The sequence below is a fragment of the Myotis yumanensis genome, unplaced genomic scaffold (assembly GCF_028538775.1).
Source record: "Myotis yumanensis isolate MYYU_CA2020_CCGP unplaced genomic scaffold, mMyoYum1.0.hap1 SCAF_5, whole genome shotgun sequence".
Lineage (NCBI taxonomy): Eukaryota > Metazoa > Chordata > Mammalia > Chiroptera > Vespertilionidae > Myotis > Myotis yumanensis.
The window spans coordinates 71,519,808-71,591,896 of NW_027223756.1; the positions used below are offsets into that span (position 1 = coordinate 71,519,808).

General features: G+C 37.9%; 1 protein-coding gene and 1 pseudogene across 1 annotated transcript; both read right to left on the reverse strand.

Annotated features, from left to right (window-relative positions):
* Positions 1 to 5,837: 5,837 nt before the first annotated feature.
* HPGD (15-hydroxyprostaglandin dehydrogenase) lies at positions 5,838 to 37,888 on the reverse strand. Its single transcript, XM_070415484.1, has 7 exons — positions 37,774 to 37,888; positions 37,321 to 37,444; positions 33,832 to 33,938; positions 25,915 to 26,011; positions 12,881 to 12,957; positions 9,761 to 9,924; positions 5,838 to 8,759 (listed from the first exon to the last, which is right to left on the reverse strand). Exons 1-7 carry the CDS (start codon positions 37,864 to 37,866, stop codon positions 8,621 to 8,623), a joined length of 801 nt encoding a protein of 266 aa, XP_070271585.1. The 5' UTR covers positions 37,867 to 37,888; the 3' UTR covers positions 5,838 to 8,620.
* On the reverse strand, positions 15,472 to 17,091 carry LOC139011779 (keratin, type I cytoskeletal 18 pseudogene; annotated as a pseudogene).
* Positions 37,889 to 72,089: the final 34,201 nt, after the last annotated feature.

A 72,089-nucleotide genomic window follows, 5' to 3' on the forward strand; every position in this document is an offset into this window, starting at 1 on the left:
ATAATATTGTTATTGATTTCAAAGAGGAAGGGAGAGAGAAATATAAACATCAATGATGAGAGAGAATCATTAATCGGCTGCCTTCTGCATGCCCCACACTGGGGATCAAGCCTTCAACCCTGGCTTGTACCCTGACTGGGAATCGAATTGTGACCTCCTGGTTCATAGGTCAATACTCAACCTCTAAGCCACACCAGTCAGACAGGGAACTTATATATTTTAAGGCAGCTTAGGATGCTTTAGCCTTTTAATAGACATTTCATTCATTCATTCACTCATTCATTTTACTTCATGCACACCATGTTCTATGAATTGAAACAGATAAAGTTTTTATTTCTATAGAGCTTATATTGTGGTAGAGTAGAAAAACCATATGAAGTTAAAAAAAATAGCAGAGATAAATTCACAGAGAATCAGTCTTATAAAGATAAAAATAAAAACAAGGGCAATATGTTAGTCTAGGGTAGAATTGATAAATAGGTTAATTTAGAGTAGTGGTAATAGGAAGTTATATTAGAGCCAATAACATGTGGGAAAACTGCCTTCTAGTTAGAAGACTGAGCACAAGGGCCTGGAGGGGAGAGAGAGTTTGACACATTCCAGGGTCAGCAAAGCCCCTGAGCCTAGAGAGAAGTCAGACAGAAGGGGAGTGAAAACAGGTGGGATTTTATTCTAACTGCAATGGGAAACCATGGGGGTTGTAGAGAGAGGTAAAGATGATTGCATTTACAATTTCATTACTCATGCACCCATTTGTTTTCTATTGGGTCTCTCATTATATATACTGATTTTTTCTTCTTTCTATTCTTTAGATTTATCAACTATTATTATTTGAGTTTCTTTCTTTCTTTAATTTATTTTTATTGTTGACACTATTACAGATGTCTCCCATTCCCTCCTTTTTTGCCCCCCTCCACCCAGCCCCAGTCTCCCCCTACTCTGGCCCTCACCACACAGACTGTGTGTCCCTGGGCGATGCATATACGTTCTTTGGCTAATCCCTTCACCTTCTTTCATCCAGTCCGCCTCACCCACCTCTCCTCTGACATCTTTTAGTCTGTTCCATGTATCCATCCTCTGGTTCTGTTTTGCTCATCAGTTTATTTTGTTCATTGGATTCACATATAAGTGAGGTCATATGGTATTTGTTTATATGTTATTTATTTTATATATTACATTAAACACTATTGATTTCTTAATATCTAATAGTACTTAGTGGTTCTTACCATATCTCAGAAAATATAAATAATTCAGAACACTTTCCTATTTTCTTCCTCTTGACTTTTGTGTTTTCATATATTTCTAATCCTAGAAGTGATGATTTTCATTGCTTAATACAAGAAATCTTTTTATTTCCTCACACCTTTTCCTTTCTCATTACCCCTTATACCTCCCTGCCTCTCTCTTCCTCCATCCGGGGATCCTTTTTGGTCTCCGAAAAACTCCTTGCTTACATTTCTTTGAATGTAGATCTGTTGTAACAAATTCTCTGTTTGTTTGTTTTTAAACATCTTCTTTATTGTACCTTTGAAGTATGGTACCTATTTGCTTTGTTTAACAATGGACCGGTTATTTTGATTTTCTGAATTGTATAAATCATCCCATTCGATTGAATGCCTTATTGATTGAATGACTATCCCATTGATTGTGATCTTACTGGTTATCGAAGCACATTCTTCTGTACCTGGGAACCAGGACAGCACAATTATCCCAAGACCTGAGGGTTCCAGATAATGTTTCCCTGTCAACTCAGTGGTCCCAAGACCCAAAACTATAAATATTCTTTGTAGATAACTAATCAGCTCAATCTTGCTTCTGTAACTGCTTTGTGCAAACCAGGGTCCTCATTCCAAACCCTGGGATGTAATCAATACCTTTGTGATTTTTGCCTATATAAGTCTGGTTTTGCCACCATCTTATTACTATGAGATTTGGGAATGTCCCCTCATAGTCCCGGATTGCAATAAATGTGACTCTTTAATTCGACTTCTTGAGGCGTCCTTCTGTGATTCGCGGGGTACATTACAACCACTTTAATTTTGAAAGTGTTTCTTCTGCATGTATAGAACTCTAGGTTTATTGTTTGTTTGTTTTGGAACTTTGAAATATTATTTCATTGTCTTCTGACTTATGTAGTTTCTGTTATGAGGACACTTGCCAATTTTACTTTTGTTACTTTAAAGATAATTTGTCCTTTTTTCCCCCTCTGGCTTTCCCCCCCTTTGTTGTTTGTTTGTTTTGGTCTGGTCATTGGCTTCCCACAGTTTTTACTATCATTTGGCAAGCTGTGCTTTTCTTCTTGTCATTTGCATTGTTTCTTAAATCAGTAGCTTGAATTACATTTGGAAAATTCTTGAACATTACTTTCAAATTTTGCTTCTGCCTTGATTTTTCTTTTCTTCTTTTCTAAAACTCTACTTGTACCTATGCTAGACTGTTTTGAGTTTCATATTTCTCTCATGCTGTTTTTCTGTATGGTCCATCTCCCTTTTCTTTTTTTGTTTCAGTTTAGATATTTTTAATTTACTGCTAGGGATTGTGTAAAAAGTTAGAGAAGCTTTGGATGATAATTTTTCTCCAGAGAAGGTTTCATTGGCTTATGGCAGACAAGTAAAATAGTGGTACATCAGTTAAATCTAATAAGGAATTAAGTTCATTTGAGCCTGGGTTTCAGTCTCTGTAAAGCCTGGTCTCTATTTCTGGTTTGCCCTTACTTGTAAAGTACAGCTTTTTGGGGGCCACAAATGAAAGCCTGGGAGATTTTCTATTGCCTCACAATCATAAAGGACACGTCATTATTTTTTCTCCCTCACATGTAATCTGATGAGAGCTATGCTTAGTTTTTCCAGTCTCTTAGCAGCCACCTTATACTTAGCTTGTCTGCCTCTCAAACCTAGCTGCTTATGGAGTGTTGAATGGCCTGTAGTGAACCTGGTCCAGATCTTTCTTTTCTGTAGTTCTTTTCTCTAGATAATCTTTTTCTCTCAAATTCTGATGTTTTAGTAGTCCTAAACTCCAATCCCCACCCCCAGCCATATAACACTTTAATACTGTTTTATTCTACTGCTCTGCAATTTAGTAGTCATGCTATGCTAGTTTCTCATCATCTCCATGAATTTAAAAATTGGCCTCAGTGGAAAAGTACCAAAAACACTACAATCATTTTGGTGAGTTTCTCTTTTCACCAATGTCTCGGTCTCTCAAATTCTGATTGCCTGGGTGGCTTTCCTATGCCATCAATGAGATTTTTTGCATTGACCAAGCTTTTTTAGGTTTGTTTTTATCTCTTCCTTCCTTTCCTCCCTCCCTTCCTCCTTCCCTTCCTTCCTTCCTCCCTCCCTTCTTTCCTTCCTCCCTCCCTCCCTTCCTTCCTTCCTTCCTTCCTTCCTTCCTTCCTTCCTTCCTTCCTTCCTTCCTTCCTTCCCTCCCAAGAAAGCCAGAAGCCACTTAATAATTTTTATGTTATTAAACATGCTCTATTTTAAATGTCTTTTTTTCTGTTTTAGGCTTTTTCACCTTTTTTCCTGTAATATCTTTGTTTTCAGAGCCTTCCTGCATCAGCTAGCAATTGCTGCATTATAAAGAACCCATACAATAGTGGGTTAAGACAACTATTTATCTCACAGCTCTGTGGGCTGGCAATTTGGGCTGGGCTCAGCTGAGCCATTAGTTCTGTTGTTGTGAGTCAGCCTTGGCTAATCTCCTATGGGGCTCACTCAGTCCCTGCTGCTGGCTGCTGGGTTGGCTAGGAACTGGCAAATAAAAAGTGTTTTGGTTCTTCTCTATGTGGTCTCTCACCCATCAGCAGGCTCTCCTCATGCATGTTCATGAGGTGGCAGGATTTCAAGCACAAAAGCAGACACATGCATACAAAAGCTTCTTCAGAAACCACCCACTATTGATTCTCCTGCATTGTTTTGACAAAAGAGGTTACAAGGCCAGCCCATATTCAAGATAGGGAGAAATAAACTCCACCTCTTGTTTGGAAAAGCTAAAAAGAACGGTTGTCATATTTTTAATCTATAACACTTGCTAAAGTCGTCATGAATTCTAATATTAAATCTCTTGTACTTTTGTACAGGGTGTCCCCAAAACATATATACACACTTTAACAGCTGAAGGCTCAATTGATGTTTCTTTCTTTTCAGCCAGACTAACCTTTAAACAAAGGAGATTCATCCTAAAATGCTACTGGAAGTTTGAAAATGCAGTTGAAGTACAAACACTGCCTTTATAATTATTCAAAGTATGTATACATTTTGGGGGAAACACCCCCAAAATGTATACACACTTTGAAAGCTGATAACTCAATTTTCACTCCGTTTCAGGTTTAACTGATTAAATAATGGCTGAAGCCAGAATAAGCTTTGAACACAGAAAATTTATCCACTAGACTATTTTATGGGGATACATAAACGATAAAGCTTATGGTACAAAACCAGCTATAATTGACGAATTGAGGGCCCACAAATATCAAACAAAATCATTGTTGATGTTTGCAATTCCATTGCTTCACAGTACCAGCAGGGCCTGGACCAGAACAGTCATTGATTTGAAAACAGGAATTGACAAAAAAAAAAAAAAAAATATATATATATATATATATTCATTTCTGTAGATTATTTTAAATTTGAAAATGAACTATATGCTGATAAACACTGACTTTATAATCATTCAAAATGTGTATACATTTTTTTGGACACTCTATATATTAATAGTCTCATCCACTGAGAATAATGATAGCTTTTTTCCTTTCCAATTTTTACATTGCCATTTCCTTTCATTGCCTGATTGCACTTAATAGACCATCCTATACAATTTCAAGTGAAAGCAGTCTATGTCGTCATGAGAACCGTATAGGAAGACCTCAATGTTTACAACAGAGCTCTGTGGCTGTAACCACCCCTCCTCTTGATTTTCTTTTCCTTTCTACAGTTTCCTTCTGCAACTTTGTCTGGGGGCAGTGTGTGCAAGTAGCTCACCATGTCTGCATGTTCTGGATTGCAATCCTTTGTGTTTCTCGAATAAATAATTTTCAGCGATGGAATACCTAATTATTTCTGTTTTCCAGTTGACAGTGGGTTGTATCATCATTCCATATTTGGCTCTTTAGTTCTCTTCTAATATTTTTTTAAAAAAATGTTTTAAAATTGATTTTAGAGAGAGAGGAAGGGAGAGGGCTAGAGAGATAGAAAAATCAATGAGAGAGAAACACAGATTGGCTGCCTCCTGCACATCCCCTACCGGGGATTGAGCCTGCAACCTGGCATGTGCCCTGAGGGGGAATCAAACCAGGAACCCCTTGTTTCATGGGTCAATGCTCGATCACTGAGCCACACTGGACAGGCTCTAATACTTTTGTAACCAATACGTTCTTTCAGACTTCAGTGCCATTTTCCAGATCAGTCCTTAATCAATATGTCTCTGCACTAATATTTACATAAGACACCCTATACTAAAACTTGTGTATATATAAATTTTGCCCAAAAATTGTTCAGTAATTATTTGTTGAATGAGTGGATATAAGTGTGTCAGTCTTATTTGAAAACTGGGAATAGGGAATAGTTTAATGGTTCAAAGTTAAACTTACAAAACCCTATTAAAATTTACTGTAACTATATGCTGATGGTGTAATTTTAGTAAGAAGAACTAGAAGTGGTGCTAATAAGTTTGAATGGAACTATAGGATTAAAATGGTAACAGTCAGAAATTCAGAAATGAAGGCTATCTAGAGGCAGTGATTGCAGTCAATGTTAAAACAAGTAGCTTTTGAACCCTTTTCACTTGGGCCCACAATAAGAAATATATTTTACATTGAGAATGAGCACTAACATATATGCATGAGATGCTTGCTGCATTTTTTATTCATTTTCTTCTGTCATATCCCATCCAATGTGATACATACAATTTGAAAAACATTGATCTAGGCATATTATAGGAACCACGGTAGTCTGTGAAAATTTATCTAAAGGATTAAGGCATAACTAATCCTTTATTCACTCTGTCTTCCTCTACAGAGGCTATCTCTGGTTTTTGTTCAGGTAACGGCAGCCTAATTTTCCTCTTGAAAATTATCCCTCTCCTTTTCTTAGTCCATAGGATGCAAGTCAATTTCCTGCCCATGTTCCGTGTTCCCCAGCACCCTCCAGTTCTACCAGCTCTGGGGAAGGCATGTCATTTGGTATCTCTCTGACTACACGAATGTCTCAGTAATCTGCACATAAACTAAGAAAGGCCAATGAGCTCTGTTGCCAAAAACAGGCTCTTGTTTTGCCAGTTTGGAGGTTGGAGAGAATCCGGCTGTAGCTCCTGGAAGCATCATATGAAGAAAGCTGCCTAGGAGGGAAGCCAACAAGAGGACAGAGATGGAGGACCGATGACATCACTTGTGACCTTAGATCCAATCACCTTTTCCAGGGCACCAGTAAATGTGCCTTTTGAAATTCTAATGTAAGAAAAAAGCTACCCATCAAATGATATTTAGTATGGGAATGACTTTAGATTTTATTAAAAATGTACATTTTCAGACCTGTTCTGTGTCCTAAATTTATGAATAAATAAAGCATAGATGGAAATCATTGACATCATCACTTGTATCTTAAATGGTATTATAAGTATCTAAGACTATTGTTATATTGAAAAAAAAATAGGTTTGTTGGACATTTCAATGTCAATAGCGAATCTCAATCTTTTTTCAGTTCCCACACATTTTTAGTTTTGCTGCTCTGCGAGCCCTACTTCATTTATAGGGAAAAGACATTTGAAAAACACATATTATTCACATTAGGATTTTCACTGAAAAATACAATTAAAGGAACTAACCCTCCCCCCAATTTAATATTTACTTTTTTCTCGACCAGCATATAGAGATATCATATAACATTATTGATTTATTTAAAGCTATTTCTAGAAGATAAATTTTAATGTAAAAGAACTTTTTAAAATATAAATCACATTTTTTTAGTTCTACTCAGTTGTAAATGTCTGCATAGTTTATTAATTGAAAAAAATTAAAAATCAAAGTACAAAGTATACTGAAGGCTGCCAATACAAAGAATTATCCATGAATGAAAAGCTTAAGCTACAGCTTTAAACATTACAGTGGAAAAATACATACAAAAGTGACACACCACATATAGTACCCACGTTATTCACTGATTGGTCACTGCCATAATGTACAAATAAGGTTGTGCTAATTATACAATTTATCTCTATTAGACAGTCACTGATGTTCATTTCTCGGTGGTTTTTGAAATACATTATGTGAAGATCTAGACAACAGTTACTCATATTCAAATTCCCTTTTAAAAGTGAAGGCAACTTGTTCTCTATGGCAGAATTAAAACAGAGCAAGATATGGCAACACTCCAGGATCTCCAGGAAATATTTATTAATCTCAGGTGGATAAATTCTGTTCCAAGCTGGGAGCTCTGGAGTTAGCAGACACAGTGAATCACTCATACAACATTTACATTTTGTATTTTGTATAAGTTATAAGAGGAAAGGATTGAGTTAGAAATCTTGTGCTTTCACTATTATTAGCTTTAATTATTGCTTGTGAAAAGGGTTACCCAAAGCAGGTGCACTTAATGATCCAATCTTAAAAAACCTGACAGGGAAAACAGAAATACACCACAGCTATTTTTACCTCTTGTGATTATGGCTCTGAGCATACAAAAACATTTACAGTGGAAGCTGCAACAAATTGGCTTCTTCTGCATCGCTATACATAGAACACTAAGTAACTTCTGGAGATGAGAGGGCAAAAAAAAGTTTCATTAAAAGGAAGGCACTTCTGAAATTAGTAAAAATAAATGAGAAGTAATCTGAAAAAAAATTACATCTGTATTTGTTTTTTTAATAAGTGTATCTTAAATATAACATTTTAGGAGCACTATCTTTTCTGCTGTAGCTATTACAAATTTCATTCCTGAGATTTTTGGACTCAATTAAAATTTTTAAAGTAAGCAAAGAGGGAAAAACCGCTTTTCCCAGATGGGAAGCTGAACTGTGAATCAACAACTCAGCCAGTTACATTCTGTCATTTTTCATGCATCAGCTTTTCATTTAGGATTGTATGCACACTGTAACTTACTTCTTAACTGCTGCCAAATATGCCACAACTTTAAAAGCTGACATGTTCAGCTGAAAGCTGGTATATAAATAAAAGTTATTGTTACTAAAAATTTGCCATTGTCAGTAGCCTCCCTCTTTTAAAATGCTAATATTGAAACAAAAAGAGGCATGTTTTTTACATATGGTTTGATTTAAATAACAATTCAAGTATCCCCTTTAAAATGATGTTCTGAAAAACAATATTTATGAACCACAAATTTAAACACATTTTTTGAAAAGCAGAATATTCCTTGAATATCCTTTGTTTTAATCATTACCTAGACCATAACGATCAAAATCTAGCTTTGGTTCACATCATATTTTTGACAGTCCCCAATTTTTTTTTATATATTTAACTAATCATTTAGAAAAAAATTAACATGAAATGCATGAAGCGAAGTGTCATACAATAACATTTCACTTTGAAAGTTATATTCAAATGAAGATATGGTCTGAATATAAGTCACTTGTGCTTATTTTCAGTTATGGCGGATATAGAAGATGTTCACTGAGTTTTTACAGGAAGTGGAGTTGCATCATAGTCTTGAAAATGAACTCCCTTAGAATATGTGATCTTCATAATTGCGCCATTTAAAGCATCATCTTCAATGAGTGTTATTAATCCATCGGCGATTGTTGATGGGCTAAAAGGAAAGGAAACACTGGTGTTTTAAACTAAAGATGAAGGCATAATTTTCACTTCAGTTTTTAGTTACTTTTGAAGAATTTACTACTTTTAACAGCTTCCTGATAAACATTTTTTATTTTTTATTCAATTAGATATTAACTAAGTTATATGATAAATTAACTAGTAGATTTCCAATCCTAATCTGCTATCATGTTGACAGGAAGGATTTATGAATTTATATTTATTATTTACACTGACAAAATTATTATTTTCTCATCTTTATTCTACCAGCACATGTTAGACTTATCAGACAGAAATGTTATTGGAGTAAAAATAGAAAGAATTATAGCTGACATTAATTGCATGTCTGTTATTGAATCTGTTGCTGTTTTAAGTACTTTACATGGATCAACTTATTTGTGGACTTTCAAAAGTCCCCTAAGTTTGTTTTAATATTATCCCCATTTTACATGTGAGAAAACTGAGTTTGATGGAGAAGTTCATGGTCAGAAGTGGAGTCAGGATCTGATCCCAGATGGTCTGATTCCATCAGCATGATAGCAATGACTTTGTACTGTGAAATCTGACTGCTCTAATTCAGACATCGTTCACCAAACACGTGTTGATCCATTGTTTAGTATAAAAATGATTGCAGTTAGGGGGCCATATGAAATTTCACAAAGGGTATAAGTAAATATGGCTTGGAATTTAGGCCAATAAGGAATCACTGCTTCCAAAGATAACTAAACATCACCTTTTTACACTATATCTGATGGTGGCTGAAGGTATTAATAATGCATTGTCTATATCTTAACGCAAAATTCATAATGTAGAAACACAGTCTATTCAGAAACCCAGAAAAGATATTTTCTTTCACAGAGTATGCCAAAGCCAAACTTTGAAGTTTGCATTCGTTTCTCAACTTTAAAACTTTATTCCCCCTCCCCCTTTTTATTGCTTATATGTAGATAGTACTTTGCTCCATCAAATAAAAAAGATAGGTATAGCTTTACTCACTCCAAAATCCCATAGTATTTCATCATATCTTTGATGTGGTATGCATATTCCATAAATTGTCCCATGTTTTCTTCTTTTTCAATGGTTTCAAGGATGGGCGTATTGACAAAGCCTGGGCAAATGGCGTTGATTCTCACACCACTGTTCATAAGATTAGCAGCCATCTGCCAATTGGAAGAGGAAAGTTTCAGGTTTCAGTAGTCTTGCAAATGCACAGCATAGGACAGACTGATAATTAAAGCTATTCAAAGGCTCTGATGTGAAAAATACTAGTCAGATATCCTTGTGGCTTTATAACAACGCCAATATTAAAGTTGGTTCATAGCAGAAGGTAAAAGAATATGTATCTAAAGTGTTGAATTAATTCCGGAAAGCCTCACCTATTTAAATTTTTTAAATGAATATTACTGGAAAACTCTTGAAAATACTTAATTATCTAAACTGCTCTTATCTAGTGAAGACTGCCAGAATCTGAAGGTAAGAAGCTGAGGCTTAAACTTAATATCCCAAGTTTTCTTTCAAAGATTAGGGCTGAATAACAGAATAGTTGCTTAAATAATACTGTTAGTGGAAAGTGTTAAGACTTTGATTGATTCTAAAGATACTCTTCATTATCTAGAAGACAAATTTAAGTATTTTCAGACTATCTTTGGCTTAATTTTCACCCCACTGATGTATTGGAACTAGCTGTAAAACAAAATGTAGTTATTTGGGGATTCCATTTGCTTACTTGGCAAAATTAATCTGTAACCCCCCAATTCCCTGGGGCTTTCAGGGTAATGTGGACAAGCCACAGAGCAGGGAGAAACTTGAATTGCCCAATGCCAATGTTCCAACTGAGGTTCAAGAGAATAATACTCTGTTTTCTTGTTTTAGTTCTTCTAACTGTAAACAGGTCTCCTTTTCACAGTGCATTTAGTCCATGTTTTTCTTATCGTTGTGCGTTTTGTTTGTGATTTTGCTATTTAACATGCCCCTTTGCCCAAGCATAGTGCTGAATTGATGTCAGTGTTCCCAAGCAGGCCTTACCGAGAAAATACGTGTGTTAAATAAGCTTCACTCAAGCGTGAGGTATAAGTCCTGTTGGCCATGAGTTCAACATCAATACAATACATAGTAAATAAGGTATCTTTAAACAGAAATTCACATAAAACTTTCCACAGAAATTAACATATGTATTAATTGACCAAAATGTTGTGACCAGAGGCTCCAAGGAAATGCTAATTCAGTGATTAAAAGTGATTTTATAGACCATAACTATCAGAAATAAGAGTTGACTGTATAAGTTCCCAGTCTTGCAATTGTAAATATGAGATTTCTGGTCTTTGAGGTCTATTTTGATTTTTAATACCTTTATGTGTTCATTCAAAAGTTGAGTTAAAGATTAAGCCTTTGGAAATTAAATTTCCAGTGAATTTAAATTAAGATTGTGGGAGTTTCTTATCTTTTCTGATGAACATTTACTGGTCACACATCTGTTTTCTTTATCCTAGTATTTTTTCTGTTGTTAATATTTTTCTCTTCATCTGTCTGGACTCTATTTCTCATCTAGACTAACCACTGCAGAGGCCTCCCAATTTCCTCATCTCTTCTACATGTGTCCTCTCAACATATTTTCTAACTAGCAGTCAGAATGGTCTTGTTGAAATGGAAATCTGATCTTTTCACTCCTGTGTGTAAAAAATACATTGATGGCTTCACTTTCAATAAAATCTAAGCTCATTACTACCCATAAGACCCTCTCGGTCTGGCTCTTGCTTACATCTTTAGTCATTTCTCATCCTACTTTCCCTTGCTCATCTAGCTTCATCCAAGCTACCTTTTTCCCAGTTATTATGAAAGGAAAGCATTCCCATTTTACATTGTCTTTTTTTAAAAAATTTATTTCAGAGAGGAAGGGAGAGGGAGAGATAGAAACATCAATGATGAGAGAGAATCATTGATTGGCTACCTCCTGCATGCCCCAAACTAGAGATTGAGCCGGCAACCCAGGCATATGCCCTGACTGGGAATCAAACCGTGACCTCCTGGTTCATAGGTCAATGCTCAACCACTGAGCCATGTCAGCTGGGCCCCTTTTACATTATCAATGCATGTGGTCAATTAGGTCTAAAAAATTTTTTTAAAGCTGTGTACACTTTACACGCTAGGGCTCCATGGAGACATCATCCTTCACTACTCTACCCAGTGAATTCCTGCCCCACCCCTTCTGTCCACCCTTATGCTCTCACTCAGTGACAGGTAATGGCTGAAGCATACTGCAAATTCTCTTTAAGGAAAGTTGAAGTTAATACTTTTTAGATTTGGAGTCAATTTTAAAATTAAAAACTATCTTCCCATTATGTAGTCTTAGAATATTTTTCAATAACACATCTACGTTCAGAATCTACTTCATTTTAAAATGATCTATTCTTACCCTAACTCAGTGGTTCTCAACCTTCTGGCCCTTTAAATACAGTTCCTCATGTTGTGACCCAACCATAAAATTATTTTCGTTGCTACTTCATAACTGCAATGTTGCTACTGTTATGAATCGTAATGTAAATATCTGACATGCAAGATGGTCTTTTGAAATTATGGTTTGACCCTGTGAAAGGGTCGTTTGACCACCAAAGGGGTCACGACCCACAGGTTGAGAACCGCTGCAAATGGTTTGGTTCAGTGGATGGAGCGCCGCCCTGCAGACTGAAAAGTTCCAGGTTCGATTCTGGCCAGGGGCACATGCCCAGGTTGTGGCTGGATCCCCAGTAGGGGGGTGCAGGAGGTGGCCAATCAATGATTCTCTCTCATCATTGATGTTTCTCTCTCTCTCTCCCTCTCCCTTCCTCTCTAAAATCAATAAATATATTTTTAAAAAATGATCTATTCTTCATTTGGTCCTTTATGTGATCTAAAACTATTTTTTTTTTTTTTAAGAATTTGGGATTTTATTGCCTTTTAACATCATTTCATTTTACAATCCAATCTGAATATCAGGACTAAAACTATTTTTTTATAATAAAGACTGAACTATAATATTCTTACTTTACTCAGATGCACTGAATTCTAACTTATTCCCCTCGACTGTATAGAACATATGTACAGAGAGAAAGAGAGATATTGTGGTTGTTACATCCTCACCGCTGCTGAGCGTGTGAATCCAACTATGCCATGCTTTGAAGCGCAATAAACAGGCTGTTGTGCAACTGGCATGAGTCCTAAAACGAACAACAAATTTAAACAATTTTATTAAACAATAAGCAGATGAAACCCAATAATAGCTATGCAAAGGAATAATTTGTGCCTGTTCATTTTAAAATTAGTCTAGAAAATACACTGAAATAATCACCAGACAGCTTTGTAGAACTCACTAGTCTTATCATGGTCACTCCTTCCATGATCTCTATCTACTGCACTGCCCAGAACGCACTTCAGTAAGTTATAGCTGAAGGATGCAATCAAAAGCGATATATAACTTTTCCTGTTTCCCTGACTTTCTGTCAAGAGAAGTCAATATTATCTAAAACTTATAATCATCTTTAAATCCAGTAAATTACAATCTCATTTTCAGTCTTTAAGTCTGGATTTTTAAAAGTACAGAGTCCACATTTTTAAAGGTTTCCAAATGGCTGAAGAGGCTTAAATTGCTGAAATGGAATTTGGAGAATCTATGGTTTTAATTCATTTCCTTTCATAATCATGTACAGAATTCAAACAATATTAGAATTTGTTTCACTTTCCACATGCAGGCAATAGGAACTAATCAAAAACATAATTAAATTCATGGTCTGGAGAAAAAGCAGTACTCTAGTATGTATAGCATCTTTTCTCCCCTACCTCCTAGTCCAATTCTCCCCTCCCCTCCAATAAAACAGCAAGAAAAACTCATTTTACTATAGTAACTATTACTATCAAGCCTATCTCTCAGAATTGTCAATTCTCCATCTAATCAACAGTAAGGCTTTTAACTACAGCTGTCTGTATATTTCAATTTTTATCTAATTTCTTGAAGTAACTCATTTTCACATTTTTCAAATTCATGATTTCTGAGTCAAGAAACAGTGATCCCTGATTACTCTAATGATATTACTACCAAAAGTCATTGCTAATAACGCTCAATTATTCTGCGGAGGCGTGCTCCTCTCCACCCAGCTAACTAGTCCCAGAGCACCACCAATCAGTTGAGCATGTTGTGCCAAAGTTCAGCAGTAAATGCAGACCTTAACCACTCCTGGGGTGCCTGCCAAGAGCAATTTAAATCCCGAGAATGATAATTCACACACTGTGCATCCGCCCGGCGATCTCAAAGTACTGGAACAGGTAGTTCCCTTCTTGTTTTGTTTTGCTTGTAGGTTACGTAAATGTGTAAGTTGCTTTACGTTCGGCAAGATCAGTCGACAAGAAGTCACGATGCCTGCCCAGTGTATACAGGTGTATTAGGAGTTGAGACGGAGGCAATAAATAGTTGCACCAGGCATTGCCGCTCCTTGTTCTTTGAAGTGGGTTGCTGTTTTACCCTCTCCTTAAGTGTTTCTCGGACAGAGGCAGTGTGGTTGTGGGATGGTGTTCACGGACTGCAGGAAATGCAGAGTGAACCTGCATCAGCGATAAGCTGGTCGACACGGCCACAAAAAGCACAGGGATGCTGTGCATAAATGTTGTCAAAGTTGAATTTGGAATGAATTTCTGTTACGTAAGTGGAGCTACTGAACTTCTGAACCCAAGCTAGTTCAAAGAGTCGCAAACGTACAATATATCAAATACTGTTATGTTGTTTCTGTTTAAGAAGCAAGCCAGCACAAGGCATATTCTTTCCTTTAAAGGTAGAACGGAGCGTGCAACCAGAAAGAGAAGGAATTTGCATGTTTAAAATGCCACCTGGTTTTATGAATCTTGTTGTAACATTTCGATGACATTTTCACTGCTGTCCTGCAAAAACATTTACTCTTGCATTGTTTCCCTTTTTGATATTAGACAGATCAAAAGCTGCATAATTAATTTCAGATGTGCAGAAATTGTGCATCCTTTTCTCTTTATATTTTTTGCAGCTTTATTAAGGTATAATTGACATACAATATAGGTTTTGACGTATGTGGACACCCATGAAACCACAACCACAATCAAGATAATAGACATACATATCCATTTTCTAAGTTTCCTGATGTCCCTTTGTCATCTCTTCCTCCCGCCTTTCCCCTCCCCCTAGGCCACCACCGATCTGCTGCTTTGTGCCACAATAGATTCGTTTGCTTTTTCTGGAAGTTTACGTAAATGTAATCATATAGTGAAACTCTTTTTTGTCTGACTTCTTCCACTCAGGATAATAATTTTGAAATTCATCCATGTGGCAGTGTGTATCAATAGCTCATTTTTCTTTTCTGAATAGTCTTTCACTGTAAAGTTAAACTTATCAATTGTATATACATTCACCTGCTGATGGATATGTGGGATCTTTCCAGTTTGGGGATATTATAAATAATAAAAATAATTCTACTTTTCAATTATTTTATTTAGGCAAGTTGCAATTAATTTAGTTAAATAGAGAGCTTTTCTTTATCTCCACAATACAAGTAGATGTTAACTGTTGCTTCTTTTTTTAAAAAATATATTTTATTGATTTTTTACAGAGAGGAAGGGAGAGAGATAGAGAGTTAGAAACATTGATGAGAGAGAAACATCGATCAGCTGCCTCCTGCACACCCCCTACTGGGGATGTGCCCGCAACCCAGGTACATGCCCTTGACCAGAATCGAACCTGGAACCTTTCAGTCCGCAGGCCGACGCTCTATCCACTGAGCCAAACCGGTTTCGGCAACTGTTGCTTCTTATATGTCCAATAGGTAGGATGAGTTAGTGATCTGCAATGTTTTTCCCCTACCTTCCAAATGACTTTCTTTCCCAACCCCCCAATAATATAAACTTTTTCTTGGCCTCCTGCTCCCCCAAGGGGTGCCCCACATCTGCTGCCTTAACACCTCAGAACTTTGGTGTCCTTGACCTCAGACACCACTTTGCCACCCACAATTCTGTGGGTGCTGGTCTTTTGGATGGCCCTGTATAGAGTTGCTGTTGTCCAGGGCATCACCAAGATCAAAGTCCTCCTCTTATTTCAGCAGGTGCTGGTTGGTGGTGCTCTCGGCCTCCAGCTTGACCTTGTTTAGCAGGGCCTCATACTCCTGGGCCTGGTGCTGCCCCTCCACCCGTGGCTGGGCCAGGTCTGACTTCAGCTGCAGCAGGATCCCAGTGAGCTGTCCATCTGCATGGCATAGCCCATCTCCACCTCCCCCAGGCTGTTCTCCAAGCTGGTTTTCAGATTTCTTATCAAGTCCAAGTTGACCTCCAAGGACTGGACCATATGTCTCAGCTCCTTGACTATCATCTCAGCAGCTCCTATGTCAGTGGTCTGTGAGGTGACCACTGTGGTGCTTGCCTCAATCAGCTGGGACCAGCACTTGTCTGGATCCTCTTGGTTCTTCTGAGCCAGCTCTTCATACTGGGCCCAGATATCTGCCATGATCTTGCTGAGGTCCTGAGATTTGGGGGCATCCAACTCCATGGTCAACCCAGGTTGTCAATCTGGTTTTGTAGACCATTTACTTCCTCCTTGTGGTTCTTCTTCATGAAGAGTAGCTGCTCCTTGAGAGCCTCGATCTCTGTCTCCAGCTGCAGCCGAGTGATATTGACGCCGTCAACCACACTGCCTTTGAAGCCCATTGATGTCACTCTCCACAGACCAGTGCGTGGCCAACTCCATCTCATACTTGAGCCTGAAGTCATCAGCAGCAAGATGGGCATTGTCAATATGTAGAGTAATGTGGGCCTTGTCCACTGATCTTGCAAAGATCTGAGCCTTTGGGTCCTCGATGGTCTTGAAATAATGCCCCCAGGCTCTGACTTGGGGTCCCTTCTTTTCCAGGTGTTCCCAGATTTTGCTCTCTAGTCTCTGATATTCAGCCTTCAGACTCCTCACCCTCTCCAGGTAGGAGGCCAGGCGTTCATTCAGGCATTTTGCATAGACTCCTTCTCACTCTGGATGACCCCTATACCTTCCAGATCCCTGACATCCCTGAAGCCAAGCTCCCAGGCCCCCACCCGCGCCACATGCTGGTAGAGTGGGACACAGAAATCTGGGAGCCTGAGCCCCCAGCACCTGCATAGACACTCGACAAGCTGCTGGCTGGCTGGGCCCGATGGCTTGGCACTAACTGCACAGAGCTCAGGGTCCAGTAGTTTGTGGAGAAGCTGGAGCAGGTGCTGCAGCTCATGTTGTTCAGGGAGGAAGGTGAGAGGTCCAAGCAGCTCAACTGACTTTCAATTGAGAGATTTACTATCTACCTCAGTCTGCTGCTTTAAAAAGGTATATTAAACAGAGGAAGAAAAACTCTTTCTCAAGCCTTTATTCAAGCCAGATCAACTGTATCAAAAATTTTAGTTAGGTGAAAAATTTTCAGAAATAAAACATTTTTCTATTGGTTCTTAAAACATTTTTTTTCTTTATAAGTATAGCATTATTGTTATTGTGGTTTAGTTTCAGTATTGGTTCACCATACTTCTATTACTTACCTTAAACCCACACACCAAAATATAACGTTTCTATGCGCTTCAAACAAAATGTGTTCTGATGCTGTAATAAGGGTCAACATGGAGAATTGTGCTAAGTGTGCCAAGTGTGCATGGTATGGATTCTGGGGACACTATTCATGTGGTAGTTTGCATAAATAGCACCCCCTAATGTGTGTGGTTTACAATCTTCACAACTATACACAGCAGTCCTCTATGGTAGGGGAAAGTGACTAAGCAAAAGAGACTGAGAAAATGTGAAGGGATTAAGAAAAAAAACACAAAACACCTCACAGACCCAGACAATAGTATGGTGATTACCAGAGGGAAAAGAGGGATGGGGGGAGGTAGAAGAGAATAAAGGAGGATAAGCAGTAACAGAAGGAGACTTGACTTCGGGTGGTGAACACACAATTCAATATACATATGATGTATTATAGAACTGTACATTTTGAAACCTATATAATTTTATTAACCAATGTCACCCCAATAAACTTTACCAGAATGTTGCTTCTTATAATATTTAGTCATTTAAAAATGTTCTCTTAATCGAGTTTATCAAGAGGGATTATAGCACAGTGTTTTGGACTTCGGGTGTCAGACTGGCTGAATTCAAATCCTGATTCTACCACAATGAGCTATGTTAGCTTTCGAGGGGTAACTGCTGTGTACCACTGTGTTTTTCTTCTGTGAACTAGAGTAGGAATAGTAATTACTGTTGAGTCTTGCTTGAGATAATTTACATAAAATGCTGAAATGAGGGCCTGGAAAATAATAAGCATTACTATTTGCTATTCTTTTTTATAAAAATATAAATTAAAGTTCAACATTTTCCCTTAAAATGAAACATCTTAAAGTACTGTTTTATTGACTTATTTACCTATTTATCCACCTTGTACCTTCTTATGAAAATGTATCTTTTGCACTAAAATGCCACTAAAATCTGGTAGAGAATCCTAACTTGGAATAGTTTCTGGATCTTGACAAGCTGTGGACTGTTGCTTATCCTAGTTCAAGAGGATTTATAGAAGTGCATTTATCTAAGATCTATGTATAGTACTTCTCAAGTACAAAATATAATGAAGTAAGATTTAAATATACTCTATTGAAATGTGTAAAACCAATGGGAGGACCCCCAGGTGCAGGGGTAGGGTAGCATTTGATTGGTTGAACAGCCAGATCAACCCTATCCAACTTTAGAGAAGGTTTGCCAGTAGAATGACACAGGACCAATTAGTTACTGGAATTAATTTGGGTTTTTAAAATCTTGCAAATTAATTCCCATATGCACAGGGAACTTATTTGTCTTACTATTAAAGTACTTAAGAGTAACAACAAAGCAAAGGATTGTGACAATGAGAAAGTAGTCTCTAAAGAAATGTCATTTTGTTTAATGTTATGAGAAATCTTTTATTTGTGCTTAAAAATGAATAACTTATATTTAAAAAGTACACATTTTTCAATACTTATTCTAGGCCCACCATTGTGCAAGTTTACTTATAGACCTGTATAAAGGCTTTCAAACTATAACATGTCTAATTAGTAACAGGTGTTTGTCTATCATAACTATAGATTTAGAAAAAAAAAATCCATTGAGTGAGGATTCGACCCATAAAACAGAGACATATTTTCTATAACCGCTCAGGTTAATAACACCAAATAGCCACAGACTGATGAGATAATTATAAAAAAAATTAAATGCCTGGAAATTACATATGAAATTATAGAAGAAATAAGGAAGTCATTTAGAAAAATAAAACATAATTTACATTTCCATATTTGTTTTTCCATCTTTAATATTCTTTCTACCCATACTTAAAAGAGATAACTTTAATCCCTACATCTCATACAAGATAAAAGCTCAAAAAATTATCTTAAAAACTGAAATCTGCTCAGATAAGGCAAGTGTACTATATCATCATTTTCTTTTAAATAAATAGAAGCGCTGTAAAATAGACTATGTAGAAGTGCTAAAGAAATTCAACTTAGAAAAATAAGTTGAGAATCTAAGGATACCGATCTTTCCCTGACAACTCAAACTCAGCAGCAGTGCCAGAAAGCAGAAATCTGAATTCCTCACATTTCTTTACCATCCAAAAAACCCTCCCACAAACACAAAACTGTCTACCCATCTTTCTGTTTTTCACTATCACTTCTCTAATATGAGGGGAAAAAGGGGAACTACTGAAAATCTATTCATCAATGTTCGTGCAGAAAGCTGACCAAAGTAACTGGTGGACTTCCCCATTATGTGATTTTCCCACATGACAGGACATGTTATCTGATGCTGCCTTCACCCTCAATCACATGTTTACCATAACAAGTAAGGTCTGAAGTGTGACTTGACATAAAAAGTGACATCAACTTTCATGAAACTACATCTTCTATAATTAAAATCTTTCCAGAAAGATAACTTTAAGAATTAACATTGTTAATTCTCAGAAAATTCCTCCTAATGTTCCACCAAAATCCACCTACTTAAAAATTCAGTCATTGCCTATGCTGAGATGAGCTCCTAGCCACTCAAAAAGATCCCTCTGCAAACTGGAGGCTGGCTCTGCAAAGTGTGGTCCAAGGACCAGAATCAGAATTTCAGGAGTAGAATTTTAGGACCCACTCCCAGACCTACCGAGTCAGAATCCGCATACAAAGTCCTTAGGTAACATTTATGCAGGTTAAATCCTAGAAGATATTACCTAGTAGTCTTTTCATTCCCCAGGCTAGGAAACTACATCATTTATCCATTCCTCAAAAGGTCAATTTATAACTATTTAATCGTTCTTATTTATTCCTTCTGGCCTGTCTTCTTAATAATTTTATGCCATAAGACTACAAAGTGAACACCACGGAGAACTGTGCCAGGACTAAGCAAGAAAGGTAGCTCACATATTTGTAATAGTTGGCATCTGACCAATTAAGATCCAGAAATATAGGCTTATTCATCCATGTTATACCCTAAAATATAGCAAATAAAGTCACTTTTATTACGACTGCTAATTCTCACCACATTTTCCAAGTTATGAAGCTTGTTTGATAGTAGTTGTTCAACTATACAGGTACTGAAGATTTTTAAATTGACCTCTATTAAAGGGACTTGAAAAGTTAAATGGGATATCACAGAGCCAATAGTTTATCATAAAGCCTGGAACTTGGCAGTTGTTAACTCTGTTAGGCCCCATGCCTTGTATCAAGCATATTTGCAGAGGTGGAACCACATGATTTTTTAAATTTTAGCCTAGATTTGAAGGAGGTGATCAATGTTTTTTTGCCTGAAAATTCTGGTCTGTTGTGACATTTCAGGCCATGGGAGTCCCAGCACCTTGCAACTCAATGTCCTGTTTCTCTTTAAATGGACCGTGCTATGCTATTTCATTCTGCCATATTGATACAAGATACTGATTATACAGCTTTTGGTGTGGAAAAAGTAAGTAAGGAGGGGACTTACTTTTATGCCCCCTCCTCCTTTTTTTTTTTTCCTGTAAATGCTCAACATATGTTTGATTAACCTGAATTTGTTACATAAAGTAGTAATTTTAGCACTTCCACCTTAACACAAACTGCAAGCTAATGATATGATCTATAATAATGAAAGCATAACATGTTAATTAGACTGGATGTCCTTCTGGATGTCCTTTCGGTTGACCTTCTGGACGAAGCCAGGGCTTTGAGGGAAGCCTTGTCCTGGATGCCAGAGGGAAGACAGTGCCCACAGCCGAAGGAAGGAAGGCCCACTCTTGCACGAATTTCGTGCATCGAGCCTCTAGTTTTAGATAACACTTATAGTGCAAGTGAGTATGTCCCTGCATTGATATTTAAGACATGCTAAAAAAAATATAATTTTCAAGTGTTTTCTTGAGATTCTAATGTTTTCAGCTCAGAGTAAATAGGATTTCATGGGATCTCCCACAAAATGCCACTAAGTGACTTAAAGGCACAGAGGATGCCCCCCCAAATAACAAGACCTCAGTAGCTGAGTATGTAGGCAGATGGAAGCAGGATTATAAACAGATTCCTTTTCCTGCAACACCTACTTTGTCCTTCATACCGATTTTAGCAACTAAGTATTTAAGAAGCATATTTGACTCTTATGGAATGTTTTATGGGAACACAGACATTTAATTATCTGCATTAAACTGGCTTCACTCTTTCCTGTTGTTCCTTCCAACTTTTTCTCTTTTGATAGCTAAGGATGAACGTGGCAGAATGAGTGCAGGTTTATATATTATGTTTACAAATAAAAACTCGTATGGAAACGTCTATGTGGTTAACAATGATCAGAACAACTTCTGGGCCTCCAGACTGGAGCACACCCTCCCCTCAACATGCTGAGGAATCACTCTCCACTTTAACGACTCCTATGTTTGTTAAACTTATTAATTGCATTTGATAGGTTTGCTCTGCGTCAGTGGTCATTACTCATTAACTTCTCTGCCCAAACCAGTGTGTCAAGGTTTTTACTATGACAGTGAAGGACTCCACTGAGTCTATGCAAGAGATCATAACGATAGGCTGGTTGAGTTGAATGTAACCCACTGCTATGCCTTTAATAGAGTGAGTGGGGGGTGGAGGGGTGGGGGTGGGGGTGGGGAGGAAGGGCATAAGGATGAGGACAGGACAAGTCTATGAGGAAGGAACGTTTGGAAAACCAAAGGAAGCAACCACTGGAAATACTTTTTCTACAATTTTGTCAATTATACCTCAATAAAGCTGGGTGAAAAACAATTTGACTCTAGAACTTCTCAAAGACTTTTTTTGGTTGGCTGACCTCTACCAACATGCTATGACTGCAAGGGTATAAAATTGTTGATGACATTTCTGAGGAAAGTGTGCAGCCAGAGAGGCCCACACTTATCTTCTGCTATTATAACATTCTGCATTTTTGTCAAACTAATCTCATTATGGAAAGAATAGAAGCTCTTGGTGAGTGGACAGAACACAAGATAATACGTTTTAATATTCTCTCTGAGATGAGGGCACCTTAGTGACAAAGCCCTGGGTGGGCAGAGAGGTAGCAGAGGCTGTCCAGGTTGGCCACCGACAACAGGAAACTGTAAATGCACCGGGTATGGAGGCCAAGCATCAAGAAGGGAGGGTGCCTCCGTTCATACTGATGAAGCTACTGAATCAAGTAGAAGAGACAAAGATACACTGTTTATAATGATTTCAAATATTGGCTCTCAGATAGGTAAGAAGAGAATTAACACCCAGGGGTGGGTAGTATGATAAACCAAGCTCTTAGCCAAGGGGACCTCTAATTGTAATCCCCAAATTGCTCTTCTCCATGGCATGTTTTGACTTGAGAATTTGGTAAGCTCCTCAAATGACTTTAGGGCTTTACTCTGTGTGTTAAATGGGGCACAAATTTAAGATTCCACTGAAGGTTTAGTAACATAATTGTAAAAGGAAAGCAGTGGCTCACATACACTAACAGTATTTGACAATCCCCGTTCACCACATTCTGGCCAGTCAGGAGTATTTGATCCGATAGCTAACATATTAAATTTTATTTTCATTTGCAGCATCATGATTACTCATGACACTGACCATTTATTCCTGTTTATTAGCTGTTTTGTCCTATCTGTTCTGTGAATTGTAGGTTTATGTTTTTGCCCTTTAATTTAAAATATAGAGGTTTATTGTCAGTTATATTAACTCATTATATATTAATAATTTTTCACTTTTATTTTTAATCTGAAATATTTGCTCCACAAGAAAGATCCATAGACCCAAGGAATTTTTATTGTTAATAAATATATCTCACTGATATATCAATAATACGTTAAAAATATATTAAAGCAGTGCCCAAGAGACCTGAAGATACTAGCAAATTATACTGGCTTAATCACATTGTAAGAATTATTTTTTTAATTTCTTTTTTTTTCATGGGCTAAGATGGACATGGTAAGAGAGATTAACAGACGCACCATAGATAGAAGAGTTAGATAATTCAGATAAGACATGAGGTCTTTTATCAGGCTGCTTACACATGAATTCCAGCTCTGCTGCTTCCTAGAGGTTAAACACTATTGCAAGAAACTTAAAGTCTCCTGCCAAGGTTCCCTCATCCACAAAATGGCGATTATGAAATCTACTTCACGGGATTGTTGTGAATATTAAATGAGATCATTGCATACACAATATTTGAACTAGTATCATGGAAGCAGGGAGTACTCAATGAATGTTCTTATTGGATAAAAGGCAGTATTACATTGCATTTCTCTATCTATGGTCTTTAGGGAAGGAAACCTCCTCTATGGTACAGAATGTCATCCAGAGAGTCCTAAATTGATCCAACCCGAGGCCTTCCAGCCTTCCTAAGAAGACATCAGTGCCTCCAGTGACACAGGGCAAGGGGCTTCCTGGATAGTGCTCCAGGTTTAAGCTTTGCTAGCCCTCCCAGCTGCAGAGAGAGAGAGTCCATGCAATTGTCTCTTGACCACCACCCAAGTTTATTCACATTTATATTTTAAATAAAAATTAAATAGTTCTTGTTAATTTTCCTATCATTCATGTATTTCTTTCTTATGGCTTTATTTTTAAATCATGTAGATTTAGTCTTGACAATTTACCTTTAAGGTTTCAGCCTCCCAAAAACTGAAATTTGGTCCTTCCTTCTTGAGGCCAAATATTTTACATATTGCTCGTGCTCTGACCTCTTAATCTAGCCTTAGAATTGAAATTTGTAGATGTTATATTAGGAATAACAGCCAGATTATCCTGAAAAAATTATAGAATTAGGTCTATAATAACTTTAAGGATGCCATTTTGTCCTTAAGAGACCTTCTAAAGGAGATTCCTAAGTCTCCACTGGTGGCAGGTTTTGGTGGTTTAAGGACTGTCTATTCCCAGAGGAATGAGGAAAATGCTGACAATCAGACACAGGTGTGGTCTTTGGTACCTCCGAACCTGGCTACCCAGATATTATTGGAGCTAGGAGGTGGGGACAAGGTCCGAGGGCACCTACTGTGAAATGACCACACGAACGGAAACCAACCAGATAATTTAAGAAAGTCTCACTATTTGCGGACATGAATAGTTTAGACTTGCTGTCACTATTGGTCATACTTCTAAAACTTCATAATAACTCTTGAACTAGTTAAGAACCATTCATTTCTTTTCTAGAACTTTAAAAGTAAGGGATCTGGCTAAGTAGCTCCAAAAGTTCCTGCTGATGGTTGATAGCTACTTTCGAGTAACATGATACCAGCTGATAGTAAATCCTACTGCCCTGAGTAAAGCAGTTTGGATTGCACGTGGTGATAGAGACTATTAACTGTCTACTGGAATCTCCTCTACCTCAGGCACACAACTAGACTGCATTTCCCAGACTCTCTTGTAGTTAGATGAGCCGTGAGAGCAAATCCAGACCGGAATGTGAGCAAAAGTGAAGTTTGCCATCACTGGGTGGGGAGGGGGGAAGCAGAAGGGGGGAGGGGGGGTCCAAAAGAGCAGCTACACCTCCTCAGTGTTCTCATTCTATTGGAGAGGAGTCCACCAATGCTACAGTAACCTTGAAGGCTCCATAGTGAAGACAGAGCTTCTGCCAGCCTTGTTTTCCAAATGACTGCATACTGCAGAGGTTCCCTGCAACAAGAACCTCACCCTGGGCTGAGTATTCTATATTTAGGCCACTATGTGGGATAGTTATTTATTAAGTCCATTTATTATAGCAGATTAGCATTGAAGGGTGGCAGACTAGGCCACCCCCAAGTATGCCACTTTGGCATAAGGATTATGTTGAGGTTAAAAGACTTGAAAAACAACAGGTGCAAGAAAGGCACTTGGACCCCCCCTTTCTTCCAGAAAGCAGGAGTTAAAAATCCAATGTAAAAATGCCCTGTCTAAACAAGGAAGAAAGAAACATTTTTATCACCAGAGACCAGGAATCAAGGCCAAGAGAAATCTGTACAAGCAGACGTTGTTAAAAGAAAATAACTCTTATATTCCTGTAGCCTTCCTGTATACTTTAGTTACGTTTCCACAATTGATTCCCTTTGTTCAACCTTGTTTATAAACACTTAGGACTAGCCACTTCTTTGAGTCTTCATTTTCCATTGGAGGTTCCCATGTACCTGTAAACATCTGTATGTTTTTCTCCAGTGAATCTATTTCATGTCAGCTTAATTCTCATGCCTAGCTAGAGACCTTAAGAAAGGAGAGGTAAAGTTTGGCCTCCCGGCAGCATATCTCAACCACTACTTCTGCCATATTTTAAAACTCCACGCTCTTATTAAAATCACATAGAGGTACCTTAAGTTCTCTTTGTACTTTTCACTTTGCCAAAGGTGCTTTCACATGTATTACTGATCAGGAATCTCACAGTAATCATTGAAAAACAGTAACCCTGGGAAAATATACTTGTGTGTGTGTGTGTGTTTAAAGAGTACTTCAGTAAGATAACTTAAGAAGTCACAATTTAAAATAATAGAAGTAAACATACAGTTCAAACGTTTGATATGCAATAGAAAATTCCATAGAGCCATTAATAAAACAAACAAAAATTAAACAAAGTTTCAATTTCAAACCCGAGATGATAGTAAATATACTTTGAAGATTTACTTCTGTGGTCCAAATCACCAGTAAGAAATTATTACTAACAAAACAAGTGTCCTTACCTGCCAAAGATGACATATTGATAATGATGCCGCCTTCACCTCCATTTTGCTTACTCATGTAATCCAAACCAAGATAGGTTCCACTGATGACAGAAACCTAACCCAAGGGCATGAATGGGAAAAGCAACACAGACATTACACTCTGTCATATACTCATACACCAATATATTTATTACTATCCCAGGCAGAGTTCAACAACTGTTATCGATGAAGGGTTTTGAAATGGCTTTTTTAAAAAAAAGCTAGTCATTGACTTGAATTCGCTTTGGTTTGCATAAAGTTGTGGAGCTTATCACATCTCTGCAAAGTTTCACTTAGTTGCCCAATCTGAGAGTTTATGATAAAGATTGTAACCCTATGGTGTTTTGTCAACATTAACTCAATGTTCAGCATCATCAAGAATTCTATATATTCTTTTTTCTTTTCTAAAGATTGGATAACAAAATTCATTTACCTTTATTAGAAACATATGGTCCTCATGCCCGGGGAGTCTGCATTCATCTGCTCTGTTTAATTCCCTTGGATCTTGCAGTATATGATAGTGGATTCCCTTAATTTCCACTATTATATATCACAAGATCTAAGAAAACAAAAACTCTAATTTGCATTGTATCTACTTTCCCCTCAGGTAATACAGAAGAAGGTGATCTCCCAGCTTTAGTGTAGACACTGATTAATCTAATTCAGCCATGGAAATCCCATTCTCCTTGCCAGAGACTGGTTTAGGAGATGGCATGTGACCCATTTCTGGCCAGTAAGACCTGAGGGGCAGCCGGCTGGAGGGGAGTGAAGGGGCTGGGTTGGGGAAGGGTGGTAGAAGAAGATGCTCACAGAAAAATTTTTGATACTTTTAAGAAAACCAGAAAGAAATGATTATATTACTCCTTTTCCATTGCTTTCTATAGGTGCGATGGCGAGCATCCTCATAATGAAACCAGAATAAAGGATGGCAGGTGGAAGAGTAGATAAGAAACTGGATCCTGAAATGCAACATCCAACAGTCCTGACGCTACAACCCTGTTGTGTGAGGTCACATAACCTTTATCCAGTTTGAATGGGAGATTTTGTTACTTGGGACACACAGTCTTCAGTAATGTCTGTCACTTAATTGTGTTCATCGCAGTGTACAAGTGTGCTTTTGCTGGTTTACTCTGCTTCACTGCTCATTGCCATCGGTAGATACCCTTTCTGTTTTATTCTAATATTGAAGAGTTCACCACTACTCAAAGCAATTTGTGATGTGAAACTTATATTGGAAATCCTTTTTTCCCTTTTAAGAACTTCTCTCCCTTCCAACTCAGATTTCGAAAAGGTGGAAATTTTCTTTTGGCATCTTAATGCCTACTTTTTTCATTCCTTATAATACTGCAAAGAAAATGATGGCAATAATGAGTCTGGAACTGAGGGCACAGATTACTGTTTACCTTCTTTTAATTTAAAAAAGTCCTTTGGGAGTTTTTTGAAAAGTGTTCGGAGCTGCCTCTCTACCTAACAGGAGTTTAGAACAAAAAAGTAAATTGAAGATTTTATTCACTTAAGCCATGTGTCAGTTTGATATTAAGTAGGCTTAGGGATAATGAGTAAAATCTCCACATGATTCCCTTTAAAATGGAAACACAGAACATGAATGGTTTATATAAGAAGGAAAAACTGTGGATGGCTGAAATGACTGAAGTTAGTTAGATGCTGCTCGCTTTTGCCCAAGTCTGCAGCATGTCGGAACAGAATTTCTGTTTATGCATATTGGCACTATGCTTTTTCTCAGGTATTTACACTCTGCTGACACCCTACGTTTGTGTTTTCAACATCTACAAGATGCAACCAGCTAGAAAAGTTGGGAATGTGTAAGCTTTATTGTATTTTTTTTTTTTTTAAGCAAGATTGATTCCCACGTCCTTGGTGGAGGAGGAGCACAAAGGGTAATTTTCCTATCCATTGTCAGGATATGAACTGAGTAGCTTTTCAAATGGCAACACTCTTGGGCTAAATCTACATGACAAGGTCTAATGCTTTGCCTTTCAGGTTCTTGTCTTTTCTCTAGTCCAGTTCTCAAGAAATATAGTAATATATATGATCTTTCTTTTTTTCCCCTGAAATCCTTTTTCATAGTCAATATTTTTCCAGTTTTGCTTGTTTAGGTGGTAAATATTGTCTTCCCCCTTGCAGAAATTACTTTCAATTTAGCCAGTTCTGCCTAACTATGATAGTAGTTCAACTGGATCTTTAGGTATTACAGAGTAGTAATAATAGAAAGTAGTTACTAATTTAATTGGTAATCAACATCTTGGTAAGCAAGAAAAGGGAGTACATTTGACAACAATATTTCTATCCATTTCTTCAACTCTTCATTTTGAGGTAGAGTAGGAGAGAGGAACCCAATTCACATAGAAATGAGACAGTGAGAAAGGAAGAAAATGTAGATTTTTTATACTTTGGAGAAGAAAGGCAATTTATTGAGTGAATACTTTGTAGTAGCACTGTGCTGGATGTGTCATACATATCATGGCTTATTTAAGCTAGAGGCTATCTTTATTCTTTCACAAACCGGGAAATTCAAGATCAGAGAAATAAAAGTTCACGAATTCCAAATTCAGGACTGAAATGTAGTTTTAACTAATTCTAAATGTATACCCTTTCCAAGTTCAAGTTTTGTATTTCTGAAAAGAAAATCACCAGCAGTAGCCATCTATTTTGTTTCATTTTTATTTAAATATACCAAGGGATTCAATATATGCTAGTTACATGTCCAAATTAGATTACAAATCCCACTTGTGTGAGGATTAATTTTTTAGGTTTATCAAAGCTTCAGAATGTACAATAAGTACATTACAGAACATCCTTATCAATATTCCAAGTTAAATCTATCTCTGCCGAATTGCCAAGCTGACCTTTGATAATTATGCAAATAGTTCTTTTTGAACATCCCCAGTAAGCTCTGAGCAGCTATACAGAAGGCTGCTGCGGTTGGCTTCAGACTAAGGAGGAAGTACAGAATAACCGAATGGAAACAAAAGACCGGGAAGAGGTTTACTGTATCTCTTGTGTGGGAAGAGTGGTGAGATCAAAGAATAAGGAAGGGTTAAGTTTGATAAAGAGTCAAGGTGAAAGAACAGATAATACTGTTTGGGATTACTGAGATATAAGGAAATCATCCAAACATTGCATTAAAATTCAAATTAAATATCCATGGATGTAAAGTATCATAGGATGACAGTTTGTTTATCCAATAAATATTAATTGAAAATCTATTCCATACACAAAACAATAATTTTCTACCTTGAAGACTTTATAGCACACTAGCATAAATTACACATGTATCAAAATCATTCTAAAAATAATAATTTTAATAAAATTTAAAAATTGTTACATCAAAGAAATCCAAAACACCAATCAGAAAGAATGTATGCACCCCTGTGTTCATAGCAGCACAATTTACAATAGCTAAGATCTGGAAACAGACCAAATGCTCATCAGTAGAAGAGTGGATTAAAAAGCTGTGGTACATCTATACCATGGAATACCATGCAGCAGTAAAAAAGAAGAATCTTTTACCCTTTGAGACAACATGGAGGGACCTGGAGAGTATCATGCTAAGTGAAATAAGTCAGTCAGAGAAAGACAAATATCACATGATCTCACTTTTATGTGGAATCTAATCAACAAGATAAACTGATGAATGAAATGGATCCGAGACATGGAAGCATGGGACAGAGTGTGGAATCTCAGAGGGAAGGTGGGGGAGGGTGGGTGGGTAGGAGGCAATCAACCAAAGACGTTGTATGAATATATGCATAACCCATAGACACAGACAATGGGGCGGTGAGGGACTGGGGGGCTCTGGAGGGGATTGATGAGGGGAAAAGGGGGACATATGTAATACTTTCAACAATAAAGATTTTTTAAATAAAATGAAATAAAAAAATTAAAATTGGTACATCATATTAATATGTTGTGTGAGATTTCAGGAGAGGGAGAGATGTAGTAAGGTTCTTTAAGTGGTTACTTTCTTATAAGGACAGAATATAGAAAAATGTACAGAAATAAGAACACACAGAATTGTGTGAGGCAAATTACATTCAGAACAGTATCTAAAATATTATTTATTATATTAACCACACACAAATATTTGTATTATACTAACAGAGATAATCAAGTTGGAAGGACCATGATTGGTCAGATTCTAAACTACTCTTGCAATGGGTGTCTTAAGTAGGTGGGGCAGTAACATGTTTGTAGTTACATATGGGTAACAAAGGTTATATCTTGTTCTATGTAAGATTAAGCAAATGTCTTCAGCCCCTGGTGTTAAACTAAGGAGTGGCTTATGTCAGAGGAGTCCAAAGAAAAACAAAGACCAGCTAAATTTCAATGCAGAAGAATCCAGGAGAGTGAATTGTAACTAAAGGAGTTAAATAACATGCCCTTGGTCTTCCAGGATTTCCTATTATCAGATAGTTTAGGAAACTTCCAAGCTTGGAGAAGATGTCTATTCACCTAGCTATGTTCAAGCAAACATGCTCTCTCAACTAGATGAAAACAGATAATTCAAATCCTTTGTGACAATCTCTTTACTCTTTCCATGTTTCTTATATCCTTGCACACTTTTCTGACATTTGTATTCTCAGAGGTAAGAAACAGTAGGTGCCCATTATGAATACATTGACTATAGAAACTTTATACCCTAGTGACCTTTATCTATACATCTGTAGCTATGTATTACTGATGAAACTGTTAGAAATATCAAACAGTTTTGCTAAAGGGAGAAAGCTGCTGCAGCATGATTTGTGCTTTCCACTAAGTTAGTTCGAAGCAAAAACAAACAAACAAACAAAAAAAAACCCACAAAAAATTCTTGTCACTATGTGGTTCTGGAGAGTAGCATAAGTTCATAAGAATATATTCTTAAAAATTCATGAAGCTCTCAATTGGTTGTATTATCTTTTTTTTGTTTTATCTTTCAACCAAAAATATAATGAAATATAATTCGTAATAAGTCAGGGTAACCACTAAAGATTAAATATAAAACATACAGTTTTCTTACCAGCAGGAGAAAATTAGAGCTATCCAATGGAATTTAAGAAGGAAATAGAAAAAGAACAAAAACAAAAAGGAAAGTGAGTAAATATAAAATATGAAGTAAAATGGAAGAATAAATCTTAATAAAAAAGTAAAAATAGCCCTAGCTGGTTTGGCTCAGTGGGTAGAGCGTCGGCCTGTGGACTGAAAGGTCCCGGGTTCAATTCTGGCCAAGGGCACATGCCTGGGTTGCAAGCTGGATCCCCATTGTGGGGTGTGCATGAGGCAGCCAATCAATGATTCTCTCTCAGCATTGATGCTTCTATCTCTCTCTCCCTCTCCCTTCTTCTCTGAAATCAATAAAAATACATTTTACAAAAAGTAAAAATAAATATAAGTGGCTTAAATTCACAAATATAAAAAGCAGATGTTCTCAGATGGGATTTAAAAAGTAAGATCTCATATTATACTGTCAGCAAGAGACAAATTTAACATAAAATGTTACTTATATTTTTAAAGTAATGTAATAGAAAATGGTATATCTAGGTAAATGACTGATTTCATATATGGAAATATGGAATGGATCAAAACATCATAGGTTGCAAAGGGATATACAACTTGAAAATAAAATAAAAGATCAATAAATTATAACCACTAGCAATTTATGCTCCAAATATTATAGGTTTATAATATGAAGTCCAAACTAACAGAATTACTGAAAAAGGCAGGCAGATTAACATCTGTCCTTTGAGATATGATTTCATTCTGTTCAAAAACTGACAGATTGAGGAGATAAAAGTCAGCAAAGGAATAACTGCCACTCAAACAAAATGGAAATATTGTAAGAAAATAAAATTATAAGCTACAATCATGTATAAGTAGAGACATAAATACAAAATCAAATTTGGTATAACTAAGCAAACTCAATGGTGTATTAAACATTGATAAGCCATGACAAAGTATTATTTAGTTGAGAGATATAAGCATGTTTCACAATTAGAAAATATTTCATTTTATTTTACTTACATTACTAGTTTAAAGTAGAAGAAAAATCATAGAATTGTCTTAATTCAGGAAAAGCAGTTGTTAGGTTTCTTTAAACACACACACACACACACACACACACCAGAAAGACTTTGGAGGAAATTTGACACATAGGTCTTAAAATTATTTTGAATATAAATGATATCCAGGAACACTTGAGGCAAATTTTAAAAAGTACTTCAAGGAGGGTGTTTGTACTTTTAAATGGAAGCTTTTGTTTTCATTTAAAGGAGTTTAAACATCTATTAAATTTGGGGAGCAACTTTGTACCCTTATCAAAGCGATGCTTATAGATTCAGCTCTTTTGTGAGTTAGTATAATTCTCATTACACCCATCAAATTATTAATACAATTAAGTAATTACTTCTTGGAATGTTGATTCAAGTCAAACATTTATTGTCAAAGCACTATTTTCAAGATATTGGGCTGATGACTGAGAGAGGAATATAAAGAACATAACACAGTTCCTTTTTTGAAGGAGTTTATAATCTCCTAGTTGGATATCATGAAGTAGGGGCCACTCCCTGTACTTTACCCATACCCACTTGGCAAGTGAGAGTGACCTTAGCAAGGCCAGGGTGGCCTCATGCACAGCTCGGCTGGGATATTTTCCTTAGCTAAGGCTTGGGTTTTACTAAACCCCAATAGCTTATGTCAGGTGTGTATATAAATGGTGTGTATATAACCACCAAATGTGTGATACAATGGATGCAACGGAAATTTTACTTCCTAATTTTACATTCTTATAATTTAAGTAAAAGCGAAAGAATCATCAAACTTTGTAAAACTTACACAATATACTACGTGCACAAACAAACACACGTATACATACACACACTAGCTTTCAGGATAAAATTCTTAGCAACTACAAAGTCCAAAAATCACTGGCCTTGTTTTCTGTAATATTCCTGGAATTAAATTAAGATTTATTTTTAAATAAATAAGTTAAGTCATGGCTGGCAATTTTTTTTTCTGTAAAGGGCAGGATAGTAAATTTTTTAGACATCACATATCATAGGCCTTTGTCACAACTACTTAATTCTGCTACTGTAGCAGGAAAGTAGCCAGAGATAATCCTCCTATATAATAATATGCAAATCAACCGAAGGGAGGAACAACCTGTTGCTATGATGCACACTGACCACCAGGGGACAGATGCTCAATGCAGGAGCTGCGCCCTGGTGGTCAGTATGCTCCCACAGGTGGAGCACCGCTCAGCCAGAAGCTGGGGTCAAGGCTGGTGAGCACAGCGGCAGTGACGGAAACCTCTCCTGCCTCCGCTGCAGGCAGGCAGTAAGGAGCGAGGGGTCCTGGACTGCAAGAGCCCTGGACTGCAAGAGGGATGTCTGACTGCCGGCTTAGGCCTGATCCCCCTAAGCCGGTATTCAGACATCCCTCGAGGGGTCCCAGACTGCGAGAGGGTGCAGGCTGGGCTGAGAAACCCCCCTACATCCCCCCACTGCACGAATCTCGGGCCTCTAGTGTGTAAATGAATGACTATAGCTGTCTTTTTTTTTTACATTTCTGTTCACTTTTTTCAACCACTTAAAAATATAAAAGCTATTTTTAGCTTGCAGGTCATACAAAAACAGGTGGCAGGCTAGTGTAGTCTGTGGGCCATAGTCTGCCAACTCCTAAGTTATGCAATAAATTATGTTCCTTTTCATATTTTCTTTTATTATTTTAAGACATATTTTAATAATTAAAAATCTCAAATATCTTCCTACTTATAAAAGGAAATGCTTTTTCTAACTTTCTGTAGTCATTGTATTGTTTCTGTAAATATAAGAACAATTTTTCTTGAAAAATCACATTATTAAACACTTTTAGGCAATTAGCATGGCTAAGATGGCTTACCAAGTTAATTTGCAGCATTTTTTCCCAGTTTTTCTCATTATTCACTCCAGCATTATTGACCAGAATGTCCAGTTTTCCAAAGTAGTCTACAACTTTCCTGAAAGTATCTAATATCAAAAAAGAGACATTACAGATATGTTCTTTTTTTCCATATATACATGTAAGTCATATCCTACACCATGGCATGCATTTTTATGTATCCACCCTGATAGCGAACATTACACTCTTAGTGACTCAATGCCTTGCTCCTCAATGTGGCTTGCGAATCAGCTGCATCAGTCAGCATCACCTGAGAACCTATTAGAAAGGCAGAATCTATGACCACCACAGACCTACTGAATCAAGAACCTTAATTTTTCCCAGCTAGTGTAGTTCAGTGATTGAGCATCAATCTATGAACCAGGAGGTCCCAGGTTCAATTCCCAGTCAGGGCACATGCCTGGGTTGTGGACTCGATACTCCGTGTAGGACATGCAGGAGGCAGCCAATTAATTATTCTCTCTTATCATAGATGTTTCTATCTCTCCCTCTCCCTTCCTTTATTAAATCAATAAAATATATATTTTTTAAAACACACACACACACACACACACACACACACACACACACACACACACAAAACCTCCACTGTGTTTAAACAAGGTATAGTTTGCATAGATTCTGAAGCCTGAAGGTCACTCATTCCATAGTCCAACTACATATCCAGTTCTTACAAACCCTCCTTAGCCAGTTCATACTAGGTTTTCCTACTTGTGTGTGAGAAACACATTTCTCAGAGTTGACTTTTGCATAGTGCTAATGATTTAAACTGTTTCCTGAGGCCTTGTACCATTGGTTCTAGTTCTATTACTTGAGACTATAAATAACAATTGTGTTTGCTCTTCCAAATGACAATATATGTTCTCAGGTCTTGGGGCCAACTTATGAATTCCTTGAAAAAAAGTACATCCAAGTAAAATCATAGAATTGTTAACAACCACCAGGCATATTGAGTTCCCCAAAAGATAATTCCTTATGCAGCTTAATTGTCAAAAACAGTGGCAACATTTTTTACTATGTGCCCTTTCCAGTACCCTTTACCATACTGGAATGGAAAACAACAAGAAAAACCTGTTTCCTTTTTCATGGAATTTTTACAATAATTCTTAAGATCTCAAATTGATTCTAGGAAAGATCCTCTAGTAGAAAAAAATTAAGAACCTTTCTTTTTATTAATTTATTTTTGCATTCCATCCTAAGAATGTTCTCTTCAGAACTCCACATCCACCTTATAGGAAATTAGGTTGTTAAATATGTATGTCTATTAGCCATCATTTGAGCTAATGTATAAAGTGTCCAATGTTTTATACGAAGAGAATTAATAAATTAAAATCCTAAGATGTATTGATACTCTTTAATAATGTACTGAATTTTTTCAAAATAAATCAACTGTCTATAGAGTTATCATAAAACAAACAAAAAATATATACATCTAATTAGTTCTTTAATTTTTTCTCATTTTGGTCTCCACTGCATTTCTTATATTCTGCCCTTACCAATGTATAATATAGCATCTTCTTTCTGACGCACCCCGAAATGTTGGGCCCAAGCAACTTACAATCTAGCTCTTGGTGATGTTTATATGCTGTGGTTCTCTTTATAATTTACCTACTCCCCCCATCACCACCACCACCGGGTTGCATTTCTTCATTTATAAAATGAGTTCTGTCTTGTTCTTCTCCAAGAACATTTTCACCTCTGTATTTTTATGGTTTCAATGAAGTCTCCCTTGGCCACATGTCTAAACCATTTTGAAAAGTTATAGGCAGCACTACATCCTGAAATTGGAAGAGTCAATGCCGTGTTTTCCTGAAGTGCAAATACGTGCTGATGTCCAGACAACACGTGGCTTTCTCATGACCACATGCCTCCTCCTGGTCACTCATTATGTGTCTGAGTTTCCTCCTCCACAATCACTTATCCTTAAGGAATGTGTTTACAGCCAAGGTACTAATTTCAAATACAGAAAAGCAAAAACAATGAAGGTTAAATGTCACATGTGAAACTACACAAATTCAGACCGAAATAGCTTCCAGATGATCTATACCATGGATTATTCCATCCTGCATGGATTTTGAGATTTGACATGCCTCTATTCTTGATCCAAAATGTCATGTGCAATCAACAAACCTTTATCCTCTGGCAAAATATGTTCCATCAGCACCGTGTTTATAGCTCTCTTCTGCTCATGCTTGTCATCCATATTATAGATCTTTATTAGCATTTTCAGATTTTAATTACATATCTTCCTGAAAAACAACTTCCCTTAACTGTAGGGGAACACTCCTTTCTAACATGCTATTCTATTTCTAATCTCTTACAGAATATCCCAACATTTTCAAAGAAAGTCATACTTCAGTGTTTCTTTAAGAACAGGAGTAGCAGTGACTTTTAAAAAATATATTTTTATTGACTTCAGAGAGGAAGGGAGAAGGAGAGAGAGATAGAAACATCAATGATGTGAGAGAATCCTGCACGCCCCCCACTGGGAATCGAGTCAACCAGGCATGTGCCCTTGACCAGAGTTGAACTGAGAATCGAACCCGAGACCCTTCAGTCCACAGGCCTACACTCTATCCACTGAGCCAAACCGGCTAGGGCCAGTGTGACTTTTATGAAAGTTTTTTTTCTCCCTTGATAAAAGATGTGCCCAACAATTTACCCAGTCTTTCAATAAAACTTTGTGAGATACAAATATTTATTTTTCTATTTTTTTCTCCTGAAAAAATTTTTTTTCATGCATATCTGTTGTACCTCTATATGACCAAATCCGTTTATATACCAATATTGCCCCTGATATTTCACAAGTGGATTGTTCTATTTCAAGTGACTAGACGGAAACAGGAAAACTTTGAGGAAAGTCTGATAGAAACTTTTCTTCTGCTATCCTCACACTGTAGCGCAGCTATTATTATTTTTAAACTACTATCTCAGAGGGGAAAAACCAAAGAGAACACGTGGTTAACAGCATCTCGCATGTCTGTGCTGATGACCCTCGACCTTGCACTCTAGTACTTTTTTAAAAGAGAAACACCGCCAATTTCATTGTCATTGGGCTCTGTCTTCCAGCTTTCTGGGAGCAGTTGTTGCTTGCCCCAGTCCCTTAGCTTCGGTTTAACTTTCCAGGTTCCATCTTCAGTTTCAATCATTTCATAATTACTGCTAGCAGCACTGTCTTTGAAGACACCAAGGAATTTTGATTGCATTATGCGCTGCCAAACCGACTAAAATAAAAGGATTTCTCAGGGCTGGGCTCCCTCCCTCCCTCTTCGTTTTTTTGTGGCTATTGGGATGTCAGTAGGAAGCACAACACTCCAAGCTCCCTCCTCAGGCTTAGCGGTAGCTGCTCTCCAGCTGCCTGCCCCAAGCTGACTCTCTGGCACGGGCTGCCTTCAGGTTATTGCTTGTTCAAGGAGCGTCCCTCGTCGCTGAGCAGATCTCCTCGCTTACCTCTCAGTTTTTCCTGGTCGGACACATCGCAATGGATGAATAGAGTTTTCTGGGGTTCAAACTGCTCATCCAGAGCAGCTTTACACTCGATACCTGCTTCATAACTCCAATCCACCAGCGCTACCTGCGGGGGAAAGAAGAGGAGCCCAGGTCCCGCGCAGCTCGAGAACTAGACACGCAGCAGACGAACAGTAAATAAACAACAAGACGCTCCCCGTGGGGACCTGACACTCCGCGATCCAAGGTCGGGTTTTCTCCCAGCCGCTTTGGGGGTCTACTCCAGGGCGTCAGCCTCGGCAGCTTTGGGAAGTGGCGCGGTGGGCACGTGGGGGCGCAACGTCCCGATCCCCCACCCCTGGGACCCCCTGGCCTGAGCAGGCGGGATGGTGGAGGGGTGGGAGGGGAGTCTCCGGGCTCGCAGAGAAGGTTTCCGCGGCCAGGCGCCGCTCTTACCTTGGCGCCCTTGTGCAGCAGCGCCTCGGCCACGGCTCTGCCGATGCCCTGCGCCGCGCCGGTCACCAGCGCCACTTTGCCGTTCACGTGCATGGTGCGGCCGCTGCTAGGCGTCTCCGCGCCTCCGCAGCTTTTATGTTCCCGGGCGCGCGCCTGCACCCCGGCCCGGCGCCCTCCTGCGAGTGGGCGGGGAGGAAACTGTCAAGCCAGCGCCAGGGCACCCAGGGCTGTGTCACCTTGCCCTGGAGCGCTAAGCGCGATCTTTGCCTTCCTGACTCTCCGCTGAACCCAGGTCACAGCCTTTCCTCCACCTCTGGCTGCGCTGCTGGCCGCGAGCGGACAGGGAAAACAGAAAGGTTATTTCTGAAAAGGATTGCCCTCCAGTCGCTCCTATTGTGATAAGGATGTATGGTGCCAGGTGGGGACTGGAGATATCGGGGAGAGGGGGAGACACTTTGTAAAGCAGATGATTGTCAACCACTCTGCTGTACGCCTGAAATGAATACAACATAATGTCAACTGTCATTGAAAAATAAAATTAAAATTAAAAAAATCTTTCCCTTCAGGGCGCTAAAGACCACCTTCGTAAAAGGACGTGGGAGAAGAGGCTTGGCAGTTTCGTTCCCCCCTCCTGCGACCCGGTTCTCCACTCCCTTACCGCCTCCTCTCCCCTTCTACTCCCCTCCCCATAAAAGAAAGAAAAAGGCAAACAAAGCAAAAGTTTAAGGATGTTGCTCTTTTGTCCCAGTCTACTTTTTTGTCTGAATTCTGAGCTCACGGCCTTTGGAGTGGGAATGGGGGGGAGCCGAGTTAAGTAACACCACTGTTTTTCACTTTCGTTGTGTTTTTGGCAAACTTGAATCTGTCATTTTCACGGCTGGTTCTTTAAGAACCCTGTTGGCACTTTTGTTACAGATCAGGATAGGCTGCCTGTCATCTTGAGAGCGCCCCGCAAGAATGTGCATCGTTCACTTGCACGGGACTTCCAGGTCGCTGTCAGCCTGGTGAATTGTGGGTTCAATGGAATGCTTACCCGTTGAATCATACTTGCTTCAGAGCTCGGAGTTCAGTGCGGGACGGAGGTTCCCTGTCCTCCAGGAACTTGAGTGGGAGCTGTGTGCTGAGATGCACTCAGCCAGGGCTATACTGATGATCCGGTCACTTTTTTCTTTTTTTTCTTTGTCTCCCTTTTTTTCATGTTTTCACCCTCAGGCTTCAATTTTATTTTCTGTAAGCTTAATACCCGTTGGCATTTATTGGCATTTATTTTCATGAACAAGGAAATCTAAGAGCTGGGGAGGTGACCTTTGTGTACTTTTTTTTTTTTTGCTGCTTACAGGACACAGGAGGAAGGCAACTGGCTCAGTAGGGAAGGCTGCCTGGGGATGCTGTGAAAGAGAGATGTATGTTGTCAGCAAGCCACTGAAGCAGGCCCTCAAAGTTACTTTGAAAATGGGTCTTGCCCAGCCCCGTGTGGCTCAGTGGTTGAGCTTCAACTTAGGAACCAAGAGATCATGGGTTCAATTTCCCAGTCAGGGCATGTGCCCCTGTTGAAGGAGGCATCTGATGAACGATTCTCTCTCGTTGTTGATGTTTCTAACTCTCTCCTCCTTTTCCTTTCTTTTTGAAATCAATAAAAATATATTTCTTTTTTAAAAAAAGAAGAAAATGGGTCTAGAAAAAATATTGAGAAATTAAGACAAGGAGAGAGATATTTATATTCTATCATGATAATTAAATTGTAATGTGAAGAGTAAGTTGAGGTATCAGATTGAAAGAGAACAGCAGCGGACAAAAATAAGAGGAAACAAACAAAGCTCAACACCTCTAGCACATGCACAGACCACAGAACAAGAAAAGGAACAGTTTCTTTGTCAGGAAAGAACTAATGAGAGAGACAGGAGGAACTGCTCGAGTGATACAGGGCCGTGTGGGGAGAGCAAAGGGTTGCGGCACATATTGGGGGAAAATAGTTTTGAGAAGATAGTGCTCCGATGAACATAGGAAAAGAAGGCTAGGAAAAGAAATGCTTTGAAATTTTCATGACAATAATTAGTGTTAGTAAATTTATAAGGCACAGTACCTATTAATTAGTGCTAACTAATTACTTCTGGATTCATAGCAAATGCATGAGATAGAGGAAAATGTGAGAGGTTTTGTTTGTTGTTTTTGTTTTATTTTGTTTGTTTGTTTTCAGTGCATAGAAAAGACTGGAATTTAAGGCAGAGTTTCTTCTCATTTTCCACTCCCATTGTCTTTATTCATACCCTTAGACGTTTTCCTGTGATGATAGCAATACAGTTAGCCTTCTGACTTACTTTTTGCCCCAAAATTTTTAAATCCAATTCAGTTTCCACAGTCCTCCAAGTAAATATTCTAAAACATAGATCTGGTCACATGTAGACATCCTCATTTTTAAATCATTAAGATATTTAAACTGTGAGGCATTCTATGCCCCATGTCTTTGCCGGGGCCCCTGTTTGCACTCTGGGAAACCATGTGGGTTAAAACCTTCCCCACTCTCTCAGCATCAGGCCTATGTCTTACAGCATCTGCTTGCCTGACTATCCTTTACCTCCCACTTTCTTCACTTGTCTTCCAACTCAGCTGGAAAAACACTACAGTGGACACACCAATCACATTGTAATTATCTCACTATCTCGTGAGTGTTTGCAAGGAGAGCTATCTTTATCTCTGGATGTCTCCGGCATCCAGCTCAAAGTATGTGCTTGTACTTGAGGAATGAAGTTCAGATAAACCTGAGATGAATGTTCAATCAAGAGAAGTTGGGAAATCTGAACCAGATGATGAGATTTCCTGTATACCATGGTTCCCTTTAATGTGACTTAAAAGTAAGACTGAAAAAAATACATTGGATATATGTACTACATCTTTTTTATCCGATCATCTATTGAATGACATTTCTTTTGTTTCCATGTCTTAGCCATCATGAATAATGCTGCAATGAACATAGGGGTGCATATATCTTTGCGAATAAGTGTTTTCAAATTTTTCAGGTGAATGCCCAGAAGAGGGATTGCTGGGTCATACATAACCCTATTCTTATTTTTTTGAGGAATCATCATACTGTTTTCCATAGTGGCTGTACCAATTTCCATTCCTACCAGCAACGAATGAGGGTTCCTTTTTCTCCACAACTTCTCCAACACTTGCTATTATCTGTCTTGTTGACTATAGCCATTCTAAAGGTGTGAGATGGCATCTCATAGTTTTGATTTACATTTCCCTAATAGCTAATGAAGTTGAGCATCTTTTCATTTATCTGTTGACCATTTGTATGTCTTGGGAGAAGTGTCTGTTCAGGTCCTCTGCCCATTTTTTTCATTGCATTATTTGTTTAGTGTTGAGTTGTATGAGTTCTTTATATAGTATTTTGGATATTAACCCCTTGTTGGAGCTGTTGTTTGCAAATATCTCTCATTGATTGGTTCCTTTTTTGTTTTGTTAGCGGCTTCTTTGGTTGTGCAGAAACTTTTTAGTTTGATATAGTCCCATTCATTTATTTTTCCCTGTCCTTTCCTTACCTTTCGGGTTAGATTCCTAAATCTTCTCTAAGACAAATGACATACTACTCAGACATAAGAAAAAATGAAATACTGCCATTTGCAACAACATGGATGGACCTTGTGAATATTATGCTAAGTGAAATAAGTCAGTCAGAAAAAGCTAAGAACTATATGATTTCATTCATATGTGGGATATAAAACTGAAACTCATAGACACAGACAACAGTATGGTAGTTATCAGAGGGAAGGTAAAGGGGACCAAATATATGGTGACAGAAGATGATTTGACTTCGGTTGGTGGGCATACAATGCAATATATAGATCGCATATAATAGAAATGTACACTTGAAAACTATATACTCTTATTAACCAATGTCACCCCAACAAATTTAATTTAAAAAATAAAATTTAAAAAAGATTAACTCTCACTCTCCACACATCAGTTCACCATAAGGAATGAATTCTTTCCCCCATTTTGTGAATGAGATTACCAAGCTTAGGAGCTCACTCAAGGTTACAGAGCCTGGATTCAAACCATTCTGACTTCACAAAGAATGCAACATGCCCATGGAACCTGAGCTCTTCTCCTCCCAGTGCTGTGCATTCCTGGAAGGCAGGGCTAAATTTAAGAATATCTGTGCACCGTACACAGTGCTTTATACATTATTAGTCTTCAGTAAGTATTTAGAATTCTAGACCTTTAGAAACCTCATATCCATTAGGAATGGGGTCAAATGCATATAACAGAAGATTCAATTCACAAGGTGTCAGAGAAATAGGGGCTTATTTTGTTCACATGACAATGCTTTGCTCACAGGGAGGTCGGTGGCTAGAGTGAGGAGAGATGATTCCTGGGGCCAGGGTTGGCAGTGTCTCCTCAGTCATATTAAAATCGGTGACTCGATCTCACTCACACTCCAACTGTGCGCACCCTGTGTGCTCCCCACGGGTTCACACCCACGCGCTCACTTCACACCCACACCCTCCCATCTGCATTCCTCAGTCCACACTCACTCCAAACTACACACCACATGCTGCACACTCTCCACCTTCCACACACACTCCCCCCGACCCCCCAAAAAAATAAAATCAGTGACTCACTTGGAATGTCTATCTACTGAACTTCTAGTCAATCTTCCCAGCTGTGCTATGACAAAGAATTTGTCTTCTCTTGGTCCAGGCTTTCTGGCCTGGACCTTCCGGAAGACCTTGGAATTTCCTGAGTGATGTCTTTGTCATGCTAATGAGGTGACTTTTGGTGGAACTCTAGGATGGGTCTGATCACCGGAAAGTCCAACTACATGATTAGAGAGTTGAAACATTGGGCCAGTCCTACCTCTGGGGAGTGGTGGTGGGTTTGGAGATGAGTTCAATCACACGGCCAATGATATAATCAATCATGCCTATATAATGAAACCTCACTAAGGACCCTGGGCACCAAAACTCAGTGAAGCTTCATGGTTGGTGAACACATCAATGTGCTGGAAGAGTGATATGCCCTGACTTCATGAAGAGGGCACAGAAGCCCTGCATCCCTCCCATACCTCATCCTATGTGTGTCCTTTATAATAACACTGCAATCATAAGTATAATGCCAAAAAGAAAAAAGAAAAAATTCATTGGTATGAAGAAGAATGTTTTGACATTGTATTATATTTTATATTAAATGTCGATATTGACTTAAAATATCCACAGGGCATTATGTATAGTATACCAATAAACACATCTCTACCCCCTGTCTTAAGTGTTTCCCTCCACGTCCTGCGTGGTTCAGGGTTCTGGTCTGGAAGAGGAGCCGCACAACAAATGAAAAAGAAAAGACACGAGATAATTTGGGAATATTGGGGGACCAGGCGAACAAGTCCAACTCAAGAGGAAGGACTTCCACTGTGCTCAGGCCTCACCAAGCTTTTTATAGTGAGAGGTAAACAAGGTAGTGGTTACCATAGTTACACAGTTCTTGTGAGTTTCACTTGTTTTGACCATGGTTCCACTTCCTGCACTTCCTCAGCCCCTTAGCTTCCCAGATAAGATCTAGGGAGTGTTATAAGGTCAAGCCTAATTATGCTAAGAGGACTGTGCCCTCTAAGCTAGGACTTGTTTGTGACTTTGCCAGCAGGTCAGTCCGAGGATTAACCCTATATCAGTTTCCCACAACCCCCCACCTCCACCCCCGCACACACACACACACCAGGGGAGTTTGTGTGTTTTTTGTTGTTTTTGTTTTAGATAGAGGAAGGGAGAGGGAGAGAGAGATAGAAACATCAATGATGAGAGAGAATCATTGATCCGCTGCCTCTTGCACAACCCCTACTAGGGATTGAGCCAGCAATCCCCTGGGCATGTGCCCTGACTGGGAATCAAACCGTGACTTCCTGGTTCATGGGTCATCTCTCAACCACTGAGCCATACCAGCTGAGCACACTGGGGAGATGGGGGGTGGGGAGAGGAGGTGGAGTTTGATATACATTTCTTACAGCATTACTCGGTTTCATTGACATTAGTTATATATTTCTATCCCCAACATGATTAGAATTATTAAAAACATGATTCTTAACTAAGCTAAATCTGAAATAAACCACCACCCATATAATTTTGTGAAAGCATTCCTATTTACGGGTTGTATTTTACTTAGTTGTTTCAAGTTTTTAAAAATAAAAACAAATAAAATGATGCAAAATGAAGTGACAGACAAATTAAAAGGGATGTACTGGGTGTTGAACATTCAGGAGCAGACATCCGGGGCTAAAAGCACAGCCTGGCACAGAGAGACTGCCAGGGTTAGAATCCAGCTCCCCCACCTCCAAACTGTGTGACCTTGAGCAAGGTACTTCACTTCTCTGAATCTCAGCCTCCTCATCCAGAAAATGAGGATGATCATTGGGCCTACTTCATAATGGTGTAATGAAGTCTACACTGAATTAAATAAATACAAGTCAAGTGCTTAGACCAGTTTCTGGCACACAGCACATGTTATGTAAACGCAGTTATCACTAAGCACTATGCATATACCATTGCGTTTACTATTTACAACCCGACTGTGAGGCAGTTCTTATTGAGGTCGTTTTACAGATAAGGCAAACAGGTTTGAAGAGGTGGGGGAGTTGGGCCAAGGTCACTGATCTAGAATATTGAAGGAGGTGGCTTTGACTCAACGTCTGACTGACTCCTGAGTAGCACTTCTTTTTTTAATTAAATTCCTGGATCAAATATATATTTTCACAAGCACGCTAGTCTTCGCTGACTCAGTTCTGACCTGCTAAAGCAGAGCTTGCTTTTCCTTCACCCTGTGCCCAGCAGTGAGCACAGACATCCCAGTGTCAGCTAGTCACAGGCCCAGCTCAGACAGAGATACATTAGTCACCTAGTAAGCATAAGCTTATTTAATCTTTAAGTGAGCACATATAAATCGATACAGAAATAGGCTTTTTTCTCTTTTTAATATATTTTTTTATTGATTTCAGAGAGGACAGGAGAGGGATGCTGGGGTCCAACCCCAGCAGGTCCAGGGGTCCCCAAAGGTGTGGACGGAGTCGGCGAAGAAGGAATGGCACAGGGTCAGCATTCAGTTGATCAGCATAGCGAGGTTCTCCCTCCAGGATCTCAAGCCAGGAACTCCAGCCGAGTTCTGGTCTCCAGCGAAGTTCTGGTTAGGATCCAGCCAAGTTCTGGTCAGGATCTCCAGGCAAGTTCTGGCTCTAGGTTCTCTTGCCAAGTTCTGTAGTCAGGTTCTATTCAGGTTCTCCAGCCAGGTTCTGTGTCCATGTTCTCTCGCTAGGTTCTCCAGCCAGGTTCTATCCAGGTTCTCCAGCCAGGTTCAGTTACCAGGTTCGTTAGCCAGGTTCTATCCAGGTTCTTTTGCCATGTTCTGTCTAGGTTCTCCAGTGAAGTTCTGTAGCCAGGTTCTGTCCAGGATCCTTTGCCATGTTCTCTCTCTAGGTTCTCTCTCTAGGTTCTGTGTAGGATCTCCAGCCAAGTCCTGTCTCTAGATTCTGTTGGTTGGAGATCCTGACCAGAACTTGGTTGGAGTTCCTAACCAGAACTTCACTGGAGATACTGCACAGAACCTGGCTGGAGATCCTGCACAGAACTTGACTGGAGATCCAAGACAGAACTTGGCTGGAGTTCCTGGCTAGAGATCCTGGCTAGGCTGCTGATCAACTGAACGCTGTCTCCATGTCATTCCTTCATCGCCGACTCCGTCCACACCTTGGGAACCCCTGGACATGCTGGGGTTGGACCCCAGCAACGGGAGAGAGAGATATAGAAACATCAATGATGAGAGAGAATCATTGATCAGCTGCCTCCTGCACACCCCACACTGGGGATTGAGCCTGCAACCCGGGCATGTGCCCTGACTGGGAATCCAACTGTGACCTCCTGCTTCATAGGTCGATGCTCAACTGCTGAGCTAGGCTCTTTTCTTTATTGAAACCAAAAAAGACCTGCTTAAGTAAAGCAATTTCTTCTAATATTAGGGTCTAGTGTTCTTGTCTTGGCTTTGCCTCCACAAGTTACAACAGAGGAGCTGACTATTCTTGATTATTTCGATTATTTCTATGTTTTTGTTTCTTTGCCTGTTATCTCATGTCATGATTTTACCAACCCTGCAAGGTAAATATTATTATTCTTGTTTTTACAGCTAAAGATGAGGCTCATGGAAGACAAGTGACCTACCCAAAGGTCACACTTTGAAATTTAGCGACACACCTGGGTTCGAACCCACCTCATGCAGTTCCAAAGCCTTTGCTGTTTCCACTACATTCAGCTGTCTTAGACAAATGGATGTTAAATGCAGTCTCTTCCTCTTGGCTAATTCCTAGGTTTCCTGAGCTGCTAAGTGGGGAATAAATTAACATTCCATGAAACACCCAGTATAGTGCCTGGCACTATTTGGTGATCAATAAATTATTATTATTAGGTCTTCCTGAATATTTATATTTATTTCTAGACTCAGAGATAAACACTTAGTTAACAATGGAAAAAACAATGATGATAAGGATAGATTTATAGTTCCAAAGTACAGGCGAGATATTTTAACTTTTCATGATGTATTAGTCGGCCAGGGCTGCCATAACAACACAATACAGTCTGTGGCTTAAACAACAGAAATTTATTTTTCACAGTTCTGGAGGCTGAAAATCCAAGATCAAGGTCTTGGCAGGTTTGGTTTCCTCTGAGGCCTCTTTCCTTGGCTTGCGGACGGCCACCTTCTGGCTGTGTCTTCACGTGATTTCCCCATGTGCATGAGCCCCTGGGTCTTCCTGCCTGTTTACATTTCCTCTTCTTATAAGGACACCAGTCAGATTAGAGTAGGGCCCATCCTAACAGCCTCCTTTTAACTTAATCACTCTTTAAAAGCCTCTCTCTAAATACAGTTATATTCTGAGGTCCTGGGGGTGAGGACTCTAACAGATGAATGTGGGGGTGGGGGCACAATTCCTCTTATAAAAGATAGGTTTTCCAACTTGGAAATGGAAGTGTGTTTATTGGCAAAACTATATTGGGGAACCTTATACATGTATTAAGAATTGAGCCAGAGTTGTGATGTGTCATTGACATGGCATCATATTCCTGTGAGTGGAAGAAGTGGAAGGCAAAGGAAGTGGGAACAGAATTGAATGGCCAAGGTTACAGCTGCCAAAAATGTGGCAGTGATGTGTGACAGAGGGTGAGGGTGAGGGAAAGAAATTTCTCTCTTGCAGGTGACCCCAGATGTGAGAGTGAGGAACCTCTGAATAAGTTGCTACACCTGTGTTCTCACATCTTGTGGCAACTGCTCCAAAGTAATTTGCATATTAAATGTTAAGCATATATAAATTGTACCATTAATTCAAAAAATGTTTCTTGGGCATCAAAGATATGTCCTTCACTAGGACATGAAGCCATGCAGTAAGTAAAACAAATGGTTGCCCTCAATAGCACTTGTAACCTAAGCTGACAGGGGAGGCAGACAATAATTTGGACATAGGCAGGTGTGTAGGAGTGTGAGTCAGAAAGACACACAGAGTGAGGTGGGTGAGGAGAGAGGAGGCTCCTGTAGTAGGTGCTATTCCTCCTGAATCCTAAGAGCAGTTTAGGAGCAGTCCAGAGAGGAGGGGAGAGGGCACTGCAAACTTTCAGAAGCTCGTTGCCGAGGCATTGAAGACATTTTTTAATACATGATTTTCTATGTTTCATAAATCCTTAGAGTTTTTAAGGTAGTAAATGTAATAGCCCTTATAAATTAAGGTAGAAAAACTTTCATCAGTGAAACTATTTTTGGTTCTGAGAATTAGAATACATAACCGAAAACCAGCTTTAGAATGTCTAGAATCTGTGACTTGGAAGTCAAGGGAATTTGCCCTAATATAGGCTGATGTGATCAAGCTACGTGGACATCTGCAAATCAAATCCTCAGGTTCCCCCATCTGTAACTTTAGGGCTTGCCTTAATAAGAGAGCCCATGTATCTCCCAAAGGAACTTGCTTGTCCTCCCTTCCCCAGTCCCTTGTCTCCCTCCTCTTCCTCTTTCTCCTCCTCCTCCTCCTCCTCCTCCTCCTCCTCCCTCTCCTTCTCCTCCTCCTCCTCCTCGTCCTCTTCCTCCTCCTCCTCCTTCTCCTTTCTTCCACTCTCCCTCTCTCTCATCCAGGCTTAGAATTCCTTGCAATAAGAAATAATAAGAAACTAATCATGAGAGCAGGACAAGAAAGAACTGTTTGTTCTGGAAGATTTCTAGCAGTTAGGTCCACTCTTCCAGGGAGTACATTTTATGCTATCTTCCTGAAGAAAATTAATGGGATTTATGAGTACAGAAAGTTACCCAGAAACCTCACATTAGACTAGGAAGAGGAGTGTATTGTGGTTTTCAGGGTTACAGTGGCTTGACATGGTTAAATAGATGTGCATTAGTTTCCCGGAACATGTTTCCAAAACAGTGGTAATGATGGTGATGATCATGATGATGGTGGTTATTTATTAAGGGCTTGCTCTATAATAGGCACTGTAGAGGTTTACACACATTATCTCTCTTATTCCCTAAAATGATGCTATGAAGTTGCACCTGTGAATTCTTCTGATTTACAGAAAAGTGAGACTTAGAGATATTTTGTCAATTGTCCAACAGCATTAGTAAATGACAGAACTGTTGAATATGATGCCATCCTGTGCATTACCGCTATATTACTCTGCTGTACATTTGAAAGTCTGCCAAATTGTATGATGTGCATTACCCACTATCATTTTCATTTCTGATTTGTGTTGGAATTGAGTAACATTTCTAGAAGACATTGTTGATATACTTAGGCAATTTTTAGAATTGTAAGGTAGGAATAAGATCCTGGGCATTGTGTAACTGTATGGTTAGGTGGTGCTGAGTACCCAGATTTTTCTGGACTGGGTTTTAGAAAGAAGAAGGGAAAGGCAAGCCTTCGGATCCCAGCTTACCACTGACCAGCTGTGTAACCAGAGGCAAGTCACTTACTTCTTCTCAGCTGTTGTATAAAATTTGAGGTGGGGATGATGGTTTTTATAACAATGTCAAAGGAAGGGTAAGTGATCAGATGGATGTGAAAGTATCCAGCCCTGTGCTTGGAACATCATTCAATGTTCATTGATCCCCAGAAGCTCCTGGCAAAGTTGAAACACATTTCCAAAGACTGAATTTTAGCAAAAGGATTTGAGGAAGGGGAAAATAGAAACTTTGGAGGGGTTTCTTGGTAATTCTTAAAGGAAAGCAACAGAATAAAAATCAACTAGAAAATATGATTGTGAGTAATGAATAAAATCAAATTTAAATTTCAGCATAAATATGTAAACATGATCTCAATTGTTGCTGTGAACTAGTAGATGGCAGCCAGACTGGAATATGGCAGGGTCAGGGGATCCTTTGTGTTAAAGAAACAGACCTGAGAGCAGGCCCAGGGGAATAGAAAGCATATGCACAGTTGAAAACTTAAGAGAATCTAAATGAGAAATTATTTGGGCAAAGAAAGAAAAAAAGGAAAAATATGAAATGACCGGTTTGGCTCAGTGGATAGAGCATCAGACTGCGGACTCAAGGGTCCCAGGTTCGATTCCGGTCAAGGGCATGTGCCTTGGTTGAGGGCGCGCCCCCAGTGGGGAGTGTGCAGGAGGCAGCTGATGGATGTTTCTCTCTCATGGATGTTTCTAACTCTCTAGCCCTCTCCCTTCCTCTCTGTAAAAAAATCAATAAAATATATTAATAAAAAAATGAAATTATTAATTTTATAGAGTACAGCACAAACTGAAATCCAGCTTGGATAGGTCAATTCAGTTTAACTTACAGTTACTTCTCCCACTTACAGTCAAAGTGACTGGTGGCAAAGATTTTTAAAAACAAAGACATAAATTCTGACTTTAAATAACTTATAAGTTGGTGGAAGTGAGGAGAGCAGGTGATAGTATATTTTGTCTGTTTTCAACTGAAAGAGCAAAGCATGAGAAAAAATACTTAACTTACTTTATTGTCACTCTCCGCTTCTCACCTCCAACTGCTCACAGACTGGGACCTTCCTCCCAAAGCCATAGCTTTCTGAATTGTGGCACTACCTCCTAACCCTCCCAAGCCAAATTATCTTATTATGCTGACATTAGAGTTTTTAAATACAGTTTAAAATGGTGGTTGTAATGTTCAAGAAAAAAATGAACCTTGCTCAGTAATTTGAAACAAAATCATGCCCTCTAAATATTTTATATTTCAGTACATTTCTTAGGTGAACCGACTTGAATTTTTAGAACAATTTTAGGTTTATAGAAAAATTGAACAGAAAGTTCAGAGCCTTCATGTACCCTCTAAGCTCCCACAATTTGTCAGTTCTGGGCCCCAGCCCCACATATTTCCCTTATTATCTTGTATTAGTGTGGTATATTATTTTTACAATTGCTGATCCAGATATCAGTATATTAATATTAACTAAAGGCCAGAGTTTACACTGAGCTTATTCTTTGTGCTAAACAATGCTATGTCGTTTTGACAGACACATGTCATATGTCCATTGTTACTATCTCATACAGAATAGTTCCACTGTCCTAAAATCTTTCCTTCCACCCAGACCCCTGGCAACTGATCTTTTTATTGTCTCTGTAGTTTGGCCTTTTCCAGAATGCCACGTGTTTGGGATGATGCAGTATGTAGCCTTTTCAGACTTGGTTCTTTCACTTAGCAATATGCATCAACACAGTTTCAATGAATGCTTTCAATGTACAAAGCATGGAGCTAAGAGCTGGAGTAATAAAAATTCATACCTATAATGAACTCATGATCTAATAAGGCAAGCAGATATGCAAATAAATAAATTACAGTAGATGGAGTAAATACAGGAGCCATTAAAAATACATAGAGATAGCATGAGAGAAAACAAATTATCTACAGATGGGAGTAAATGGAGAATAGATTAGTTAAGCCTCCCCAAGCAAATACTTTCTAAGCTGGGTTCTGAGAGATGGGTAAGGTTTTACAAGAACAAATGCGTCATCATTCTCTAGTTTCTTTATTTTGACAATTCCAGGAGTCATTTACACCACATACATTTCATATATATATAAACACTTGAAAGCCACTTCCCTTCCTATATCCTTGGTATAATCTAGGATTATATTGGCAATATAACCTGAGCATGTGACAAATGCAAATAGATGAGTACCTTTTAAGACTTCCCATGAATATGCAAATAATGATGTTATTGGCCTGATCTACTTGTACTTTGACTTGCTTTTCTGTCCTTGAGAATAAATTTGTGACCAATATACTAGTAGCGGGAATTAAGGGTGTTGTCAGAGACTGTAAAAGAAAGTCATCTGTCATACACCGAGACTAACCATATGACCATCATTTCTATGCCAGAATAAACTGTCAAAATGGTTTAGTTGTTGTGGTTCAAACATAAATATGTGCACATAGATGCATAATAGAAGTCCAAAAATATTTCTGATTTTTCCTTTAAGCAAATTTCTATTCTGATAAAATTAATCCATGCTGTTTTCCACAGTGGCCGCACCAATCTGCAGTCACAGCACCAGTACATGAGGATTTCCTTCTCTCCACATCCTGGCCAACATTTTTTGTTGATTTATTGGTGATAGCCATTCTGCCAAGTGTCAGGTGATATCTCATTGTGGTTTTAATTCACATCTCTCTGATGATTTGTGACATTGAGCATGTCTACTGGCCATCCATATGTCCTCTTTGGATAATTGTTGATTCAAGTTCTTTGCCCATTATTTGATTGGATTGTTTTTTGGTGTTGTTTTGTAAGTTTTTTTTTAATAAATGTGGGATATTAACCTCAGATCTTCTTAAAGACTCAACCTTTAGTTGCTGTTTAAATAAAAAGAAGTTCAGAGTGGCTCAAGTCATTTCCTGTACTTAAAATACTTGGCAAAAAATGTGTTCCAGAGTTATTAAAACTGATATGTTCAATTTTGGCAGCTTCTTTTGCCCTCAGGATACTTTGTAACATCTGCTATTCCATAGAGTATATAATAATCATGAGTGGCCTTGTTTTATTATGTTCTTTTCAATACTTAAATATATGTGAAAAATAATACACAAGCCTTTCAGGGTGAATGATACTGAAAAATTATTTTTTTTGGCAAAGTGTGGGGAAAAAAAATGCAGCTTCTCTCCTTATTTAAATCTAAAACAACTCCCATGAATTAAACACCCACAGAATAAAATTTATTTTTCCATGTAAAGACCTTAATAAAATGAAGTAATGCTTTTCCTGAATTGCATCATTGAAGGAGGTTTGTGATGACCTTGAAGGATAGTAGAATATGACAACCCAAAATATACTACTTTGGCATAAGGATTTTTTTTTTTTTTTTGGCTGAAGGCAATTAAGAAAATATTTAAAAAGCTCTCTAAACTCTATTTGCCAAAAAGCAGGACATACATTTGCAAAGGTGTCCCCTCTCCTAAGAAGAACAGCGGTTAATCACCAAAGAAAACTCCAGACCCTTATGAGTGCATAGGCAGCCCGATATCACAAACTTTGCTAAAACTAGCCCTTGTCTGTCATTTCCCCATGTATTTGCCTTTCCACAATTTGCTGCCTCTAAAAGCTCAGAATCATTTTCTTTTGTGCGGTCACTTCTCTACAAAATTATTCTTCTTTTGTTAAGATGCTATGTAAACCCAAGTTCTAATCAACCCAGTGATTCATTACTGGGTGCTCCCATGTGCATGTACAGTGTACATGTTAATGAGCCCGCTTGCCTTTCTCTTGTTGATTTGTCTTTTGTTTAATTTACAGGCCCCCAGCCAATGAACTTAAAATGATTATAGGGGAAAGAATGATTTTCTTTCTCTACACTCTTAACTCCCAATGACATGCCTAGAGTTACAGTTCTATTAAATTTCTTTGCAAACCCATGTTGTTGCAAATGGCAATATTTCAACATTTTCATGGCTAAATAGTATTGCACTGTATATATGTACCACATCTTCTTTATCCAAATATCTGTTGACAGAGAGATTGTTTTCATGTCTTGACTATTGTGAATAATGCTGCAATGGACATAGGGGTACATATATCTTTATGAAAAGTGTTTTCAGATTTTTAAGGTGTATAACCAGAAAAGGGATTGCTGGGTCATATGGTAGCTTTATTCTTAAATTTTTCCATAGTGGCTGCACCATTTTACATTCCCACTAGCAGTAAGCGAGTGTTCCCTTTCACCACATCCTCTCCAACATTTGTTATTTCTTATCTTATTGATAACAGCTAACCTAACAGGTGTGAGGTGGTATCTCCTCATGGTTTCAATTTGCATTTTCCCTTATAACTAGTGATATTGAGTGTCTTTTTATTTACCTGTTGTCCACCTGTATGTCCTGTCTGGAAAATGTCTATTCAGGTTCTCTGCCCATTTTTGGATCAGATTATTTGTTGTTGTTGTTGAGTTGTATGGGTTAGTTATATATTTTGGGTATTAGCCCCTTATCAGAGGTATCATTTTTAAATATCTTCTTCTAGTCAGTTGGTTGCCTTTTTGTTTTATTAACAGAAACTTTTGAGTTTGATGCCGTCCCATTCATTTTTTCTTTTGGAGTCAAGTTCACAAAAACCCCCTCTAAGATCAAGACCCACAAATTTATGCCTATCATTGTTCTATATATTTTATAGTTTCAGGTCTTATATTCAAATATTTAATCCATTTTTAGTTAATTTTAATATGTGCTGTTGATAGCAGTTCAAATTTCATTTGTTTGCATGGAAAGAGGGAATATACTGATGCATTTATGTGTTCAGCTCTTAGGAATGCTATGCCAATAGTTTCATCATTTTTTATTATAAGACTAGAGGCCCGGTGCACAAAAATTTGTGCACTCGGGTGGGTCCCTCAGCCTGGCCTGTGCCCTCTCGCAGTCTGAGGCCCCTCGGGGGCCCCTTCCCCTGGCTACTGGCACCAGTTTACCTCTGGTGCCCAGAACCCAGGCCTTTTTTCTTTGCCAGGAGGGGCCAGCGTGGTGGGCGAGGGGCTTAGCTTCTCGCTCGCCACGTGCGGGCCCCAGGGGCGTGGCGGAGGCCGACTCGGTGGGCTTCCCTCTTTGCTCTTTGCTCGCCATGCTGGCCTTTGCTCCCTGCTCCTGCCCGGGGCCAGCCGGCTTCACTCCGTTGCTTGGCGCCTACGTATGCAAATTAACACCCATCTTTGTTGGTGGTTAACTGCCATCTTTCTTGGCAGTTAATTTGCATATCACCCTGATTAGCCAATGGGAAGTGTAGTGAAGGTATGGTCAATTACCCTTTTTGTCTTTTATTAGATAGGATATTTACATGTATACATTAAGGGAAGATACATATATTATTTTACTCCTGTAGTTAAATTTATTTTGTTCAGGGATCATGCTAGCTCATTCTAACCCCCTAAAATATTTTTATACTCCTCTTTTTAAGGAGTCACCTAGGATTTGCCAATATAACAGCTAATTGGATTAAGCCCCAAGGAAGCTGATGGTAATTTTCTTTTCATCAATTATATATTTATACCTCTGTCTCCTAAGAATGTAGCAAAAGTTCAGAACATTTATTTTTCTGGAGTAGAGAGCCTGGAAATTCTTCAAAGCCCTCTCAACCTGAGCAAGAAATGCTAAGTTAGGCTGTAGGCCTCTCCAGACACTTAGATTTTCCACCTTTAAACAAAAGCATTGTGAATAAAATATAAATATTCATAGAACATTGAATTCAGAAATGTGTAATAAGAAATTAATGAGCATGTAAACCCCATTAACCTTTTTTTTTCAAATCTCATGAAAGCACTATCTTGAGTTGATTAGCACAATATTGATAGTGATGGTCAAGTACAACAACTGCCCATATCCTTTACATAGTGTCAGAGGTAGGCAAAGGAAACAAAAAGGAAATATTAAAGAAGCAAACAGATGAAAGAGACTGAGGAAAGGTGAAGAGAGAGAAGTAAGTATAGACAAATCTATAATAATAAAAGCGCACTATGCTAATTAGACTGGACGTCATTCCAGATATCCTTCCAGAAAAAGCCATGGCAGCGGGAGCTGAGGCAGAGGCGGTTAGGGGCAATCAGGCAGGCAAATGAGCAGTTAGGGGTGATCAGGCAGGCAGGCAAGCCAGTGGTTAGGAGCCAGTGGTCCTCGATTGCAAGAGGGTGCAGGCCAGGGTGAGGGAATCTCTCCCCCCGACCAAAGCATAAATTTTGTGCACCAGGCCTCTAGTTATTGGGTATTTTCCTAGCACTTTTCTCAGCATCCTTTCTAGACCACTTTGTGGTTCACCATTACTGACAACTCACTGTCCTTCTTGTATAGAGATTGTTTTCTGTAGAAGAACCTTGATTATATACTTTTTGCTTCAGCAATTCTCTTTCTATACATTTATCTAAATAATTTTTTGAAATGTGTGCAAAGGTGTCTGTACAAAGAAATGATTTTCAGTGTTGTTTCATAATAACAATAGGAGCAACATAAATAACAATAATAGAAAACTGGTTTCAAAACTGTCATGCAGCCACATGGTGAAATAGAATGGTACTATTAAAAAGTGTATTGTCTTACCTTGTTGGTCTCAAAATTCTTTGACCCTCTTACAAATTATAGAGAATGACAAATAACTTCCTTTTGTGTGAATTATATCTATATAGTCGATCAATCTTATTGTTCCAATGGAATAGTTCAACTCTGCTTCCTCTTTACTGTACACTGGGGCCAGGCCACCAGGTACAAAATAATGGCTTCTTAAATGTGCAGATAAGCACAGAAACATACCAACCTGTGCTTTCCAGCATGAGGAGGAAGAAAATTAATATAAAGGTTAAAAAACTTCCTACATGACTTACTATCAAAAGTTGACCCTTGAGAATTCCAAGCAGACTGTATGAGTTAAACTGCCTCAAAACCTCAAAATCAAAATGTAAAATAATACACTATATTTTCTTTTAGAATCTACCAAGGTGGTGCTGAGGAATTGATACGTTTCCACATGAGAACCTGTCAGAATGACAAATTGTAATGAACTTCCTGTGTTTGCTACTTTATTCTGGTATCCTTGTTTCTTGTTTAGCAATAGCTTAAGTAGGTTTTGCAAGCTGAAAAGAAAATTGTTTCATGGGTGTAGGGACAGGCTAAACAGGAATGCAGAGCAAAGAACTACAACAGGCCCTGCTGGTTTCTTACAAGCGGCCCTGAATGTTGTAAGAGACCTTCTCATTAGGTAGGAGACATGCACCTCCAAGCCAATCAACTAGCTATAGTGCCAAACCTGCTTCCAACTCATTCCTCTACCTGGCAGGATTTAGTCAAATAGTCTTCATGCTGTAAGGAAACCTCCATTATCCTAATGCAATCATCTTGTAAAATTCTTCATCTAATGCTTGATCTCTCAGGCAGCATCCCTCAGTATCATTACCCAGGCTTTCTTTAACACCTTTAGTAATGTACCTAGCCACGTAACTCCTTCTTTTGTTGAACAGCTCAAACTGTTATAAAGTTGTTTGTTATATTGAATATTAAAATATTTCCTAAATAGAAAAGGATTTTTTGTTCTGATTCTATACCCTGGTATGACACAGAAAAACTTTGCTCCCTCTTCCGCATGTCATTCTTTCAAATACTTGGAAGCAACCATGATATTTTGCCTAAATATCCATTCATGTTTTCATCATAGAAATTTACAGTTTGTTCATCACAAGGTTTCAAGTCTCTTTACAATCCTCACCATTTTTCTCTGGACATATTTTAAATTGAATGGTTTCCAAGATCTCATTGACAGAGAGCAGGCCGACAGCTGTATGGGGAGAGGAACCGGCTGGGGAGAGTGGAGGGATTGAGCTAAAAAGAAAAAACAAAGAAAATGAATTCATGGGCCCGGGCAACAATATGGTGATTACTAGAGGGAAAGGGGTGAGGTAGAAGAGGGTGTGGAGGGCATAAATGGTGATGGATGAAGACTTGACTTCGGGTGATGAACATGCAGTATAGTGTACAGATAGATATGTTGTATAATTGTGCCCCTGTAATCTATGTAATTTTGTTAGCTAGTGTCACCCCAATAAATTCAATACATAAATATATAAATAGTTTCCTAGATTTTAACAAAAATTTTAAATTTGTGCACTGTATGTAGGAATGAGTAGTCCCATCAGATTATGCATTTCTATGGTGCTTATATTTAAATTTGTTTCAAGTATTTTTCAGATATATTGTTACCTTACCTCTTTCTCTGTATTGTACTCTTTTTAGTACTTAATTTTATTCAATATTTGAATTTTATTTTTAGTTCTGTGAAATCTAATAGTTGATATAATATGACAACCCAAGGATACTTTTGGATTTCAGATTTTTCATCCAAACACATCTATCTTGACCAACTCATAGAAATTTGTTTTTCCTTTGTGTTTGAAAATGCTACTGAAAAAACACTCCATCCATTTTGCACAGGGAAAGTTATGTTGTAGGCTTGTGGCTGGTGCCTGTTCTGATTTCTTAATGCCCATGATATCCCAGTCACCCACTCCTGCGTTTAGATATATGTCAGAGGGATTGAACATAGTGAGAGGTAGATTTTTTATAAAACACTAGAATTTTACCCATGTATGCCCTCCTCTCAAACGATAGCAAAAATAAACTCATACAAGCTAATTTGTCTATAATATGCACCTTATTGAAAAAGTTGAAAAATTATTTTAATTAGTCAATTTCTCTATTTTTGGAATGGTGATAGTTACAAAAGGCAAGTATTATTCAACCTTTAGGAGAAAATCTATTTGGTGATTTTTTTTAAAGTTTATCTTTTTTGGAGAATCTTAAAAGCAGTTAAATACTATAAGGGAGCTCCTGTAAGACTGTCAGCTGATTTCTCAACAGATACCTTGTAGGTGAGAAAGGATTCTACAGGAAACAAAGTGATGAAAAGCAAGACCTACAACCAAGACTACTCTATTGAGCAAAGCTATCATTTAGAATCAATACCACCAAACCAGTATTATATGAAATATTAAAGGATCTTATTTAAGAAGAAGAAGGAAAAGGTTAAAAATATGAGTTAAGTGGCAACAAATACATATCTATCAACAATTGAACCTAAAAAAAAAAATAAATGAACAAACAGAACAGAAACAGATTCATAGATACAGAGAACATTTTGAGAGTTGTCAGATGGAGAAGTGTTGGGGAATGGGTGAAAAAGGTGAAAGGATTAAGTACAAATTAGTAGTTACAGAACAGTCATCAGGATATAAAGTATAGGGAATATAGTCAATAATATTGTATTGCTTATGTATGGTGTCAGGTGGGTACAAGATTTATCAGGAAGATCACTTAGTAAGTTATGTAATGTCTAATCACTAGGTTGTACACCTGAAACTAATATAATATTGTATGTCAACTGTAATTGAAAAATACAAAATTATATTACCAACTGGTGTGATTGAGCGTCAACATATCGATGAGAAACATTAATCAGCTGCCTCTTGCATGCCCCTTACTGGGGATTGAGCCCACAGTCCAGGCATGTGCCCTGACAGGGAATCGAACCAGTGACCTCTGGGTTCATGCGTCGATGCTCAACTGCTGAGCCACACCAGCGGGGTGCTAGATTTTTTTTCATTATATCGTCTTTTAATTCCCACTAAAGAAGATATTACCTATAATAATAAAAGCATAATATGTTAATTAGACCTGACAACCTTCTGGATGAAGCCGGAGCTGTGAGGGAAGTCTGGGTCCCGGGTGCCAGAGGGAAGCCGGTGCCGGCAACAGGTGGGGAAGGGAGGCCTACTCTTGCACGAATTTTGTGCATCAAGCCTCTAGTACTTTAATAATGTTCCAGAAATCCTAATTAGTACAATTAAGTAAGAAAATAATTTAAGAGTTAAAGTACTTCTTAAGGAGAAGGAGGAGGAGAGAAAGATGAAGAGGAAGAAAGTAGGAGGAGAAAGAAGAAACTGCCCAGAAGTCACAGAGTCCACACGAGGCTCTGACCCAAGTAGTGAGGTCAGTGGAGCTGGGTCTGGAAGGGTGCTTTTTGAAAGTAAATGCTTTATAGGTGAGGAAGGGGACAAAGGAATTAATCTTTCTTGGCTCTGATTACTCTGTCACTCTTCCTCTTCCCAATACTTAAGGACCCTGCATGTCCTGGACAATCATTTAAAATTCACTAAATGGTCTTTGAATTTAAAGTATTACCAGAAGAAAACATATGTAAATTCATTTACAGTCTTTTAATGAAGGCATTTCTAAGCATGGCACAAAACCCAGAAGTCAAATGAAAAATGATTGATCCATTTGCTTCAAAATTAGCAGATTTTATATTAAAATACCTTATACATGTGATAATAGTATCATAGTTCTGTTTTTTAAAAGTTTTTTTGTCTTTAGAGATACATAGTGAAATATTTGTGGACGAAATGGTATGATGTCTGGGATCTATTTCAAAATGACTTGGAGCAGGGTCAGGGTGAAGCTTGGTAATGAATGCATGGGGTGCTTTTCTCTCTCTGTTTTTATATGTTCAATTTTTCCATAATAAAATTGTTTTATATGCCCATCTTATAGTTTTAGATCCCTCTTTAGTTCACATGCTTCCTCAGATGGAGTTTGCTCGCTAAGTTACAATTATAAAAAGAAAAAAGAAGTTTATCTCTTTTAAGGAAAATGGGCTATTTGAAATGAGTCCTTTCTATGCAGCTTGGTCAATATGTAAAACAATGCATTGTTCTCAGCTTCAATGGTTCTCTGTTGACTATCTTCTTTGGATCTCTGTCCTTCATCCAGCTTTGAATCCGGATACATGACTTTCCTGCCAGAAGTTAATGCTTATTTCTCATTTGTTTTCATTTCCTGTTGCCTTCAGAGCTCCACAGAGGGAAGGTGCTCTATCTGTGATCTCTGAGGCATGTGGCTTTCCCAGGCAGATTGTTTATTTAATAAAAAAGATAGAAGAGAGGTGCACTCTATTTGTTTGGAATTACGTAAATATTCTTTAAAAAGAGGATTTCCTCATTTATTCCACTTTGGTCTTCCTGTTCAGGGAGAGTTTTAAATGTACCTTTCATCACCATATGATGACAGTTATAATTATACCAAATGTATTAAAGACATTGAGAATAAGTAAAGGAAAATGGAATAACAATTCCTGAATTTCTCTTCATCTATATTGTAAATGTAGGATTACTACATCTGAATGTATTCAAAACCATTGATCATTGTAAACCCAACAATAAAAGCAGCAGACATAGTGCTGTAATAATAGCTCAATTTGGATGAAAATTGTGAAAGAAGAGACTGATGACTAATTGTTTTACATGCCAATCTTACAATTTTATTTCCCTCTTTAATTCACATTCTTCCTCAGATGGAGTTTACTCACCAAGTTATAGTTGAAGTTAAAAAATTCTTTAAAAGGTAGCAGAAAATATTTTCAATGAGAAATAATTTGTTTTCTATACCCCCTGACATTATCTTGTGATTCAAGTTTTAAAATAAACCTAGAACTCAGATAACATTATTAATAAACCTTAAAATATTTTTACATGATAGTAAATACAATTAGTTCTCAAATATGTACCTATGATGGGACACGTGGTAGCACAGAGAGAAGAGAAACAGCAATGATTAAATATTATTAAGAATAACATTTTAGCTCTAGCTGGTTTGGCTCAGTGGATAGAGTGTCGACCTGCAGACTGAAGAGTCCTGGGTGTGATACCGGTCAAGGGCACATGACCAGGTTGCAGGCTCGATTCCCAGTAAGGGGCGTGCAGGAGGCAGCTGATCAATCATTCTCTCTCATTGTTGATGCTTCTATCTCTTCCTCTCCCTTCCTCTCTGAAATCAATAAAAATGTATTAAAAATAATAATAACATTTTATAATAAATGTCAATGATTAACATAAATGTGATATATAATATTTCTATAAATATATTACACATTATCTATGTTGCATATAACATTACATATATATTTATAATACATATATTATAATTATATTATCTCATATTTTAACATATGTTTGTTTTGTGTGACATAGTATTTATAGTACATAGATATTTAATATAATAAAATGACAATAGTATTTTGTTTTTATTTATTTATTTTTAATTGCTCAATAGTATGTCATGCTTCATGCTATAGGCTTTATATATTATCTCATTCATGTTTGTGCCTCTCAGTGAGGTAAGTCCTATTTTATGTCCATTTTAGCATAAGGAAACAGGAGGAGAGATATTGAGTAATATGCTCACAGCAACAGAGATAGTAAGTGGCACATGTGGAGTAGAGCCCTACTTTACTAGAACCTCCACATTTGTTTATAACCCCATTATATAAAAAAGTATAATAATACCGACTTTGTAATTTGTCACAAGACTTTGATTTTTGTATTAGATTTCCCTTAAAAGTTATATTTAGCCTAGTAGAATGTTGAAATGGTTTTGCTATTTCCAGAGCACAGACTTTGCTGAATGACCAGCACTAACCGCGGCTGGGATTTTTAATTTGCAGGGGTTAACTAACCTTTAAAGTAAGTGACTGTGTAGATAATTACAAAGACTCACATTAAAAACATGAGAGGATGTTCTGAAAGACTGTTTTCACAGGACTTCCTTGGTCCCTGTTAAAACATTATTTGATTTTATTAGAAATGACATAATAACAGTAAAAACAACTTTCTCTAAGAGTAAATCACATTTGCTATAATTATTTACTATCCTGTCTATTACTATTACTATCTACAAGAAGAAAAAATTCAAAAGAGAATAAAGTAATAAGCCAGCAGAAGTTATAAAATGAGATCACTGTTAGTTTAATAGATATCAATAGATATCATGTTTTCTTCTTTATTGCAAAATCTCTACAGTTGCTGATGGCAAAATTCTTTAATAATAAACTTGCATGAAAGGATAGATGTTAAACCATTATGCAAAATCCCCATGAGTTATTTACCAAACTACATTTACTTTACAAAAATGCAGCTATAATAACAAGCTAGCATACAAATAACTTTGAGGCACCATTGGGGAGAAAGAGTAAAAAAGGAGACTGAGTCATGAGAAGCAATTCAGTCCTCACAAAATTACATCTGGTTTCTGTTACTTAATAACATGCTTAGCAATCTAGTGTCCCAACTGATAGTATACACACCGCTTAGACAATATTTTTATTACCTGATCAAACTTTAACTTCTACTTTTTTATTATTGAGGAAATAAATGTACTTGAATTTTCTATTCAGATCGAACAATTACAATGAACATTGGAATTCCTAAGAGAATAGAGACATGTATCCTTTGACACTAGTTTTGTAGAATTTTGAGGCTAAAATGTTATGGTAGTAACCTGGACGTGTGTCAGTTGGGGCATCGTTACAATGTTGATGCTTGAATTAGACTAGGGTGAACATATGTTCATATGATAGGGTGAACATTCATACATCAGTTATTGATAATTTTTTCTCAGAATATTTTTATAGTATAGTAAACATTTCTGTATAAAAATAGTGAAGTAGCCAAGCCAGTGTGGATCAGTGGTTGAGTGACGATCCATGAACCAGGAGGTCTTGGTTTGATTCCCAGTCAGAGCCCATGCCCAGGTTGTGGGCTCAATTCCCAGTAGGGGGCATGCAGGGATTCTTTCTCATCATTGATGTTTCTATCTCTCTCTCCCTCCCCTTTTCTTTCTGAAATCAATTTAAAAATAAATAAATAAACAGAGAAGTAAAATCATCAAAATGACTATTCTAGCTCAACATAATTACTGCAAACAAAGAAGGCCAGATGAATATAAACTCCTATCTAAGTCATGATATCTATAAATATAGATGACCTTATTTAAGGGGAAAAGAAATGTATTCAAATCACAATGAAACAGCAGAGAAAGAAACTGTCATGGATTCAATGTTATGCAAGGGACACACCATATTCTTTAAACAGTAAGTTATCAAGTGTTTTACCACAGCTTCTTGAAGTTGACACGTGACCTTTAGATTTGTCATGCATACTACATGATTTTCTTGTTTGGAGCTGCACTGGTTTTTTTTGCAGTGAAGTGCATTAATTATTCTGCTATTATTTTTTTTATTTAGAATTTTAGACATTATTTCCCGGAGATTCAGAGTTTGAAGTGCCTCAAAATCTTTGAACTCAGAAAGATAAAGGAAGTTTCTTTATGTCAAATATTAGGATAAAAGCAAAGTTACAAAGCAAACAAGCACTGACTAAATGTTGGATAGACTTGACTAGTTTTCTTTGTGTTCACCTTAGGCATACATTGAAAGCTTATGAAAATGTATCGACTTGTGTAACAACTTTCATAAAAAATCATACCTTTAAAGTCTTCTTGGTTCCTTTAGGCAGAACCACGAGGGAAACAAACAAGTGAAAAGAAGTATTATTGTTTGAAGGAACAAAGAGTTAAGGGTTTTACGCATTCCCTCAACAGTTGTTCCTATTATGCTCAACTGTACTGTCAGGGCATCGGTCAGCCTTTTTCAGTTTCTCCCTTTTACTGTAACTTCAGACAAGCTACTGCTTTCTCTTTTGTCCTTGGTTTTGGGTTGGTTACGTTAGTTCACCACTGTTATGTGCCAGATATATCTTTGACCAAGATGCCTAGTTCTTCTGTTTTTCTTTTTAGATGAAGAATTGTAATTGTTTGAGCCTATCACCATAGTTCTTCTGTATCAAAACTTTCATTGCCAGGAAGATTTCCTTCTTGGGCTTTCCAGAGTCATCTACGGCATGCATAAACCAGAGTTAGTTATCACTGATATAATTCACTGTCTTTATTTCCTAGTTAGGATTATCTCAGTAAGACTTGTCTTCACAACTTTTATGATGCCTTTGATATTATGACCAAAAAAAAAAAAAAAAAAAGATGCATGGATGAATTGAAACAGTATAGAATAAAACTAAGAGTGTTTTGTTTTTATTTAGAGGTGCTTTTTGCTTGTTTGTTTGTTTTGTTAATCCTCACTTGAGGATATTTCCATGATTTTTAGAGAGATTGGAAGGGAGGTGGAGAGACAGAGAAAGAGGAACATCGATTGGTTGACCAGGGCCAGGGATCAAGCTTATAACTAAGGGACGTGCCCTTGACCAAAATTGAACCCTGAGACCCTTCAGTGCATAGGCTGACACTCTAATCACTGAGCCAAACCTGCTAAAACTATTTTTTAAGATATATTTTTTATTGTTGATAGTATTATAGATATCTCCCATTCACCACCCCCCTTTACCCTCCTCCTCCCAGCCCCTACTCACCACCACCCCAGGTCTTCACTACCCTATTGCCCGTGTCCATGGGCTATGCATGTAAGTATATAAGTTCTTTGATTTATCTCTTTTTGTCCCCTCAACCCCACGTTGAGGTACACCAGTCTGTGGCTGTTTGTTCTTTTTAAAGAGAAGAAGGAAGAGGGATAGAGAAATAGTAACACTGAATGTACTCTGACTGGAATTGAAATGGTGACCTCTTGGTTCCTGGGTCGAAGCTCAACCACAGAGAAACACCAGCGGGCAAGCTAAGAGTGTTTTTAAAGAGAAGGCTTATATACTGCTGAGCTTCTCTATAAGCAGAATACAAAGAGTCTATTCTTTCTTTTGCAAATCTGAGATCATGGGATTTTTCATTACCTCAGTAAACCTCCACTTAACAAAATATTTGCAATTCACTGCTATTTACAATTAGAGTACCAACATGATGAATTAATGATTGTTGCTATATAGGTAAATTCAGAGGCTTCTCAGAAAACTCCAATTTCAGATCTAACTTATTTTGTTCCAAGGCTGATTCGGAAATTTTGTTTAGATTTCCTGTTCTTAATGGATCTTTGAGTGGTGTTTATCTCTGTAATCTATAGCCACAGGGTACAGTGGGAATTCCTTATAAACTGGTTATCCTCAATCAATAAATAAAAAGATCACATTTTAGGTGGGTGTTATGTTCCGTAATTAGCCTGTAGAACAAAAGCCACACACACTGACAATTACTGAGAATATTTTACACAGTCCTTGAAGTACACTGATCATGGTTTTGTGTACAAAAATGCCAAATAGTACGAGTATACATACACTAAAAAAATGGAAACTACTAAGCAATCTAAAGAAAAATCTAGCCCTAGTCAGTTTGGCTCAGTGGATAGAGCGTCGGCCTGCGGACTAAAGGGTCCCAGGTTCGATTCCGGCCAAGGGCACATGCCCAAGTTGCGGACTAGATTCCCCCCAGTAGGGGATATGCAGGAGGCAGCTAATCAATGATTCTCTCTCATGATTGATGTTTCTATCTCTCTATCTCTCTCCCTTCCTTTGTGAAATCAATGAAAATATTAAAAAAATAAAGATCTATGATGTGTATGTCTATTCATTCAAAACAGTCATACTTAAGACAGGCATAAAGTGTCTAGCAGTGAATTAGAGATGAATGGAAGAATCCGGCTTCCTGGTACATTTTACTGTATTCTGTTTTCACAGTAAGCCTTATTAGTGCCAGTAGTGTTGTGAAGAATACAGCGATGGTGAGGTCACTTTTATGCATGCAGATGAGATGCTGGTCAGATTTTAAAGTCAGGATGTAGGTGAATTGGGTATTGTATTTATATAGCTCCCAGATCATATATATATATATTCAATAAAATAATAGGTCTCACTGGCATGGCTCAGTAGTTGAGCATCAAGCTATGAACCAGAAGGTCACAGTTCGATTCCAGGTCAGGGCACATGCCCAGGTTGTGGGCTTGATCCCCAGTAGGGGGTGTGCAGAAAGCAACCAATCAATGATTCCCTCTCATCATTGATGTTTCTATCTCTCTTTCCTGCTCCCTTCCTCTCTGAAATTAATAAAAATATATTTAAAAAAATAAGTACCAAATAAATGCTTGTTGAAGAGCTAAATTAATTTTTTACCCGCAACTTTCTATTCTTTTGCATTCTAGTCCATGTCCACTCAGGCAGACTGCTGCTTTCTTCCTTTCATCATTTCTATTTTTTTTTTTTGGTCATATTCATACATGCAACCTCTACCTTTTCACTCTCTCTCCTTCTTTTTCTCATTTTCTTTGCTTCCTTCCCTTCTCTTATACTTTCTTTCTAGTCAGTTCCATCCCAACTCATCTGAACACATTTCGTGAGTTTGAAAACAAAAATTTAATGTTTTTATAAAAATTTTAACAACTCATAAAATGTTTAGCAATTCAGAAATGCCTAAAGAAGAAAGCAACCATAAACTCAACACCCATCCTTACCATTTGTGAACCTCATTCTAGCTATGTATAACAGCCTACCTGTGGATGGATGCCTGAATGGACAATGATACTAAAATCATCTCTAGCCAACACTTGCTGGCATTGTTCAAAATGTTTACAATTGATGTTTATTTCATCCTTTCTCTGAAGTCATGATTATTTTCATCTGTATTTTCCAGGTGAGGAAATCAGGACTCCTGGAAGTTAAGCAATATGCCCAAGGTTACATAATCAGTGAAAGTTGAGTGAATAAACAAGCACCCTTGGATTGATGAGGTATATTAGGAAAGATGAAATGACATTACTTTTTTTAAAAAATAATAGACAACTATTTTAAAGCAGTTTTTGGTTCATGGCAAAATTGAGCATAAAGTAAGGACAGTTGCCATATACCAGTGATGGCAAACCTATGATATGTGTGTCAGAAGTGACACGCGAACTCATTTTTTTGGTTGATTTTTCTTTGTTAAATGGCATTTAAATATATAAAATAAATATCGAAAATATAAGTCTTTGTTTTACTATGGTTGCAAATATCAAAAAATTTCTATATGTGACACGGCACCAGGGTTAAGTTAGGGTTTTTCAAAATGCTGACATGCTGAGCTCAAAAGGTTCGCCATCACTGCCATATACCCTTCCCACCTCCTAGCTTCCCTAATTATCAACATCTTGCACCAGAGTGGTACATTTGTTATAATCCATGAACCAACATTACATCATAATCACCTGAAGTAATGTACATGAAGGTCCACTCTTTGTGTTGTATATTCTATAGGTTTTGACACATGTATAATGACTTGTATTCACCATTATAGTAGTAATATACTAATATTCTTTATTATATTACCTTTTTTTTAACTAATATTTACTATATTACTTTTACTGCATTAAAAATCCCCTGTGCTCCACCTGTTCATTCCTCCCTCCTCCCTAACTGGTGGCAACCGCTAATCTTTTTACTGCCACCACAGTTCTTCCTTTTCCAAAATGTCATATAATTGGAATCATACAGTATATAGCCTTTTCAGATTGGCTGATTTCACTTAGTAATATGCATTTTACTTCATGTCTTATCATGGCATTACTTTTGAGTAAAAAAAAATTGTAAGGAGTCATTAATAGAAATATTTTTATTTCAATTTGGATAGAGATGCAAATCAACTTTTTGAATAGAAATTTTATTTACTACCTGAATAGCTCCTGCTTCTTCAGTAAAGTATGATCAGGAGGATACTGATGACAGATCAGTTAATATGGAAGTCAAATAATATAAAAGGGGATAAAAACAGATCATTAATTCTGATGTACATGCATGAATTATGAACTATTAAGTATTATCAATCTAAGAAGTGATCAAACCTGTAGAGAAAGTTTGTAAGAGTTTGTTTGAACCCAAACTGATGACAATGCTGGGAAGCAAGATCTCAAATGCTTATGAGGACAACTAAAGGCCCGGTGCACAAAATTTGTGCACTTGGGGGCATGTCCCTCAGCCCAGCCTGCACCCTCTCCAATCTGGGACCCCTTGGGGGATGTCCGACTGTGGGATCAGGCCTAAACTGGCAGTCAGACATCCCTCTCACAATCTTGGACTGCTGGCTCCCAACTGTTGGGCTGCCTGCCTGCCTGATTGCCCCTAACTGCTTCTACCTGCCAAACTGATCACCCCCTAACCACTCTCCTGCCAGCCTGATCAATACCTAACTGCTCCCCTGTCAGCCCGATCGCTAAGGCCAGTCATCCCCAACTGCCCTCCCCTGCTGGCCTGGTCACCCCTAACTGCCATCCCCTGCTGGCCATCTTGTGGCGGCCATCTTGTGACCACATAGGGGTGGCCATCCTGTGACCACATGGTGGTGGCCATCTTGTGTGAGGGTGTGATGGTCAATTTGCAGATTGCCTCTTTATTATATAGGATAGTTTTGCAGTTTCTTTTATGCATTTGTTTGTTTTTCTTTTGTTAATCCTCACTAGAGGATATTTTTCCATTGTTTTTCAGGGAGAGTGGAAGAGAGGGGGGAAGAGACAGAGAGAGAGAGACATTGGTGTGAGAGGGGCACATCATTTTATTGCCTCCTGTACCCATCCTGACCGGGGAGGGGATAGAATCTGCAACCCAGGTACTGCCCTTGACTAAGAATCAAACCCTAGACCAGGGGTGGGCAACCCCTGGCACGCGTGCCAAACATGGCATGCCAGTACACATAAAACCCTCTCTTATAATCTTCCATTTACAATTTTTGTGAACATTTGAATGACTTAAATGTTAAATTACAAAGAACTGGCAAGACACTTGATGTTATGTTTGGTTACATAAAGGCTTTTGAAAAGAAACTGGAAGTCTTTAAGAGGGATGTGGAAGGTGAGAGACTTAGATATTTCCCAAACCTCAAGAGGCACATCAAAGACCTCCCAAAAGATGACAGAACAGACTGTCAAAGCCTTCAAAAACTGTTTTTAAACATCATTGAGTCAACTATTGAGCAGTACTTCTCAAGATTTGTGAAATTCAGAGAACTGGAAGAGACAGCAAAATTCATGAGGTTTCCAGACAGCTTGAAGTTGGAGGAACTAAACTTACAAATGTTTTCATGGATAGACATGGCTGACTTTGAAAAGCCGTTGATTGAATTTCAGAATAGCTCAATTTGGAAGCAGAAATTTATTGACCTTAGAGTTGACTTGGAAAACATTGAAAAAAAGCGATTAGAGACAGGAGTACCAGAGAGAAGTGTCGAAAACGAAATATTGAGGACTTGGAATGCCATTCCAGAAATTTTTTTCTGTTTAAAAAACTTTGCAATAGCCTTACTCTCCATGTTTTCATCCACATACGCTTGTGAATCTTTGTTCTCAGTGATGAATTTTGTTAAGTCTCATAATAGGAGTAGCCTGACGGATGAAAGTAGTAGCTTGTGCATATCTCTGAAGGTCATGAAATATAAACCTGATGTAAAATCTCTGTCATCAGTGATGCAGCAGCAAAAGTCCCACTGATAATATCAAACGGAGTCATAAAGTTTTCTGTCGGACTATCAGTGTACATGTATACATTAAAAAAACAAATGTATTTTTCATCATCATATACTGTGTTTTTGTCGCTCGAATGAATTTTATTATTTCTTCAAGGTTCTTCACATACATACACCTTAAGAGATATCAAGTAGGCATAACATGTTCTCAAAAAAATTAGGGTTGGCATGCAGAAGAATTTTGAGTCAGAGATTTTGCTGGTTTTGTCACGCACTCACAAAAAGTTTGCCCACCCCTGCCCTAGACCCTTCAGTGCTCGGGCCAATGCTCTAACCACTGAAAAACACTGGCCAGGGCTCTTTTATGCATTTGAAATTATGGAGGGAACAAATGTAAGGAAGATTACCTGGAGGTGGGAGAATACAAGGTGGGGATTGGATTCCAGGATAGTTAAGATTATGTATTCTCTTGAGTGTGAGTTTGCTTATTTCAAAGATGTGTTAACCTAGATGAACAAAAACAATGGAAAGAGCTTACTTAGGGCAAAGATAAACTAAAAATGTTATATGATGGAATGTGACTACCCATTATAATGTGCCCGGTTAGAGACTTTTGATCCGATCACCCTGAGAGGTCACTTCCCAAAGAATCCCTTTTTCGTCCACAGTAGGTGGTTACTGTTTTACTATTGGCCAAGTCTTGTCTGCTCCAAGGAAGAGCTAAATGTATAACTAAAAAATTTAATTGAATGGAATCTAACAGTATACTGATCAAAGACAAGAGTATTTCATAGGACTTTTTTCCCCCTAAATTTAATTCAATTATACTCACAAGGATTTTTGAAGAATGCTTTCATTCTAATTTAATTAAAATGCAAGGTAGAGAATTAGGAGAGTTATTGGAAGTTCATGGTTAAATAAGTATAACTATAGTGAAATCTCACCATGGGAAATAATATTTTTTTTTCTCAACTAAAGACATGCTTTTTATTGATTTTAGAGAGAGGAAAGGAAAGAGAGAGAGAAACATTGATTAAGCCCTGACCAGGAATAGAACCCACTATCTTTTGGTGCATGGAATGATGCTCCAACCAATTGAGCCATACTGGTCAAGGCTATTATCTATTTATTTATTTAAAATAAATTACTCTAAAAATATTTTTAATTGATTTTTAGAGAGAGAGAGAGAGAGAAACATTGATGTGAGAGTACAACATAGATCGGCTGCCTCCTGCCCGTTCCCTACCAGGGATTGAGCCCATAACCCAGGCATGTGCTCTTACTGGGAATCAAACAGGCAACCTTTCAGTGCATCAGATGATGCCCAACCAACTGAGCCAGACCGGCCAGGGCACAATGGGAAATAATGTTATCTGTTTGTAATGCTTTTACTCTTATGTCCTATGTTTCTTTAATAAGAATCAGACTCGTAGATTTTAAAGGAACTTAAAATGTCATCAAAATTGAGAAACTATGTATATTTTGTTACTGTTTGATTAAATGTTTCACCTTTCAACTGGTTGTTTTGACATCAATTCAGCTCTGAAGGGCTGCTACTGACTCTAAATCATGGAATTTGTTTTTCAACCTTGCTCTTACCTTATCAGGGAATTTAATCAGCTAGGAGCTTGCTACCGATCACCACTAGGAAATTGAGTACATATTTTTTGTCAGTGGTGAAGAGATTATTTTCTGAATATATGTACGTAAACAAATAGACTTCCACTTTAGCTTTACAATTGCTTTGGGAATAAATTCAAATGTACTTACTAGAGGTTTATTTGTTTTAAAAATTAGTTTTAAACTTTAGCTAGCTAGATTTAGCTATTCTTAGCTTTGTTATTATTTAATTTATTTATTAACTCCAAAATTCAATTGGAATTTAAGTCAAATCCCCTAGAGACACGTGTAGCAAATGTGTGAAATCAAGAAAAACTACTAAATATAAATTATTAACGGTAATTATTCTAGAAACAATTGTCTAAATATTCTAGAACCATGTCTAAATGGTTCTCCACAGAACTATTTATTTTAGAGAAAATGAAGTGGAAAGATTAAATGACCTAAAATTACCTCAACTTCTTAACTTCCCTATGGAATTTTCTTTTATAAATTATTTATATATCAAGAATAAAGACTGGGTGGGAAAACTGCTGAAATCAGATAACAGTGTTCTATGAATCTAGTGATTACAAAGGGATGCAAATAACTGATAAAGAGGTTGTATTTATACATCTTCAAGAATATCACTACCCTTTTTGAAACAGACTTGATTCTTCTCTAACAACTAAAATAATACAAGTCTACTTTGCTTTATAAACAAAACATTGGAAGACAATGCTCCAACAATGATAAAGTTCATTTGGGTTAATGAATATCTTGTCATTTATTTAGAACTCTTTAATTTCTTTAGCCTGCACATATATTACACATGTGTCAAGTAATCATTATAATAGGACTATTAAATTGTTCTGCAGGGCTCAATCCCCAGCCCTTGTTGGGAAGCATGTGGGAAGCAACCAATCGATGCTTCTCTCTCTCTGTCTCTCCCCCTCCCTTCCACTCTCTCTGAAAACCAATGGAAGAATGTCCTTGGGTGAGGATTAACACACACAAAAAATTGTTTTTGAAGTATCAGAGACATTTTTGAAGAGAAGGTAAGCTTTCTTCTGACTTGAAGTAAACAGGGGATCTTTAGGTGAACAAGTGAGGTCAGAGAGAAAAGAAGTACAAAAATACTGGGGTGTGAGTTAGGATTAAACATTTAAAAACTTGCAAGTAGTTCTGGTTTGACATATTTGGTTTGACATTCTGGTTTGAAATCATTGATGCATACAAAGATGATGGAGGGAAATATGTAGTTAAACCCCGGTCTTATGTGCTCCTGGAAGATAATTGATCTTTTTCCTGTGAGTAACCGGGGCTACTAAAGGATTTTAAGCAGAAGTTAACAAACATGTTTTAAAGATTACTCTGGTATTTGGATGACTTGTTTATACATTTTTACTTTTTATTGTATTTATTTATTTTTATAGATGATAAACATGCTTTCATTCTGTACTACTATGTGTTAAGATGAAAAGGAAGAAAGAAAAGAAAGT

Excerpts from the sequence above, each read along its gene's own strand:
- HPGD (XM_070415484.1), bottom strand. The coding sequence starts at position 37,866 with ATGCACGTGAACGGCAAAGTGGCGCTGGTGACCGGCGCGGCGCAGGGC. Across the intron at positions 37,445-37,773 it reads TGCTGCACAAGGGCGCCAAG|GTAGCGCTGGTGGATTGGAG; the intron begins GTAAGAGCGGCG and ends TTTCCCCCGCAG. Across the intron at positions 9,925-12,880 it reads GATTCACACGCTCAGCAGCG|ATGGCTGCTAATCTTATGAA; the intron begins GTGAGGATGTAA and ends TCCAATTGGCAG.